The 72,089-nt window shown below is 32.6% G+C and overlaps 3 protein-coding genes across 6 annotated transcripts in view; 2 read left to right on the top strand and 1 right to left on the bottom strand.

Annotated features, from left to right (window-relative positions):
• Positions 1-6,093: 6,093 nt before the first annotated feature.
• LOC126770399 (uncharacterized) lies at positions 6,094-23,823 on the bottom strand. Its single transcript, XM_050489796.1, has 8 exons — positions 23,479-23,823; positions 21,288-21,443; positions 20,759-20,882; positions 20,072-20,175; positions 14,753-14,902; positions 11,585-11,665; positions 7,883-8,041; positions 6,094-6,477 (listed from the first exon to the last, which is right to left on the bottom strand). The coding sequence occupies exons 1-8, from the start codon at positions 23,821-23,823 to the stop codon at positions 6,094-6,096; spliced, it is 1,503 nt and encodes a 500-aa protein (XP_050345753.1).
• Positions 23,824-24,281: 458 nt separating this feature from the next.
• On the top strand, positions 24,282-36,525 carry LOC126769972 (armadillo segment polarity protein). Of its 4 annotated transcripts, none has more exons than XM_050489044.1 (16): positions 24,282-24,407; positions 24,705-24,772; positions 25,090-25,214; positions 25,986-26,091; positions 26,525-26,735; positions 26,881-27,463; positions 27,544-27,690; positions 27,767-27,889; positions 28,007-28,177; positions 28,504-28,674; positions 29,007-29,201; positions 29,357-29,471; positions 29,756-29,910; positions 30,293-30,359; positions 31,400-31,429; positions 34,119-34,294. In XM_050489044.1, the coding sequence occupies exons 2-15, from the start codon at positions 24,736-24,738 to the stop codon at positions 31,402-31,404; spliced, it is 2,211 nt and encodes a 736-aa protein (XP_050345001.1). In that variant the 5' UTR covers positions 24,282-24,407; positions 24,705-24,735; the 3' UTR covers positions 31,405-31,429; positions 34,119-34,294. The 4 variants fall into 4 exon arrangements, with proteins under 4 accessions (XP_050345001.1, XP_050345002.1, XP_050344999.1 ...); XM_050489045.1 differs by having other exon boundaries at positions 31,400-31,430; positions 34,122-34,258; XM_050489042.1 differs by lacking the exon at positions 31,400-31,429 and having other exon boundaries at positions 34,122-36,525.
• A 29,800-nt stretch (positions 36,526-66,325) lies between these two features.
• The window catches only part of LOC126770400 (uncharacterized), a 139,093-nt gene continuing 133,329 nt past the window's right edge, over positions 66,326-72,089 (top strand). The window contains exon 1 of the mRNA XM_050489797.1: positions 66,326-66,367. The gene's annotated coding sequence lies outside the window, so the exon portion shown is untranslated. The remainder of the gene's footprint in view (positions 66,368-72,089) is intronic.

Here is a 72,089-nt window from a genome sequence, read left to right on the forward strand (position 1 = left end):
GTGGCTTAGCATGTTTTTTCAGTCATACTCGAATAACACGCGTGAACTGTCTTATGCTGAGTTATAGTATATAAATAATTAATACATTTTATCTAATTAGTAGTAAAAGCTAATTAAAATATACTACAATTAATGCTTAAATAGATTTAAGCCAAGGGTGAACATGAACGTTATAAATACCGTGATACTAAATATTTTAACTTCCCTTTTTCTTTTGTTAACGATTAACAACATTGCGATTCTTGTTTAGCTAAAAAATATTTATACTATGAATGGACCAGTGGTTTTGACAATCAAAAAGCAACGTAATGCTCATGTGAGTAATATTAGTAGCAAAATATTAAATAAATATCTGTTAGTAAAAAATAAGTTTATTACTTCTTAGTTATTTAAATAAATCTTTTACTTGTTTTACTAAAAATATTTATATACAAAATGGGCGTCAATATTGTACATGTAAAAAAAGCGGTTAACAACGCTGAATGAAATCTATTCCCCAATATTAATGTACGCCCTAAAAAAGTAATTTAGGGCTTTAAACAATAAATCCTGAATCCAGATCCTCAATATACTTGAAAATGCTGAACTAAAATTCAAAGCAAGCGAAATAAAATCCCAGCTAATAAAAGCTAGGAGTATGAGCGACAATGGCGCAACTAGGCGAGGGGCACATCCGGGAACGCGGCCGGGTCAAGGTCACGGCCCGTCGATCGATGCAGCTGTTCCCCCTCCCGGCCCGTCCCTGTGTACCCTCTACGCTGCTACGCCGTGCTGCTACGACATTCCGGACGCTATGTAACTAACGTTTCTTTACACGTTGCATTTAGATGATACTAATGATATACATATTTGTATTTATCTTATTTATATTATTTAGAATAGTCCTTAAAGTTTAATAAAAGTTCATTTAAAACGATTAAAAATATCAATATTGTAAATAGTTTTTTGATAATTCAATAATTTAAATATACTATTAATTATTAACCAATGTTATATAAATTCATACAAATGTAATATGATTTTTAACCCAAACTATGTATATAAATTATTCAATCCATCCTAGGATTTTACAGTTTATCAAAAATAAATAATATATTTTGAGATTGGATTGATGGATTTATTATATGTATGATTTACAGTTGTATATCATTAAATTATTGATAACTTTGTTATTCTTTCCTTAGTCACAGAGTAATAAACGTGTATTGTATTTAAGTCCCTACATTGACGCTTACGTCACTATTCAAGGAACATATTTTGACATACATAAGGAATACATAAAATGAGAATACCGTTTCATTGCAGCGATTTAAATCAAGGGATTGCCTCAATTTGTTTCTATGGGAACGTAACGTATCACATTTCAGTATTCGTTCATTAAATTTATTAGGAATGAAAGTAGCATACACGTGATCATTAAATATAAAAAATCACTTAATATTTCAATGTGATCAATATATTATTATTATAAGATATAAAAACAACACATACATCTAAACATATTTCTATGTATTTTATTTTTACAGCAACAGCCTGCAAATGTCCCACTGCTGAGCTAAGGCCTCCTCTCCCTTTTTGAGGAGAAGGTTTGGAGCTTATTTCATCACGCTGCTCCAATGCGGGTTGGTGGAATACACATGTGGCAGAATTTCGATGAAATTAGACTCATGCAGGTTTCCTCGCGATGTTTTCCTTCACCGAAAAGTACGAGATGAATTATAAACAGAAATTCAGCACATGAAAATTCAGAGATACTTGCCAGGGTTTTAAACCACGTTCATCGGTTAAGATTCACGCGTTCTTACCACTGGGTCATCTCTTTAGAATATATTTATGAGTGCACTATAATGATTTTAATGTTAACGCAATTTTTAACTATATGTATGTCAAACAAGACACAACAACAAGAACAAGGTACAGAGCGCACCTACACTCTCTTATTCCTACACTCTCTCAATTCAATGGAACAGTAATCCGAAACGACCGGAAAGATATCAGGCGCAGCACCAATAACTTCACGTGCTATCCGGGGCATAGCGTTTCCATCTTCCAGCGACATGCTACTGAGATTCTTCGACAGCAAAACTCAAACTTTTTATCAGCTCGACTTGGGATTCAGGATCTCCGGATCTGCAGCTTAATATCTAGCCACTAGACCAACGAGGTAGTCTGGTGCTCCAGGTGAGGCATAATCACCAGGCTTAGAATCCTAATAAGGTTATGGTTATATACTTTAAATTTAATTTAATCGTTGAAAGTTCAGAATGTGTTTATTTCTTAATTTTATTTTTGTAAAATGAAATATTTGATACAAATCGGGTGCAGACACCTTCATACCAACAATAAATGTACACAGTTGAAACTCAATCGGAAAACAATGCAATGGATAAAATATGCATATATGTAAAAACAACCATATTTATGGTTTTAATATTCTTGTATTATTTAAAACCATTATTACATCATAAGACCTTGTAATCGATATTTGTCACTCTTAGTTTAAGCATTAAGTTCAGTGGCACGATGTTTACGCCGATATTATTTAAATTTGGATCAGAGGTGTAAAAAAGGCTCCGTTCTCGACAAAAATACAAAATAAGTTATTGTCAGAAACAGCGACCATTTTGGACAGCGTACTGATATTACGTAAACAATTTTAAGGGTTTCACGAAATAAAAAATTAAACAAAAACAAGACCAACATTATACGTTTTCAGCAAACAAACTGTCATTTGCTTTGTTAGAAATGTATCCCATTTCGTGTAAAGTTTATAGTCGTTTTATGAACATTAAAAATTGTACCTTTTTATTTTACGTTTGGCCAAGAGATTATATTAAATAACATGAACAATTATACTGAACTATTTCATCCAAGTACACGGAAATTACATTTATAATAATTGCGAATATGCAAGATACGACATTTTGGAAAACATTTCAAACTGTATTAAATTATATTGAATAGTATATATTTCGTTAAACGTATTTTTAATATTCACTTTTAACGTTTAACGAAATCAAAGTAAAAATTTTCTCTTCAATAACTGGTGCAGGTGTGTTACGAAATTTTCAATTTAGAACGTACGTATAGAATATAGATAGATACTGCATGATAGAAAGATGGAATGCGTCAGCGTATAATCCCCGGAATTCAACGATAGAACATGCAAAATATTGCCTTTGTACTTCAAAGGCACAATTCAGTCGCATCTACTATGAAAAGTATTTTTAGTCGAGAATACAGATAATTTTAAGCATGTTTAATGTTGATGTTATGTTATTGTTTTTAAAGTTCATATTAAAAAAGGGTGGAATGTTGTTTATTTACGATATTTTACTCGACGTCGATATTACTCATAATTCTAAAACAATCCTAGTATCGTAACCTTGAGAAAGCTTTTATTGCTACCGCGAGCGTCCACCCTTAAACTTCAAACGGTCATGGTCGCAGTACGATCGGTGCATCAAACAAGCAGCGTCCGCTCTTCTACGGCGCCGCTGCCCGAATGGCCTTCCGTTAGGTACCGGCGGTCGGAGGGGAATGTTTACCCGCCTATCCCCTCCCCGAGTCGTGCCAGCTGAGCATCGGCACGCTATATTTAGGTTGCGCTGTAAATATTCGCTCCAAGTACGGAAAGCGCCCCCCGCCCAATGAGGAGGCAGGTAGATGGAATGGTTGTGTTCCCGCGCTACATAAGCGACTGAAAGTTGAAAGTTCACCAACGCCCGGCACACGAGTTCGCGCTGTTGAAAAACGCTTTCTTTATTTAAATGCCATTGCAACTTATTCGTCGTTTTAGTTTACTGAGTATACAATACCGACAAATAGTAATCACTTCAAGTAGTCATAAAAATATATATTAATTGTACCATTAATTAAAAAAAATATATAAATAATAAGACAAACATACGTCTCAAAAGTTTTACGTCTTTATAGTTTTATATATAACGTAACACGTTTTAAGTACATTAAAGTAATAAATGTCCCCCAGCTGAGTTAAGTTCTCGTCCCTTCTTGGGGGAGAAAGCTTAGGTCTTATTCCATCACGCTCCAATACGAGTGTAATATATGTCGCATAATTCCATCCGAAATATGCAGGTTGCCTCACGATGATTGCATTGATTGAAATTAGTTATAAATATATATTAATATCAAAACTAGATGGTACTAATCCGAGTTTGAAGCGCACAGTCTTCGATTAATATAAGGAATCATCCCAACTCTCACGTTTAAAAGTTTAAATTTTTTTTCCTGGAACATTATTCACGGCCATCTGATCCCAAATTAAGCAGACCTATGGAAACCAGACAACTAATATACTACATATACTACTTTTATTTTGTAAATACATACTAATATACATAATTACATCCAGATTCAGGAAAACAAACATGTTCATGCACACAAATGTCTGTCCTGGGTGGAAATCGAACCCACAACCTTCGGCGTGAAAAGCATGTCACCAACCAACCACGCCAACCGGCTCGTCAATTAATTATATAATCACCAAAATATACATAACATAAATAAATAATATGCATTTGTAATCGTTATAATAATCAGATACTGTAACAAAGCCACAGACTAATTAATAATTTTATATGTTTTCGTTCATCTTGACTGAAGATTATTGTATAACGTTGTTCTTTAAAACAATAATATTTAATTGACTAAGCTTAATTAGTATATTCAGTTTTTATTGTTATAGCAACATCCAGCAATTCTACTAAACGAGCGTTCGTTATTGTAACATTGATGAAAACAATATTTCGACTGGTCGGTTGGGCATGAAAATATGAGTTCCCATTGAACTAAATGAATACAGATTATTTTTACCGTGATGCGTAATTTTGCGTGCGTGAATGGACTGGCAACTCGTTACGTTTGCTATATCATACATAATTGTAATGGCTTTTGTTAGAATAGTTTCTACCCATACTAACGCAGAACAATGATTACGATTAAACACGAGATGAATTATAAACACAAATTAAGCACATGAAAATTCACCGGGCTTGAACCCACGATCATCGGTTAAGATTTACGCGTTCTTACCCCTAGGCTATCTCGGCTATAAATAAGTTATAAAAACAAAAATAATAAATCAACGGTGCTTTTAATAAATTCTACCTTAATCCCCACGCCTTTTCCTTTCATTTATTTGTAACATATTTTAATACGACGTTTATAAATAACTCTGTATATAAATGTAGGTGATGCTGTTTATCCTATTTAAAAAAAAGTGATATATTATCGTCACTATATAAGATATATATTTTATATGCTCTCTTCGGTCGTGTCAGATTGCCGTCCCATCGGATTATGAGAGAATAGAGTGTGCGCTTGTTTTTACGCACACACTTGTGCACTATAATATCTCCTGCGTAGTTGGCTAATCTCTCTTGAGATTGGCCGCCGTGGCCGAAATCGGTCTGGAGGATATTATTATTATTATTATTATATTTTCACAAATATATATATATGTGGTTAGAAATATTATTGTAAGTATTAAATAAAAGGAAATCGTTTATCGTTATTTATCGAAGAATGAAGATGTACTGTACTGGCTTCTATACGGAATCCGCTCAAATACACTCACAAAAAATCATCAAAATCAGTCCAGCCATTAAAAATACAGTACATTAAAAACTTCGGGTGCAAATGGGTGAAATACAATCAAGGATTTAGAATACTGTTGCGCTTGCAGTGGTCTTCGCTGCTGACAAGACTGCCTTCAAATTCAAACGGCATTACGACCTGATGTTGCCAATATTTAAACTCATAGTATCCTAATGTAATGTGTTTGTGGAGTATTGTTTGATGACGTTTTAAATTAGTAATAAATGGTAGCGAGGTGTTGTTTTTCTAGTTTCACTGTAAATAATTATTAAATGTTACATTTGTTTCATACTTTGGAAATCATTATTATTATTATTATATTATAAACGAAATATAGCAGCTAGGTGAAACTACTTATTATTACATAAATGAAAAAATAAGAACTAATAGAATATTATACAGATTATAATTAAACATTAAAATAAAACAATTAAAAATCAATTTTACAATAAAATACAATACAAAAACAAGTATTTATCGAGTTAAATTTTGATTGATCGACAAAACAGGGGGTTGACTCATTATAGAACCAGCTTTAGTAGCCTGTGACTTACGATCGGTAACGCCTACAGAATTATTCCGATCAATCTCGTCAAACCACGTCAGGTCTTTGATGTTGAAGTCACACTGGGATTCGTCCTCTAATTTGTACGGCTCGTGCTTCGGGTCATGAAAACTTACTATGCTGAAAACGGGGGCAGTGCCCGCGAAGGCAATTCTATTCTCATGGCTGGTGACAGCCAAAATGGCGCCCGCAGCTGGATAAGAACACGTTATGTATCGGTTGTGCAAGTTTATAACTTCGAGACAGTCTGTACCGCTACCGCCGATGATAGCGTATTTACCTTTTCTGTTGAACTAGAAAATGAATAGATTTTATTATTAAACACAAATATATAGCGATGATTTCATCAAACTATATTAAGTAGATATTGTGATTATTTAGATAAACATTAAATAAAAACAAAATTCAGTTGAACGTAGACAGTAAAACGATTTAAGATCCTAAGTTTAAGAAGAACTAACTAATTTAAATTCTTTCAAAAATTTATTTCAAATAGTTAAAGTTACGCTGGAAATTTTAATACTTATTTAAATTGTTTTCAACAAAATTATTAGCAGATGGCATATAATCCACATCACGTAAAGCAATTAACATTTCAACGTCCAAAACTTGCGCAAGTTGAATCGAATTATCCAAATAATATTCAAACAAAACCGCAGTCGACCTTACAAAGCAGAAACTTTAATATCTGCTTACAGTGTACTTAGTAATTTTCGTAGAATTAAAGGAAAACAACCTACCTGAAACCTCGGGGCCATCAGCGAAACGATACTTAAAATAATATTACAGTTTATTTTGTACAAGCTGTAGAAATGTCTGCGACTTTTGTCTGTTCATTTATACATATTAGATTCGTTAATAATAGAAATACAAAAGAAAGTGTCCATTACACCTAATATTAATATGTCGCCACCCATAGACATAAGACACTAAGAAAATATCTTAAGCAAGAAAGATTGATTCCTTTTTTGTTTTGCGGAATTAGATCCAAGCCCTCTCGGCTTGGATCTAATTCCGTAAAACTGCTCCAATGCAACCAGCATTGATGGATACCCAAGTGGCAGATGTTTGAATGACCACTTACCACAGGTGGCCCATTTGCCATTCTCCGTAATTATTTAGAAATAATTTAAAAAAAAAAAGCTATGTATAATATTATAGTGACTTCTATTCGATCATACACTCCCATCGTAAATAATTTTGATATTATTTTCAATTTATTAAATATCTCATAAATAAAAAATACTCAAATTTAATCATTTATATTAAGACTCCAAATCGACATATTAGGATATGGATTTCTGGGAATCAAATAAAGTCAATATGTTCCCAAAGCCTTATCCAATATTCCAAGGATATTACAATATTATTAAATTTAAATTAATTAATGAAGCTCACGGCAAGTCGTTTGTGACAGATTATACTATAGAGCGGCTTTAACGATTATAACACACCTTGGGGAATAAAACAGTCGCCGCCAGGCTTTTTCGTATATATACTCTTAAATTATAACGGTAAATTATAAGCTGTCACGACCATAATAATAAAAATACATAGACTTTAAGTTAAATATGTTTTTGTCGTCGATTTTAATTTTGGTCTCATATTTTTTATTTCAAGCCTTGCTAGAATTTTGTTAGTAATAAATGTGAAGTTTTAATAAAATAAACGTATTATTAATAAACAACAACAAAATACCTGTTTTGATTTCCAATATCGACACGCATAAATATATTCTCCGTCGACATTTGGACGCCTGTTCTGAGCTCGTATGATGTGCAGTCTTTTCTTGGCAACTAAATCCCATACTGTAAGGGCCTGTGTCGGCTGCCAGCTACCGGCAATGCAGTGATCCCTCTGAACATTGTATGCGTCAGTTGTTGTTGTTTTTGTTTGTATTGTTTACTTGTAGAATTAAACTATTCGTTAGGCGCTTCCGAGACATTTAAAAACATTAACAAAATAAGTCTTTGTAAATTTTGAACCAATGTCTCAGTGGTTAAAACATCTGAATAACCTAAAAATGCAGATTCAAATTCGGGCGAGCGTCACTGCATTTTTCATGCAAATTATTCTTGTTTGTCGTTATCTGCATTGAAAGAAAATATTGCGCGGAAATCTGCAATTACTCAACCAAACCAAATTGGAGCAGCCTTGTTTAATAAGCACCGAAGCTTCTAGTCAAAATTAGAGGAAGCTTCATTCCAGCAGTGGGCCATTTACAAACTTACTTTACTTTAGGATAGGTTATATTCAAAGTAAACTTGTTATAATATATCAAAACATTGTACCTTTTATATAATACTATTTACCAAATAAACCATATATGTTCGAAATAGTAATTTTTTTAATGTAATACTGGCTACAAAGTTGTTTGGGCTATATCAACATTTTTATTAATTCAAATATAAAGGTATTCAACATTTATGTTGCCTTTATGTTTAACCATTTGATATAGGATTAAAATCAAGTCTGTAGCCGACAGGAACGGAATTATGAAGATTAGTCTTAGTTTTAGACGTTAAAGCCTCGTGAGTCATTGACCTTTCCATTCATGATTTATAAACGGAAAGATAAAGATTATCTCATAAATTCGAAATAAGCGAGAGCAACGACTAACTTCTTTACGAGCACATACTAATGAAAAGTATTAAAAATAATATACCTCAAAGGCTCTGAACAAACTATGAAGGAGCGTCGAAGTTGATAACGAGGGAGGGACAGAACTGAATGAGAACAAGTTCACGACAAAGGCGGAGTTTTTAATTAAAACTACCTTGTCTCAGCTCTATAAACATCTCAAGTGTTACCATCTATAGACAGAGTGGAGCTTAAGATTCGAGTTAGGCTGGCGCATGTTTCATTTTTTAAATATGTAAGTGTTGAAGATTACAAAGCAAGAAAAAAATGTAAGTAATGATATATATATATTTTTATAGAATAGAAAGGCGGACGAGCATTTGGTCCACCTGATGGTAAGTGATCACCAACACCTATAGACATTTGCATTGTAAGAAATGATAACCATGGCTTACTTACCAATGTGCCACCAACCTTGGGAACTAAGATGTTATGTCCCTTGTGCCTGTAATTACACTGGCTTACTCATCTTTCAAACCGGAACACTACGATACCAGGTACTGCTGTTTTGCGGTAGAATATCTGATAAGTGGGTGGTACCTACCTAGACGGGCTTCCACAAAGCCCTACCACCAGTAAGGTATTATACAAGAACATTATACCAGTATATTATACAAGAACAATGAATGAGACTAACGTTAACTAATATCTTAATGAGTAAAAATGAATGTCCTCCATACTTTCCGATTTACATAATTTTGATTAAACTTTGGTGAGATGCCAGCGATAGCTATGGCTTGAAAATTATTTTTTTATGTTTGTCCTTCGATATAAATGTTTTATTAAACCGCAAATTCCAAGCCATACAAAGATAGAACGGGTAGATAGTTTTAAATAAAACGGATTCGTTGTTTCTGGTGACATTTCAAGAGGTATATCGAGTGAATTTAATACAATCATAACGTTTAAATAAATAAATTGAAATATGTTCGCGTTTCCTATTTACGAGATTGCGAACGCGTCAAATGACAAAACAAACGTGACAAGGCCGATTCTCCTTTTATCTTTGCTTAAACAAATGCGATATATTTTGAATAAAACGTGCCCTATACATAGCCGTTAAAATGCCTATCTGTAAATTTAGCACACGACATGAATACCACAGGCGTAATTTCATAACAGCCTTCATTTATCACTCGCTTTCATGTTATAAGTAAAACGCGGCATATTTTTCGATTAATCTTACGAAATCCGCGTGATATGTTAAATATACGAAAATGACTTTATCATTACGATATTTTAGAGCCTCCCTTTACTTTCTGTTTATATTTACGATACACTAAATAAAAGCAAATTAATATATATTTTTTATATTTAAAGTGCAATTTGAATATCTGTCAAAAGCCTTCTTGAAAAATAAAATCAATTTGATATTCAACATCAGAGGTGTTGAATATATTTAAAGTTGTGTGTGTTTGTATAATATGTATTTATATATCTGTAAAATGTACATTTTATGATATTTTTAATTTTAAATATACCACATTATGACAATTTTAACATGAAAATATAAATACTCATTTAAAAAACAATTTTTCCATAAAAAGAATTTATATATTTTATTAGATGTATACGAATAAAAAAATACACAAACAAATATAAAATTTTTACAATTCATCCGAGGTAGATAAAAATGTTTTCTAAGTCACTGCTGAAATAATGCCAAAAATGGCATGAAAGAGATTTAGGGAGATCGTCTGACACGAAAAAAAAGCGTCTTGTTTTTGTCGTAATGATATGTCTACTAACCAAGAGATCGTAGAAAACTAGACAAGTAGACAAGTAGACAGCAATCAGCAATATCATACTTACACGGAGTGAAACTACGACCGGTTGAGACATGTATTTTTTGTTGGTACCTTATTGATGTTAAAAAGATGTGAATTATTAAGTTACTACTGACTTCGAAAATGTATTGTATTATTTCCTTTAACAATAAACGTTGTATTATGACACAGTAGCTTGTCTTCTTCTTTTGAATGTCAAATTACTGATGACAGGAAGAGAGAAATTGTTGCGTATCTACGACGCTCATTTGTTTTGCCATAAGCGCAAAAGCAATGAAAAACAGATAATTCTCAACGTAAATGTTGTATTGAACTTTTGCTGCGTCAAAAGTATTAACAACGCTTTTAAATTCTTTATAGTTAATAATAGAAAAAAATTGATAAAATTAAAAAAAAAATGATGTCATCGACCTCATTTAATCACCTAACACGATGAATACAAATAATATGTTACAATAAATACATATGTGTGAATGTTCTTCACCCATATGTATTTAAGCCGAGAATATAAATATAATATAAAGCCGAGATGGCCTAGTGGTAAGAACGCGTGAATCTTAACCGATGATCGTGGGTTCAAACCCGGGCAATCAACACTGAATTTTCATGTGCTTAATTTGTGATTATAATTCATCTCGTGCTTGACGGTGAAGGAAAACATCGTGAGGAAACCTGCTTGTGTCTAATTTCACTGAAATTCTGCCACATGTGTATTCCACCAACCCGCATTGGACATTCACAGGCCGTTACGGTGAATGTTCTTTAATGTATTTTTGTATGTGCATAATATGTACATGTGTCTGACCTATCTTGTGTTGTATTATTATATTGTATGTATATTTAAGCTGTAACGATCTCATTATATTGATTTCTATTTCATTTATTCTATTTTATCTGTGTAAAAAGTAACAATTATAAGTAAATAAATAAATAAAGTAAATACTATTGTTACAAAAATCTTAATTTTACTTACGTTTAAATCAATGCTGTCGCTGCAAATGTTGACACCTTCGAATGTCATAACACATCCGACCTTGCATCTTACGTCCCAAATCTACCCAAAATAATAATTATTATTATTATGTATGAAGAGTATGATTCAGTGGTTAGAATACTTGAATCTTAAACGAAGGTTGCGGGTTGAAACTCGGGAAGTAAGTTTAATGGTGCTTACCATTAAACTTACATGTGCTTGGCGGTCATGAAAACATGCGAGACAGTTGTATTCGCATTACCATAATATGGCGACATATATTGTAATATATATTTAAAATATTCGCTTTAAAAATTTATATAACAAGGACTTTAATGAGAACACTTAAGCTTACTTAATTGATTCTTATTTTACATTATTATAATGTCCAGTATTTTACTTTGAGACCTAAAATCGGATTAAATTAAGATGACGTATAAAAAAACAAAATGTTAAGGAAAATCATTTTTTTTATTATAACAATAGTTAACGACATGGTGTCTACACAATAAAAAAAATGCGTAACAACAAATGATCGAAAAAAATAATAATTAAAAATACTCTATTGTCATTAAACAATAACAACTGGAACGGTGTTACAATAACAATAACAATGATACAACAATAATACGTATTTTCAGTCTCGTTACAAATAAAAGTTGATAACATTCAATAAAGAAGTAGAACTAATTTCAAGTTGATTTCAAGCAATTCGTCTATTTCAGACGACCAGAAGAAATACGTATTACTACTTAATATTAAATTATATATATATACCAATTGGATTGGATTTTGTACAAGCCCGCCTGGGTACATACCAACAAATAATCACATATCCTAGCAATATAATTCTTCATAGCAGAGAAGGTGAGTGAGCCAATGCTACTAACAGGCACAAGGGACATAACATTTTAGTTCCCACGTTTAGTGGTGTCATTGCCATGTAAGGAATGGTTAATATAATTTTCTTACGGGCGCCAATGCCTATGCGCATTTCGATAACTTATCATCAGGTAGCAAATTAAAATAGTGCTCTTTTATGATATATTGTTCTATCAAAAATATGTACAAAGAAAAACTGTAGGTAGGTAAATAAGACCAATTTTAAGTACATTATAAGCATTAAAAGTATGTAGATTAGCTTAAAACATACACATATTATTCTTTATTAATGCGAACGGTCAAAAGGAGCGCTTTATAAATAATTCTAGCAGTTAACTGCTGAGCAAAATATTTTAATCTCAACTGAGACGCTTTGAGTACGCGGTCGTTGTTCGCAATGTTTAATCCGAGGACCGTTTACAAGCTTCATTCAGTGACTTGAATCTTACAAAACTACGTATAAAGGAACGTGTCGAAATTGTTAACCAATAAAGAATTATATAAAATTATGGTTACTACAAAGAAATGTACTATATAAATGTACTCGCCGAGCCACTTGAAACGTCTAAATGAAGCATCAGAAATGAAGCTTCATTTAATTTAATAGTCATGTCGACCACAGACCTGCGTCAAAGAGACCTTTTTCATTATTTTTTGTTTCAAGTTGAATATGTTATCGCATTACTAGAGAAAAAGTTTACGTATGACGTAATAAATCCTCTTATATATGAGCTATATTATAATAATAATCTTAAAGCTTACAATTTTATAAGTTGATAAAGTTAGAAGGATTAGGTTTCCATGTATGTATGTAGTATTTATGAGCAGACAGTATAAAATCTTGTTTATTTTTGTTATGTCGATGCGTCCCATCTCATTCACCCTGCACATTAGATCAAATTGATACCTATTGTTGCTTGTCGGTATAATATACAGTGTGGGGTGGAACTATATAAACGGACTTGCACAGGGCATTCACACCTGTAGAGTGACATCAGCACAGCGAAGTTCTTTCATATTAAATTAATGCTCAATAAAAATTTGTTTTAAAGACTGATTTATGTATTTACTGAATATTAAAAAGAAAATAATTGTAACATAATGTATTGTTGTTACTATTATTGTAAATATATTACAATATCTAAATTATTTGAAAATATGTTTTTATGCCGAGATGGCCCAGTGGTAAGAACGCGTGAATCTTAACCGATGATCGTGGGTTCAAACCCGGGCAAGCACCACTGAATTTTCATGTGCTTAATTTGTGATTATAATTCATCTCGTGCTTTACGGTGAAGGAAAACATCGTGAGGAAACCTGCATGTGTCTAATTTCACTGAAATTCTGCCACATGTGTATTCCACCAACCCGCATTGGAGCAGCGTGGTGAAATAAGCTCCAAACCTTCTCCTCAAAAAGAGGAGAGGAGGCCTTTAGCCCAGCAGTGGGACATTCACAGGCTGTTACGGATGTTTTTATTGGCCTCACCCGGGTTGAACCCAACTCAACCAACCAACTCCCGTAGCTAGCTTATGGAGCTGGAGATCCCGCTCTATGTACTATTTTATATTTGTCATATTAAATTTAAATCCCCAGTTTTCAACTCATGATGACTTAACATTTTTTTGTTCTAGCAGTTTCTACAGGCGTTTTGCCCATGTATTTTGTCATAATCATCATCATCATGTTTGTGTCATAATCAATATTTTTGGAAAACTTAACTTAATTGCTCTACAGTTGAGCGGTGTTTAAGAATTCAATGTCAGTTGCTAAAATATCTCTTGAGGGCATCCAAAATAAACTTAGACGATCTGATTTTGGCTGAATTTCGAATTAAAATCAATATTATGAATAAATTTTCATTTTGCAGCTCAATTTTATTGCTTTTAGATTTACGTTTTTTAGACATTCCAATTGTCTTCATTAGACTCACTCATAAATATAATATCTTATATATATACCTAATGTACTCTATAAGTTTGTGTCAATCATGATTATATATGTTTAATTTTCATGAGTTACAGTAACTATACAAAATTACAAACGAATGTCACGCCGTTATTTTATCGAAACTTCAAAGAAAGATATAAATATTTATGCAGAGTTCAATAAAAAATAGTCTTATTTTGTGTTAATCTAGACATAGAAATAAAATATGTCAGGCACGTATAAAATTCTGCCACATGTATATTGAACGAACCGCAATAAAGCAAAACGGTAAAACGCCAAACGTTCTCCTTAAAAGTTTAGGACTGTGGGAACACAAGGGGCAGTTCAAAAACTCACCCTTAACGTATTATCCCAAGCTCCGCTGGCAAACATGAATGGTTTTTGATCGTGACATCGAAGTGCACAAACAGCTCCATAATGCATCCTCTGAAGCTTCTTCGGTATGAACTGCAGACGTAACTTGTGAACCTTGTACGTTAGATCCACCTGAAAGAGCACAAAACTGAACTTTGTCGACGACTAAGCGTGAGTTGTTAGTTTGTGTTTACTTGATATGCAAACAATGTAATGACCCTTTGTAATTAATTTATTATCAAAGAACTTTCTGTTTACAGTTATAATACTTCGCCCCTTGCTATAGTAAATATTTACATATTCAATCAAATTTGACGGTGGTTAAATAATTATTTCAACGGCGTACGAGCCATCGCGCGACAACAGAAAACACAGGCTTAAATCCCTTTCTGAAATTCTAACCTTTGGATATGTTGTACATTCTCCAAGCACAAGTTCGAGATTATGATTTACTAGTTTCCGCCCTCAGCTTCGCATAAGAAAAGGCAGACTTGTTATGTACACTGTGTTCTTTTCGGTACGTCTGTCATCGTGTATACAAAATTTAATGTTGAGTGATTTTTCAGTGTAAGCCGTGAAAGAAAACAAAAGAACAAATAAACTTACTTTTGCATTTATAATATTTGTAAGACTTAGTTATTTCTTTAAAAATTAAAAGTTAGTCATTATATAGAAATTGAAAGCAGTATTATTCGAATTTAATACTCATTGATACAAATCTACTGATATTTAGATCATTTCTACGATAGCAGAGAACTCCTAGACTGATGTAGAATTAAAAAGCAATATGACAATTTATTTTAATATCTATGAATGCAAAACAATCAATCGAAAGATAAAAAACTATTATAATAAGATATTCTGATATCGTCTATACTTTTATGTTATATAATATGTATTACGTATAAATAATAATGTCCTCCTGTCAATCTCAAGAGAGATAAGCCAACTACGCAGAAGGTATTATAGTGTACAAGTGTGTGCGCAAACACAAGTGCACTCTCTATTCCCTAACTCTCATAACCCGATGGGACGGTAATCCGACACGACCGGAAAGAGTTCAGGTGCAGGACCAACGACTTTACGTGCTATCCAAGGCACGGGAGTGTAGACACTACCAACTTCCAGTCTCCGGGCTGCTACTGAGAATTTTCTGACTGAAAAACTCCGATTCTGCGGCCTTACATCAAGCCACTAGACCAACGAGGCAGTTGATTACGTTTATGTTTTATTATTACGTATAATTATAGAATTAACTAAGGAGAATATAAGCTAATATAATATGAAGACGAAGTTTGATATATTCGAAGATATATTCTTTGATATAAGTTAAATGAATGTCATCAAGCTGTTATCCATAATATACTTATCTTAATTGCTATTCGTACGAGTAGCAATAATTCTATAATTATTATTATCTCAATAAAAGGCGAAGTCCTTACTGACTAGCTAACAACGCCCAGCCTATATAAAATATAAAAGTCATAGAGACTTGAGATTTGGAAGAGACCTTCGTTTTATTAATGACATAATATCTTCGAATATACCTCATCGACACCTTGTTTTATATTATTTAGAACACGATCACAAATAAATATGGTCATATTATAGAAAAAATTGTTACACTGAAAACACTAATTATTTATTTATTATATGTTTTAACTTTCGATGACTCGTACTAGTTCATATTATGGTAGTATATATGTATTCACATTTCTCTTCAAATACGTCCTCGTTTTTTCTCAAAAGATCCACTTATATCCTTATCCCAAGTTACTTGTATATCAAATTTAATCACTAACAGTTCAATAGTATAATCGTAATAAGGTAAAAAACACGCAATGTTCGTATATGTTAACACTCTCTGAGACCGTACACAAGACACAATAGTTATGACGTTGATATAGGCGTTTACGCTCCGAAAGTGTTAACAGATATAAATTCAGACATTACATACATCATACAATTAAAATATACCGTAACGCATAGTTACATGTCTTGTTCGTGTTTAATATATGTTAAAACATTCATTACAGTGTATATAAATATCGATATCGATAACAAAGCATTGCAAAAACTTCTTTTTTTTGGTCGAAGCTTAAATATTACAGCAAGTAATAGTCCATACAAACAATAGGGTTGATTGGCTGAATACAATCTCTATATTGAACTAATTTGACATGACTAGATTGTCTATCCTTTTTTATTTAATACTTGAGAACGATATAGGTAACCAATTAAATGTATTTTAATGAAATAATTATATTCATTTAGTAAGAAAAGCCTTTCCCGGAAAATATAATTATAAAATTATATTCTTTGAGAACGCAAAAAGTAAAAATCAAATTCAAAATTATTTATTCATAGTCAAACTAGAAACTACCACCGGTTCGGAAAAGAAACATCTAGCCCTGAGAAGAACCGACGAAAGAAACTCGGCGGAAACTCCAAATGAACGAACTTGCGATCAATGTAACTTGTCTACAGTTATGAGAAGTATATTATTTAATCGAGAAGCACGCAAACATTTGGCGATTGTTATGAAATGTTAATAAAAAGCCAAGATGTCCCAGTGGTAAGAGCGCGTGAATCTTAACCGATGATCGTGGGCTCAAGCCCGGGTGAGCACCACTGAATTTTCATGTGCTTAATATGTTATTTTAATTCATCGCGTGCTTGACGGTGAAGGAAAACATCGTGAGGAAACCTGTATATGTATAATTTCATTGAACTTCAGCCTCATGAGTATTCCACCAACCTCCATATATAAATATAATAAAATATAAGAATAAGCTCCAAAACCTTATCCTCAAAAAGGGATCCTTAGCCCAGCAGTGGGAATGTTAAACTTCTGAGTAGACTTAAATCCGTTATGCCTGTTTTTCATCTCACTACAATGCTAAAAGACAAAGGTATTTATATATTAACACTAAAAATTTTCCAAACCAGATAAAGCAAAAAATCATTCCAGTTCAAATTAATTTTGCCTCACATGCTATGAAAGCTGTAAGTTACATATACATTACATCAATCGCGAAAATGTCTTATTTAATGATCCTCTTAGCCGGATAGCAACAATCGTCAAATAGTGGAAAATGCACGAGAGCCAAGTCGCGTGTAATAACTATTACAAAATAAATCTAATCCTCCTCAATTTTCAGTACTGCAACACGATAACGGAATCCTTGACCGACGACCTACTTCACATGGGTTAACTTTCGAATAACTCGTAAAAGCTATCTGATATTGCCAATAAACCGAGATTATGTTGAACCATTTTACGACGAGGACTACACTTTATTGTAAACGCTTTCTGTAATACGAAATTTTAATTTAAGAAGCTAAATACAGCATATAATCAACAATAATAATAATAATAAATAATAATAATAATATTTAGTATCTATATAATCTAGACAACATAATACAAATACCTTTTTATGTTATAAATAGGTGGACGGGCAAATGGGCCACCTGATGTTGAGTGGTCACCACCAGATGTACCTTGGGAATGAATATGTTATGTCCCTTGTACCTGTAGTTACACTGGCTCACTCATTATTTAAACCGGAACGCAATAGTACTAAGCATTGCTGTTTAGTGGTAGAATATCTGATACTGTCTACCCGCCTAGAGAAGCAAAAAGGCCAGTGGGCAGACCACCCGCCCGATGGTCAGACGATTTTAGGAAAATGGCGGATGCTCAATGGATGTGACTAGCACAGGACCGGGAGAATTGGCGCGCCTGTGAGGAGTCCTATGTCCAGCAGTGGATTAATGTGGACTGAATATGATGTTACCTACCCAGACGGGCTTGCGCAAAACCCTACCACCCAATGAATCTATGATTTAAATATATATATTTTTTTAAGTTGTACCTTAAATTTATTCATCTGTAAATATAAGATCTGATCTGCTGGATTTTATTATAGTATAAATAAAAATATCTTTATCAGGGACGTCTAAAACTTGGTCTTACAAGTTTATCTTTACTTTTAATACAATTCTGCTCTTCAATGTTACTGTTAACAAAATAATCGATTTCCTAGTGGATACATGATACTGTTGTAATATTATTATGATGCTACCGTTGGTCCCTGGTCCCCAATATAAATTCACCAGCCCTTTGAAAATTGAAACCTGCTGTTTCTTTTGATTTTGTTTTTATTTATTTTATTCTTATTTCACTTTAGAATTATACAGAATCTAATATAAAATAATTGTCCAAAATATTTACATTATATAGATATTTTATTTAGTCATAAAATTATTAATGTAAATACTATGCAAAATTTTAGTTTTCAAAGTATTTTAATACAATACGGTTAATATTTATTATTCATACTAATCAAATGTATTTAAATTCCCTTATTCGGTAATAAATGTAAATTCTAATGCATATTCAGTGAAGAGTAACTAGAAAATGTAAATGTTTTAGAGCTAATAACAATAAATTTAACACCTGGCGTATTTCATTCGTACTATTTCGTTTCTTGAGGATATTTTATTTAGATTTCAAAGATTGTAAAATATACAATCTAATAAAATATCCAATGATTATAAATTTTAAATGTAAAACGGCTACGACAAAAATCATACTTTAACGCTAATGTGACAGGAAAAAAATAGTTGTTTGTATGCATAATATGACCTTACCAGATAGTAAGACTAAACTCTTGAATAATTCTAAATATAAAATAACTAATTTGCGCCCTTGGCATCATCTGTTTGAAACGTTGTTTCAGTACACTAGACAAGGTTTATGCAAAATGGCCTCAACCGGACCAGAACTAGACAAAGAAACATCATCATCAATTGTCATGATTACGTTAGTAAGACGCCGATTGTTGACAAATAAAATTAATATTATACTTCTAGATGTATATGAAGTTTTTACAGAAAGACGCGGGCTCACATCCAGGCAAATATCTCTGATTTGTATTTACAATTGAATACTTTCCTGATGTCGTAAGAAACTGATATCATTACCAACTAGCAGAGGAGCATTGAATAACCCCCAAACCATCTATAATTACAAGGGTTAGCACTTTGATTAGCATTAGTATTGCATTAGTGTATATACTGGCTGAATTACTGAATGACAAATCAAAAAATATAATATCAATAACATTTTAAGTAAAATGACGTAGTACATATTTAGAAAAAGTAAATAAAATTCTTACAGTGATATTGAAAAAACTACATTTAAAGTATCAACTCGACGGGAAATAAATAAATAACTAATGATAATTACGTAACTACATGATAATGGTAACTATATAATACTAAACGCAAATTAACCTCTTGAGTTTCCATATCGTAGATTTTTATGGACGTATCACCGTAACCGACGGCCATTTTCGTCTGGTCAGACATTATTCCCAAGGAGAGCGCCGGGCATCTTTCTACGGTAAATAACATTCTGTTAAAATATTTAACTAATTCCTTTTACTAAGTAATTGAACGCTTTATTACAGTTGCATCTTAAGCGAAGTATTTCGCTTTTAACAACACTAAACTATATTAAATATTGCATTCTATACTTTAATTAAAAATTAATTCATAGATATAGCATTTAATTGCTTTCATTTATGTCCAACAAGCTTTCACCCGTTGGTTCGGCCGCATGTTAGGTGATGAGAGGTGGTAGGTACAAAAAAATAGCCTACGTCATTCCTTGGGTCAAGCTTGCTCCATACCAAATTTTAATTAGAATCGGTTCAGTGTCTTAGCCGTGATAGCGTAACAGATTATGTATATACTAATAAAATAACTTACTATAATATATACTTTTCAATGAATGAACTAATGACATTAATAAGAGAATTATAAAAAACATGCAACCCTCCTTATTTTAAAGTCGACTAAGAAATTGTGAAATATCTAAATCCGTACCGAAATGGAAATAAATTCAAATTTACTCAGAAAACATTCATTCGATTTGTTCGAATTATATCTGTTATTACTATATGCGCTGTGGATACGTACGTGTGATGAACGGCGTCGAGGAGGAAGAAATACCAGGAGCTCCGTAAAATTGTGTGTTAAAGCACTCTAGCGCGGGATCCGCGCGGATGCAATATTCTGGAGGATCGTCTATCGATGTGTGAAGCTGTATGTGATATAAACTTGTACGTAGTTTTAGTAGTTAAAGTAGTATATTGAATTGATCCACATATATGATTTTGCTTATGTGTGTATACAGAAAAACAACAGATTTAGTAATTATGTACAAAATACCTAAGTTTTATCGTTAAATGAGCGATGATCTCTTTCTGACGTGATGAGAAGTGGATAAATATTTTTTATTTTATAAAAAAAATTCTAAAGAAATAATTGTTTGTTTGGTGTTAAATGTCACCTTCTCTGTAAGCCTTACTTATAAACGTTGCATAGTTTTTGTTGGCTGTTTAATTAAACGTTTGATTTGTCTCTTTCTGTCGTTATTTATTGGACATTTGAAAGAAGAAGATATAATCCAATAGATTAAGTGTCATTTCATTTTAAATAAACTAACGTTAGGTATTTCGATTCGATAGATGGCGCCGTCAGTGCACGCAGCGTAGCAAACCCTTTCTTCTGAACGACTGTATTCTAAAGCATAAACGGGTTTCGGTGGATACTGGATGTTGCGCAGCGTACAGAGTACTACTCCTGTACTCCCATGGCGCATCTAATAAAATAATTTTCAAATAATATTTTATTTACTTTATGATTACTATTTGAGAATGATAACATTTGGTTGTGCGTTTCTATTCACGTAAAACAATTTTAAAGTCTCTTCAGATAAGTTGTAAATTGGTTACTGGATAGACAATTTCCTGATGATGTAAGCCGATGAATAGTTACTATGTACCTGTTTAAGGTAATCGTAATTTTAACAAGCTTTTATTCAACTTCAATTATTAGTTATATGGTCAAATTGATGATAGTTCCCACTGCCGATTGGGCTGAAATTTGGTATAAGTATTAAATATGTATCTTTGGTGATAATCCAATATGGTACATGGTACTGTGAAGGTGGTCTCGTGATGATCTCACAGGGTAGCCATAGGAACTCCTTATGTACTCAACATATTATCACCCCCGTATTGAGCTTGTTGGATTTTTCTTAACAACTACTAGACTTTGGTGGTGTCCATGAACCATGACCTAGTATTAAGCTCTACTAAATGACTTAGTAGAGCTTAATTTTTTATATATTTGAAACTACGTCCGATAATAAAAATCAGAGCCCTGGATGTCTGCCTCATGGATTTTCTTTGTTTTCAGGATGATTTTGACCATCGGCAAAATGAGCAAAATTTAGTATTATTTTTTATTTTTACAAACTTTAAGCGATATTTAACCCAGAAATGCATTGATGTAGGACTTTACTGGATCAAAATCGATTTGTTGTTTTAATCTGAAAACTAACTTTGATCGTTATCAATATTATATTAACGTGAGTAACTTATATACTCGCTAGTACTCTAGTCATTAACTTCGTCGTACTTGGACTCTTTTCTTTGTTATAGTACGTGGTTGTAATTAAAAGTATATATTTATAGTAAGTGTGAAAGTTAGTTGTATTGCTTATTCGGGTAAATTTAAGGCCAAATAAATTCTATACCTAAAATATTATCAAAATAAATAAAAAAAACCGTTAAGAAAGGTTAAACAAGATTTAAATAACTTTTCTTCATCCTCGTTAAAATAAAATCAGTCGGTGATAAAACTACCTGTATCATCCCTGACGTGTGGCCAACGATAATATGACCTCCGTTAGGAGAGTAGGTCAAAGCCGTTATGGCACCCAATTCAGAACAATACCATCGATTGAACAATATCTCGTTCCTAGTATTGTGCAAGAATTTCTCATCGTTTTCTTTTATCCAAGCGTAGCGATTACGTTCCTCTTTAGGTCCTTGATAAAACATAGGATACCAAATATTTGGAACATCCTCCTTTTCGTAATAGGATGAAATATATTTGACATATTCCGTTAAAATTTCGCCTTGTTCCTCCATATTTTTTCATGACTTACCAGATTACAATTATGATTTAATTTTCCTTACATTTAATACGCCTGTCATTTTTCCGTATTAGGAACTAAGAAATCGGTCTTTTTTAAAACTAGACAGCTAGTCCTAATAACCGAAGTTATCGATTAAGTTCATTTTATTGTTTCAATTTAATAAAGATTAATGCATAAGTAAAATTCTTATGTAAAACGATGCAATTAATAAATCAGAGTACGCTTTAAAGCCGCTACAAAAAATTAAATGACTTAATTGTTATCCATTTTCCAGGTAAAAACTTTTATACATAGGATATACTTTAGTTATATTGTCCAAAGGTGGTAAGCGCTTTGAGGCTTAAAATTATTCGTTTATTTTTTGTTATAACTGGAATATTAATCGCAGGTCGCAGGTTAATACGTTGCCCGTTGCCCACTATAGGCGACCTGTATCGTGCGAATACGTTTATGGCATGTAGTGCCGCTGAGTCTTATTTTGTGATTATGATTTGTCTTGTTTCTTGGCGGTAAAAGAAAACATCCTGAGTAACATGTCAGTTGAAATTTTACCTTATCGTGTAGTGCCCTCGACGGAGAAGCGTAATGTTATAAACGACACAACAACCATCTCCATGGTCACTTTTTAACAAAAAGCTAATTTAACAACTGGTTATATTTGTGCCTACTAAATAATAATAGGAAGCTTTACCTGAATTAAACCTGTTGAATGGCCAGCGATTAGAAATTCACCTTTCGGAGAGTATAGTAAAGAGGTAATGAATCCTGACTCAGACAAATAACTCAAAACAGCAATGTTCTTATTAGGTGTATCTTTAAAAAATCTTTCATAATTATCTTGGATCCAAGTGTCCTCTATTGATTTTGGCTTTTTTTCAACAAAAGAGATAAATCCCGAAATTTCGTGTTCCTCTTCTCTTACAATTTGTTTATTTACTCGATAGCCATATTCTCTGACCAAAACCTGTATATCAGATTTACTATCCGATAAATTAAATCGGCTATAAGTAGAAATATTATAAGGGTTATATGCCATGTTTTTATCAAGTTCGAATTAAAATAATAATATACTAATATTCCTTTCGTCGTTTAATGCTGTTACTCATAAAATATGTAAAAATAACAAAAGTCTGAAAGGAAATAAAAATAATTATATGAATGTCAATAGAATAATACAATCACAAGGTACAACTTGGTTCTTCGATCTAACGTATGTATTACATTTTAAAGCGCATAATTGAATACTACCAATATTTCAAAATTATTATTAATTTACGCTGTAATAATAATAAGCTTTATTATTGGTCATTCTTAAATCTTTTAATACTCTGCATGAAATTTCTGAATGAAAAGAAACGTTTTTTGTTATTGCAGTTTATCCAACATTACCAACGAAATGTGAGGGAGATAGTGACTACAATTACCGGTACAATTGTATAAGTTGAAACGAGAAAGGAATTAAGCGTCCCGATATTGACGAATGCATACGAGTGCTACCGAACACGACGCCATATTGTAATGTCAGGTTAGGTGAAGGTGGTGAAAGCACTTGCCTTTTTATTTACTAAAGTTGTTAAAATAAGCGTTTATAATATATTGTGAATTGCTTAAAATATTAAGGTATGTTATAAACATTATAACTTACGCATTACAAACCTGTATACATAACTAGCATGAAAGTATCCAATCAGTTAATTTCTGAATTCTGATATTTCTCGGGTGTGGTATTTAGTTCATCTCAAATAAGTACTTTGTTTATTTTGTTTTAATAAAAGGATATTTATTGATTGTGTATAAAAACGTGTAGATGGAAGTGTTTATGTGTTTTAAAAATTCTGTTTCAACATTATTGAATTGTTTTTAAATCAATATCTTCGGCTGCGTCGTGAACGTTCTTTCATAGTTTATTTTTTATAGGCGCAGGGTGCACCGTTGCATCCGCTAAACCATGAGTTATCAGATACCATCGTCACAGAGCAGGACAAGTGAGTATTTATTGAATTATTAACATGATAAATAGAAATATATCGATGGGAAACATACAAAACATGATTTTGCGGTTGTTGTGACTCATTGTTAAGGCATTACCTATTGCAAGTATAAGGTTCTTAAGATAGGATTGTATGTTATATTTTGTATTTGCGTATAAAAATGAACATTATCTATTAATTTGTTTTTGATTTATGTTCATATATCAGATAATTACTTCAGCTATATATTATATGTATGTTCTAATTGTGATGATATTATACTTGTTGATATTTTGAACAAATTATTATGTTATAATAAACACATTTTTCAGTGTCTCACAGTAATTATGGTGGTTCTGATGTGCCAATGGCTCCAAGCAAAGAACAGCAGACTCTCATGTGGCAGCAGAATTCATATTTGGTGGATTCTGGTATCAATTCTGGAGCAGCTACTCAGGTACAAAAAAATTATGTTTATTATATTTATTATTAGTTGTATTTTAATTATGTTAGATAAAATAGTATAAGTTTTTCCACTTACACTATTTTATCTACCTTCAATAATTTAGGTGATTCTTTATAGTAAATAATAGGTTGTAATGTAAGGTGAAGGCCGCCTTTCTCTCAAATAGGAGGCTTAAAGTTATGTTCCTGAGATATCAATATAGGTTCATGGATACATGCAGCAGAAAATAGGAGGACTTGTGCAGGTTTCCTCACAATTTTAGGTTCCTCATCAATTAGGCAAATGAAAAAACCAGCGAAACCTGAAGATCGAAAAGTCTTATATCATTTTACATAACATTATAGTGGTTACAACATATGAATAATATTCGAATAGAATGAAGTTAATGGTTATAAATGAGTAAATTGTATAATACAAACAATACAAGAATGTGTAATCTGTTATTTGCCTGAGACATATTTTTACACATTAATTATTAATAAATTATCATACAATTATATTGATCTTGTTTGACATTTATCTTTTGAAATACTGGGTGTTTTCAATAATTTTTTTATGGAAATTGTTATAGTACTACGTAAAAGTGAAATATAGTTAATTTTAGTATGATTTTTAATGGACTTGTGTTTGTACACTATATGATTTTGGAAAAATGTTAATGGATTTTATCTACATGTTATTCGTTCAGTATGTTGATTTGCATGGTGCATTATATATGAATGTAGCCAATTAAAACATTCAAATAAAATAAAAATCTTACAGGTGCCATCACTTACTGGCAAAGAAGATGATGAAATGGAAGGTGATCAACTCATGTTTGATCTGGACCAGGGTTTTGCTCAAGGGTTTACGCAAGAGCAGGTTGATGGTATGTGCATTATTTTATGTAGTACAGTATCAGCCTTTAAATGTCCTACTGCTGGGCTAAGGCCTCCTCTCCCTTTTGAGGAGAAGGTTTGGAGCTTATTCCACCACGCTGCTCCAATGCGGATTGGTAGAATACACATGTGGCATAATTTCAATGAAATTAGACACATGCAGGTTTCCTCACGATGTTTTTCTTCACCATCAAGCAATAGATGAATTATAAATACAAATTAAGCAAATGAAAATTCAGTGGTGCTTGCCCGAATTTTGAACCCACAATCATGGGTTTTTTCTTTTATGTATAACTAAAATTTATCTAATAAATTAAAAATATGAGTAATTTTCTTAATTTTCTACTTGCATAAAAATGTTCTAATATTTTGTGATGTGAAAACAATAAAAATATTAATTTTCTTGTAAATTTTCCTTCTTAGACATGAACCAGCAACTGTCGCAAACACGTTCACAACGAGTTCGTGCTGCTATGTTTCCTGAAACTCTGGAAGAGGGTATTGAGATACCATCGACTCAACTGGATCCTGCTCAACCAACCGCAGTCCAGCGATTATCTGAACCATCTCAGATGTTGAAACATGCTGTTGTCAACCTTATTAACTACCAAGATGATGCTGATTTGGCTACAAGGTACCTAATCTACCATATCTCAGATAACCATAAATTATAGAAGTCATAGTCAATGAAAACACTAATTAAACTTCAATAATATGTTTTTATTATATAATTTACTTCTTAATAAATTTCAACAATTATATTTTTTTCATTTATTTAGAGCCATTCCAGAGTTGATAAAACTCTTAAATGATGAAGATCAAGTTGTGGTATCTCAAGCTGCAATGATGGTTCACCAGTTGTCTAAGAAAGAAGCATCCCGCCATGCTATCATGAACTCTCCACAAATGGTTGCTGCTTTAGTTAGGGCAATCTCTAATAGCAATGATCTAGAAACAACTAAGGGCGCTGTTGGAACCTTACACAACTTGTCTCACCATCGACAAGGTTTACTTGCCATTTTCAAGAGTGGGGGGATTCCTGCATTGGTTAAACTTTTAAGTTCTCCAGTGGAGTCAGTGTTATTCTATGCTATCACCACCCTCCATAATCTACTATTGCATCAAGATGGATCTAAAATGGCCGTGCGTCTTGCTGGAGGTCTTCAAAAGATGGTAGCATTATTGCAAAGAAATAATGTGAAATTCCTAGCGATTGTCACCGATTGTCTGCAGATTTTGGCTTATGGAAATCAGGAATCGAAGCTAATTATTCTTGCCTCTCAAGGACCTATTGAATTAGTACGCATTATGCGTTCTTATGACTATGAGAAGTTGCTGTGGACTACCTCAAGAGTTCTTAAGGCAAGTCATTGAATATATAATAAATTTTGAAAATTGTATAAATTTGGGCCAACAATGTTCTTATACATCATCATTACCAGGTTCTCTCAGTGTGCTCCAGCAACAAGCCAGCGATTGTAGAAGCTGGTGGCATGCAAGCTCTTGCCATGCACCTGGGTAATCCCAGTGGCCGTTTAGTACAAAACTGCCTTTGGACTTTGAGGAATCTTTCTGATGCTGCTACTAAGGTTAGATAATACAATTGCTGATAAAAATAAGCTAATGATAATATTTTTCTTAATAATAATGTTATTGTTTATAAAGGTCGAAGGATTGGAAGCTCTCCTTCAGAGCTTGGTCCAAGTGCTTGCTTCAACTGATGTCAACATAGTGACTTGCGCAGCTGGCATACTATCGAACCTGACTTGTAACAATCAAAGAAATAAGGTATTTTGTTTATTAAAAATTACTCCAATTGTAATATTTCCTATGGTGTCAAAAAAAAAATACAGAATGTGTCAATCACACCATTTTACATTGGATTAACACAAAAACTATTTTTAGGTGACAGTCTGCCAAGCCGGTGGAGTAGATGCGCTTGTACGCACCGTAGTGTCTGCTGGAGATCGAGAGGAAATAACTGAACCAGCTGTTTGCGCTCTACGACACCTCACCTCACGTCACGTCGAGAGTGAGATGGCTCAAAATGCAGTTAGACTACACTATGGATTGCCGGTAATATAAAAATTTATGCATATAGCTTTGTTTAATATTTTTTAATGAAAAAAATGATTTCAAACAATGTAATGAATGATGTTCACCATGTCAAATGCTTCGCAAATAGTTCTCCTGTGTAAGAAACGTTGAGGCTTATAATCATAATGCTCCATTACGGGATTCAAAATTAGATCTGACATGTGCAAATTTTCTTACAAACTTCTTTACTACCAAAGCCGAAATCAATTGTTATTATGTTGTTAGTACAATTGTTAGTACGAAAAAAACCTTTGTAACACTTGTCGTTCCGATAATTAAATATGAATTGCTGGTTGCTGATCCAGGTGATAGTGAAGCTGCTGCAGCCGCCATCACGCTGGCCGCTGGTGAAGGCCGTGGTGGGGCTGGTGCGCAACCTGGCGCTGTGCCCCGCCAACCACGCGCCACTGCGCGAGCACGGCGCCGTGCACCACCTCGTGCGCCTGCTGCTGCGCGCCTTCAACGACACGCAGCGGGTGAGTCACGCCTCCGACTGCACTCCAACTGTGGACTGCTGCTGAGAACTCGAAAAACTGTTGATTAGTCATTTACCTAAAGCTACGAAGCTAGCATATTCACTTATCGTAAGCTCATCGGGTTTTCCGCAAATAGCCCCAGCATACTTTGATGTGTGGTGCATCGGCGAACATGCCCGATGCTCTATAACTTGGTGAAAAAAGGTTTATTGGGATCTGGCAATTTGCTGTATATATTTGTTGACTTTCTAAATATGCGTTTCTACAATAAGGCGGTGTGCAAAGAACAAGATAATGACGTGGTGTGTATGCAAACGAGCGTTGTGCTCCAGCAGCGCGGCTCGGCGGGCGGCGGCGGCGCGGGCGGCGCGTACGCGGACGGCGTGCGCATGGAGGAGATCGTGGAGGGCGCGGTGGGCGCGCTGCACATCCTGGCGCGGGAGGGCCTCAATCGCACGCTCATCCGCCAGCAGAACGTCATCCCCATCTTCGTGCAGCTGCTCTTCAACGAGATCGAGAACATACAGGTATAGGATGAGCTATCGTCTCTGCTATATCGGCTTACTGAATTTTTGCATCAATTGCAAAAGATAATTTTTTTCTAACAAGAATTACAGCATGTGTGTTTTTTTTTAACTTGACGAGAATTCATAAAATTTAAATATACCATTTCGTTACACAGCGTGTAGCAGCTGGAGTCCTCTGCGAACTTGCTGCAGACAAAGAAGGGGCTGAAATGATAGAAGCTGAAGGCGCTACGGCGCCACTTACCGAGTTACTTCATTCGCGTAACGAAGGTTAGTTATTTTTTCTCGGTGTAGTTACAAATTTAGGTATTTGTCATAATTGAGAGAAAATAACTTTTCCGAGAATATAGTAAAATAAAAAATAATTAATCATTCATCACAGTAAGGATTATTTTCTGATAATTAGTTATATTAAATTCATGAAAAATATAAACCTTAATGGAGAGAAAATATACTGGATCATAAAATCCAAATCAATTCACCAAAGGATGTATATATCATTTGAATTAAACAAGGATATAGCTTAATCTAAAAATATCTTACTAATCTTTCAGGAGTAGCAACATATGCTGCCGCGGTACTGTTCCGCATGTCTGAAGATAAGCCTCATGACTACAAAAAGAGACTCTCTATGGAGTTAACTAATTCTTTGTTCCGTGATGACCATCAGATGTGGCCCAACGATCTCACCATGCAGCCTGATTTGCAAGTAAGTCGTTAATAATGCAAATGAGAAAAACAAATGTGCTTCCAATGTTAAAATTAATTGTATCTCCTAAAACGATTTGGCACGAAATTTTAGCGACAAAGTCGCTAAGTGTTAATCAAATTATATCATGTTTTATTTGATGTGATTTTATGGTAAAAATATTTAATTTTTTTGCATCTTTGTGTTTAAATGTCAACCAATGTGTATTTTTTTTTATTTAATCGATGTCAATTTAATTGCTTCCGATGTAAAAAATTATTTGCCGTTATTTGAATTACAAACCTTGCAAATTGATGTCGCCTGTGTCCTTTTTTAAAATAATTTCGTCTGCTTTACAATTTTTTATTTTATTTCGATGTTTGATACTAAGTACCGTTGCTAGGATATGCTCGGGCCAGAGCAAGGCTATGAGGGTCTGTACGGGACGCGGCCCTCCTTTCACCAGCAAGGTAAGGATCTGATGAGTGACACACACTGTTTGGTATACTAACCGAACCAGTTGTAGAATGTAAACATATGACATATGTAACAGAATTATAGTACCTTAAGAAAGTAACTATTTCCTTTTACCGTCTTTATCCATTGCGTAATTTTTCTTCATCTATCTGTAATAATATTATAAAACTAATGAGTTTGTTTGTTTGTTTAGTTATTTGAATGTGGTAATCTCAAGACTTGAATTTTTTTTTGCATTACATAGCCCAATTATTGAAAGCCCTAGAAATACTATAAAGATTTAACAATTCTTTGAAAAATAAGTATATTTTAGTACATTTTGTAATGCTAATTTATATGAAATATAAATTTACAATTAATATCAAGTATATATCAGTGTATCAGTTTAATAAAAAAAAAAGAATGTTGTTCCATAAACTTACAACTTTAATGATTTTCTCAAACAGTATATATAGAACTGTACTCAATTTCTTTTTTCAAATATTCTTCCCACACTTCAAGAAGTTACAATTCTAAAAACTATTTCCAACAAAATTTTGCATTCATTTTTGTTGCTGGTGACACTAAAAACTATTATAATAAGTTTCTTATATTATCGAAATACCACTAACGCATACCTATTACACTAAATGTTGGTCCGATCAACTTGAAATTTAGCATCATTACTCCTTTCAAGATGTGGACGCTCAAGGAAGGTATTAACTTTGTATGAATTTTACCCATACGAAGTCGGGGCGGACTGGGTTACTAGTGTAAAATAAAAGCTTTTTTTTTAAATTTATCTTTATTTATTATAGTTTCGGTTATTGAACTGATTTTATTAAAATTATTAATAATAATAAATTCAAATTTAATTCTGTTACATGTGTCTTTAATTATTTAGTTGCTAACATTAGTTTATTATTTCTGATACATATATTATTTATACATTGTGAACTATGTAAGCACTCATGTTGATGTATGTTTTTTTTTATCGTAATAATTTTGGAAGTTTTCTGTATAAATATATGTTTTCTCTCTTCTTTACACGCAGCTTAATCCGGGACCTATTTATCACTAAACAGGTGATGGGAATATCATTATTATTTTTGTTATGTGTTTTTGTTTATTTTATATATTTGTTTATTTATTTATAATTAACAAAATCTAATAATCTTTTGTGATTATTTCTTTGTTGTGATTTTTTGCTTTTCTTGCTACATAACTAATATTTTTTTTTTTTTTTAGTATTTCACCTTAACTAACCTCTTTATTGTGTATTTAATTAAGTTCGTATTTTTCGTTCGTATTTTAGTTCAAATTTGTTCTTAGAACGTGGTAGAAGTTTATGGTAAGTGGTTACTTCTAACTACTAAAACGAATGCCATTTTTTGCCGTAAAATTAAAAAGGAACAACGGATTCATTATATAAACATTACACCACGAACGTACGCAGTGCAATTTATACAGTAAATTTCAAAACTGAATACGGACTTGATGTGTCTAAAATATAAATTTTCCGATATAACAGAATAATATTAAAGTATGTCGATATAAACAATGAGGTTGTGGAGAAATGCTCTAATGTTGGACTATATACTTTTATATATGAGACATTTTTCAATAGTGTGTAAATGTTAGGACTTTCAGGTTGTATATTTATGAAAAAAAGGCATTGCGCTTTTCCTTATTGACGTTTGTTACCAATAAATGTGGAAATATTTGTTTTCATCTATTGTTACTTATACTGCGACAGGTATATTCTAAGTACTCGAATATGGAACACAATTAAATTACAAAAACAGCCGACTGAATAGCAAAGACCGTCTGCTCATAGGTTTTTCATTCTAAAATAGTAGAGATGTCACGAATATTTGACTATTAATTGACTTGTATATGCAACATGTATAATTTCTTAACAATACAAAAATATTTTATTGAATTATTGAACCTGGGATTTTAACCGAGGACAATATATTGTTTTTTTTTTTTTTTTTTATTTAATATAGGCAGACTGGTAATTGTTATGTCGCTTGTACTTTGTAGTTACGCTGGCCCAATCACCCTTTAAACTGAAACACAACGATACTAAGTATTGTGTTGCGGTAGAATATTTGATTGAGTGTTACATACAATCGCTGACTCTGATAGTACAATTTATATTAGTTTCGGAGTCAGAGATCCACCAATAGTGCTGCTAATTTAAATAAAAACCCTAGAGTTTGGTAATACTGCAAACAAATTGTGTACATGTATATTTTGGGTGTGTAAATAAATTATTATTATTATACACAAACGGCAAGCCTCACACCGTAGCCACAAGCCAAATGTAAGCCAAAGTAAAATGATATGATGAGGAGACAGATTTAATACGGTGGCAAACTTAAATAATGTTTCTATCAATAAGCAGTTAATTGTTTTTGTAGATTAATGCTTGTTGTGTAATGTTACTGGTAATATAATTGTTGCTGCTATAAAAGTGCTCGGATATGCCTTATGTTAAAGCTTATTTACTATAAATATATCGTGTTAGTATTCACATTAAAGTTAAATTTTATAGCCTATCGACGAATATGGGTCATAAAATTTATTTATCATCGCTTTTAAAAGTATCAAACATTCTAATATTAAGATATTAAACATTTAAAGTTGCTTTCATACTTATTCGTAACAGATCAAATTCATTTTCATTTCACACAGAAGTTGTCGTGGGATTTTTCTCAAAGCCATGTGTAATGAATATCATTATAATTGCACGGATTTTGACAGTTGTTTTAATTTTATACAATATCAGCAAATCTCCACAGACGTCGTGCTTGTTTCCAATCAACAGACAGCACGGGTCATGGTTATTTGTTGAGAGATATATAAATTAATGTGCTGCAGCGCCATCTAGCGTATTACAACGCAGATAATATAAAAACTTTAAATAAAAATATCATATATACCAACCTTTAATGGTGATCGGTAAAATATTGATTTGGTCAAATATTGAGCTGACATGGCCGAGTGGTAAGTATGAATCTTAACCGATGATCATTGGTTCAAACCCGGGCAAGCACCACTGAATTTTCATGTGCTTAATTTGTGATTATAATTCATCTCGTGCTTTACGGTGAAGGAAAACATAATGAGGAAACCTGCATGTGTCTAATTTCACTGAAATTCTGCCACATGTGTATCCACCAACCCGCATTGGAGCAGCGTGGTGGAATAAGCTCCAAAACCTTCTCCTCAAAAAGAGGAGAGGAGGCCTTTAGCCCAGCAGTGGGACATTCACAGGCTGTTACGGTAAAATATTGTCGAAGCCTATAATAAAGTCGATTATCTAAAACAGATACACCAATATACATTATTATTGACGAACGTTAATGAATGTTAAAAGATAACGGATTATTATACTACAACACTATATTTTATATTATATAGTGGGGGAAACGCGTAACGCGTTTTTTCCAGCGCTAAAAAAAAGGCTGTGTTATAATGCGATTATTCGAAGGAGTCAGTGTTTGTATAATTATAAATGTTAGAAGTTAAAAGTGGATTGTATCAGTTAAATTGACAAAAATGAATCGATCCAAATGTAGCTTAAAAGTGTCCATTGAAATTGAGTATTAATTGGACACTGGTTTGGAATATTGTATGAGACGATTGACAAAAGTTTGTGCAATTATAACATTGATAAATAACCCTGCGATATTTATAGAATTTAGTCCAAATTTTTACTGTCACAGGTGCTTGTATGTCGATATTAATAAACAATTAACATTTTCCAGGCTACGATCAAATACCGATAGACTCAATGCAGGGCCTCGAGATAGGTAGCGGGTTCGGTATGGACATGGACATCGGCGAAGCTGACGGCGCCGGGACCGCGTCCGACATCGCCTTCCCGGAGCCGCCGCACGACAACAACAACGTCGCTGCCTGGTACGACACCGACCTGTAGACTACCACACAACAATCATTCGTTTCGACTGTGTTCACGGGTAGAGACATATTATTGACTTGACCACAGAACTATTTAAAAACACATAAATCTTAAAAGTACAACTCTCTCTAACACTCGTCTAACACTTAATCATTTTGTTATGCTATCGAACAATTGACATAATATCTAAACGCATTAAAAACTATTTAGAAGAACATCGGATACCAGATTCATATGAAATCAATGTATGTCTCTATCTTTTATTGAAATTGTTTGTTAAACTTTCATTTTTTTATGATACATCATGTACAATAATTGTTACTATCTTGTATAATAAGTTTAAGATCTTAATGCATTAACTTCATACAGTTATCCAAAAAAAAGGTTTCCTTAATGAAACATAATATAAACAATTTAATTCTGTGATAAATTAGATTCGGACATATCAATAATGGCAGCTTTCAAAAACATGTTTTATATGATAACATTTGAATGGAATATTACACGTTAAATGTCAAAAGTTACAAGGGTGCTATGTTTGAGATATACAAATGAGACATGTTTATTCGCAACACTATTACAAATCAATACGTTGCCCTGCATTGGTTATATCGAATTTTGTACGCGAACGTATGAAATGCGTGTAATCGGAAAATAGGGTATACTTTAATATTTAAGATATAAATAGGCTTTAAAAATAATATTTTCTAGCGTTATTAAGTAATTTGATTTTTATCTAATACGTGCATTTAAGAAATTTGTAGTGCGGTTTATACTTGTTATTATATTATTGGCTGAATGACTTTTTTTTTATTTAAATGACGCATAAGACTGTTTGATTGTGTAAGGAGTTGTATTTTATATTCACGCTTGACTGCCATTTTGTTTTTATTTCGACATTACTTGAATACGTGTACACTTAAATACTTTATAAGAAGCATATCACTTCAGAAATATTGTTTTATGTTAAAAGATAAGCAAAGAACGTTCCTACGTTCTTTTTTTTGTCATTATTCAAATTTTTAATCGATTCTTCATTCGAAATATCGATTAAACAACTTTGACGATTTCCGATTTTAACCTTATAAAAAACATATTTCATTGAAAGTAAATAAATGTCATAAAGTGTTTAAGTGGACGCATATATCGATTAGAATTAGAATTTTTTAATATTTCATTAAAAAAAATACGAATAATACTAGGAACATGTATTCGAGAATGAGTTCTCTGTTAGATGCTAATTAGAGATTGAACAATATAATTATAATGGAATAGGAAGTAGTTCGACATTCATATAATGCCGTGTTTTTATGTCAGTAAATTACTATACTCGTGGTATACAATTTTGGGGACGAGATATCTGATAATTTTCCAACTTTGGATATACAATTTCGTATTTATTGAAAGATACGCCGTGTCTTATTGAAATAGCGATAGATTTAAAGCGATTGATGAAGGTAAGAAAGACGTTAATCTTTTATTGAATACATAAAGATATTAATAACGTCTCTTATATGTTATATTCAAAGATAAATTTATCAATGTTTCATTGAGATATTGTGCGTAGAATAATTTCATTATTATAATAGTACTATCTGTCTATTATGTATCTAAATGAAAATATATCAAGAACTTAACTGAATCGTTTAAATATTCGTTGTAAAATTCAGAACTCTATTCCCAATCTAATATTTAGTAACCGTTTATTTGTTGATGTTAAGGTGTGTACACAATAAAACCAATGATGATTAGTGCCAAAACAAAACGATTACTATTTATTTACGTATGGTATAAATGTGTTTAGTCTTTTGAAATAAGCCTTAATTTGTATGGAAGGAGAATTAACGTATTTCAGATCTTGCACTGGCAACACTGTTCTATATTTAAGGCTTAGTTCAAACGAAATCCGATCTTAATTCGTTATTCATTTGCGTATATTAAAGTGTATACCCACCTTAACAAAATCAAGGTTTTTTTATCCTATAAGTTAATTATGATATTGAAATGTTTAGGAGATGCACACTAACGTAACAACATACACTTAGTAGAATTAGATTATTGTAACCGTCTAAATGTAAGATTTTAGTATTATCGTGTAATTCCTTTTAGGGTCCTCGTATATAATTTTTCTATTTGATATTTTAAGTACCTTTACCAATGTTTTTATACTAATTCGACTATGAAGACATTGCTGAAGTTTGAGGTTTTGTGTCCATTTATCTATGGATAATAAATTAAAATTAAAACGATGTTGCCTTTTTTATTTTCCTACTTTCTTTACTCCTTGTAAATTTTAAGACATTTAATACCGCCGCCCATCGGCGGTGTCCAAGACTTTTGTATTCTCATATAAATACCGCTTATCGACGTTTCAATTTCAAACCTTATCAAAGCCAGATGGAAAAAAAACCGCAGTAATTTTTTTGTTAAAATAACATCATGAACAATTAAGGTTTATCGATCTTTAATTTCGCTTTTGTGATTATGTTTGCTGTCATAATGATCACGCGATACATGTTGATCAATAGTAAAATGAAATTATTATTCTAGATCAGGCTCGTTATAACTTTTTGATGTCGGTTTGGTGCCTTCAATCAATGAGCAAACATAATGAGGTTAAAACTCGGGAAAGCACCATTGATCATACGAATGCTTAATTTTGTATTTATATAATTCATCGTGTACTTGACGGTGAAGGAAAAGATTGTAAGGAAAACATTTGTAATCACCAGCCAAAAGTAGATCAGCAAGGTGGATAAAGCTCCTCCGAAAACGAGAGGCCTTTGGCCATTATTTTCGTTCCTTTTAATGGATCCATTTATTTGGACAAGAACGTAAAATCGTAGGTACCTTACTGGTGGTTTGCCGCTCACACACGAAACGATTGGTCGTTGTTATCGATCATTTACTTGTTTAGACGGAACGACAAAGACGTGCCATCACAGACAGAAACTTTAAAAATGAAAAACGAACGTCTTTTCCTTACCTATGTGACTGTAAATTTGATTCGGCTACATAAAAAAAGAAAACCTAGAAAGGTAAGAACCTCAGTATTGAAAAGAAATCAATATTCGCTTGTAAATATTTTAATACAATAATTATTGCTTCTTGAGGAGGATGGCAACCACTTCATGGCTCAAGCAATAATATATGATGAATAATATATTTTTTATTTATTATTATTTTTTTATTAAGGAATGGTCCTTCAGCAGTCGCCTCACTTTTACATGTAATAATAAAACAATCACATTCAACTTACATAAAATGTGCGACTCTTAAAGACGGCCACAGCATGCATTTTAAGGTACAGTATAAACAGATTATAATATAAGCAATATTTTTTATAATACTAAATTACAAAAAAAAATTGTTACTACATTTCTACAGAAAAAAATAATAATAAAAATAAATAAATTATAATAATATATATATGATATCTACATCATAACTATAGGATGATTTATGGTCTGATGTTAGCGAGTGTTCCATGCGCGAAGAAGGCCGCGGAACGGGAGCATGAAAGCCTTCGCTGACTCGTTCCGCCAAAGACGACCGGGGAGGAGGCCACCTTCTCCCCCTGCCTTAAGTGCCACTGAGGCAAAGAGGGTCCTAGGAATGGAGACCCGCATAGGCGGGCCAACCGCCGGGGAGACGCGGTAATATGCGCAAGCGATCCTGTAGGCGCGTTTGGGGGCGCCCAAAGAGTGGGTACCATTGGTTTCGTGTAATGGTTATTACGGTGTGCTCAGGGTCAATGAGTCCTAATAAATGTATAAAATATTCTCGGTAAATGGCCTATTCTAACCACAAGTACAGGAGTAAAGACGAATAAACAATTTGGACATCGAATTGACGCAATGTCATTGGTCGAGATCTTGTATAATATAATCTATGATATACACTATGGATTCACGAGAAAATAGCGTTTTTAATGTTCGCGAATTTAAAATCGGAACTTTGGAAGTTAAATTAAGTTGGTTATAACTAAAGTTGAATATTATTGTATTATAAGTAAAAGTAAATAAATCAAGAACTGTTCGTAATGCATAATGCAACAGAACTATTAGCAAGTCGCGTGGAATATGTCAATCTAAGGTTTGTTTACCTTTACTCCTTCGTCGATTGGAATAGGGTATATGGTTAGATTATGCTATAGCTTATTAATAATGTATATTTCTAAGTTATCGAGAACTGCAACTCGGATTTTTTTATAAAAACTTTAGTTATACTTTTTCAATAAAAAGTTTTTGTGTTTTCCTACATTTTCTTTTCTCAAAAAACAACATCCACGCTTCAAACATGTAATTGTTTCTTAAATCAGTCGCTGCGGCGCGGTTGAGACGAAAGGATTACGGAAAAAAAAAATTGACAGCATTTTGTATACACTATTATAGTGTATATACTTAAAATAACTATACCATAAAATTCTTAAAAAAAATTGTATAATATCTGCAACATGAAAAAAAAAAAATCCTAAAAATGCAATACCGGCAAGTATTCAGTTTCAGACAAAAAAAAAACGATGACAGAAATGAGATCGCGTGTTGGGAAAGGCGTGTACGGAACGCGCGCGTGAAATCTATTAGCTTATCTAATATATTATCATCTAAAGTCAAATTCAAGTCAGTTAAATTATTGTTTTAAAAGCAAACGATCGATTATTCGATGAATGATTTCGAATTATGCAATTTTTTTCCATAACTTTTATTTATACATGATTCAAAATGAAAACAATTACTTATATGGAAATTTAACTTAAACCTCCGAGCACAAGGAATATCGTAAGACGGCGACATTACTCGTAGCCCGCAAATTGTTAGTGAAGGTAGGTGCGACCGCAGACCGCACGAGCCAACTTCCCTGCCTTGGTCCCGACAGTTATTATGTACAATTAGGACTTAGACCATGGTACGCGGCACTAATCTTGCACTAACTTCAACGTAGGCGGGATATGCATAAAATAGTTGCCGCCTAATTGTTGCGGCTCTGACAGCAATTTGATAAGATGGATAGAAGGGAAATAGTTTGATGGAACACAGAACTACATGGAATTGACTTTTTTACTTTTGTCGAAATTCGTTTCTTTTATTGATATAAGAAGGTTGAAAAATAAACGAATACCTACACTTCATAAATTAATGTTCACAAAGACTACGCATACAAATGGTGTGTTGTCTATCAACTTGACTTGTCCAATATTGAGGATGCCATTGAGGATTTCCCGACAGAAAAAAATCCAATAATTTTTAATTGACTCAACCTAGTCTTCGGAATCTGCAACCTTATAACCTAACCATAGACAACGAGGCGATCGAAATTATAAACAAAATATTAAATCGCATAAATTAATATATCGTTCAAAGTATCTTGTATTATTGCTTTAAACATTTCATAGACGCGTGACGCACGCCTTTGAAGTACATTATTCACAAGGGGCTTCCCAAATCACAGCCTCAACCCGATAATCATCGAGAAATTTACTTATGTATGTTTGATACGGTTAAATGGTTTTCGGTCATTTCCCATGCGACGACTTGTAATTAGGATTATTTGATTTGTGAACTCTTATTACCAGTGAATAAGGGTCATATCGGCGGTTGTAATAATGTCAGTTATTATCAAGGAGTGAACTGTTGTTGATAATTACCGTTTCCGAACGTGTAGCATACGTTTACCACTTTCTAGTTTATGATTAACTTTATACTATGCATCGAGATATGTATGTATCGCATACGTGCATTAACAAAACAATGAATTTTATTAAACTTAGTTTATATTTTGGAAATTAGTATTATATGTAATAAATATAGATTATTAAAACCTTATTTTTTACTATCGTACTTGACGGCACACAGAACAAAATATACACACAACAAATTAAAAGTTTATTAATTAATTTCTATTTTGGGCGAGTTAATTTTTTCGGGTGTATGTTCCGGAACGTCTCGGTCAATTGTGAGCAGATTTTGATAGTAAGTGATCAATACCACCTAGGCATTGGTATTTTAAAAAATATGTCCCGTTCCTTACGCCCATTCCACTGAATTTGTCAATAGAAAAACTCACATTTAACAGCCCCTAACCTGGGATTGAACCCTGGACGACGGGATCTACAGCATTATAAACAAGACAAGAAATAACATAATTGCAATAAGTTAATTAATTATATTATAATGTGTACGTAAGTCTATAAACCATTTTGCCATATTATCAATATTTCTTGGGAGTGCATAAATAAGTAGCGTATAATTATACATTTCCGTAAACTGTGGGCGTAACGACTAACTTTGGGGATAAGTGTAAAACTTCCAACCGTTATTTAGAGCCCTTCCAACATTAATATTTCACATTTTTTAATTACAGGGCGCTTAGTTTCATTTCATTGAATGCACATATTCAAGAAAATTATATGACAATAATAGTATGATGGGGTAGCGTCTGATCAGATAACCTTTTTTTTAAAATAACGCCATTTTAAAATGTCATTTCTAATTACGAAAAATCAAGGGAATCGTCGTTATTCTATTTTATCACTATAAGCAGACAAGGACTAAGAGATCAAGTCCACATTGAAATGTGATGGCCCCTTTTCCGAAGCGGTTCGATTAAAATTATATTAATTTAAACTGAGTGGTTATAATTCATCTCGTGCTTGACGGCGAAGGAAAACATCGTGAGGAAACCTGCATGTGTCTAATTTCACTGAAATTCTGCCACATGTGTATTCCACCAACCCGCATTGGAGTAGCGTGGTGGAATAAGCTCCAAACCTTCTCCTCAAAAAGAGGTGCGGAGACCTTTAGCCCAGCAGTGGGACATTCACAGGCTGTTACGGATTACGGAACTGAGTGGGCCCCCATAGGCCGGGGCCTTGTAGGCCTAGGCATACCTAACTTATTTGTTATAGATTGGCTTCTACTGCTCTACGAACATTAAGTGTACCGTAATATCAACATGAAATATCATCGTCTTTCCGTGTAGTGGGAACTTTCCCTTGGGAAAAATAACAATTATTATACCTTTAAACTGGTATATGGAGCTTAAAACTTGTACTTTAAATATGACTCACAAAATCTTTCCTAAATATTTAAACTTATTTCTTTATTTCAAGTCAAAGTATTGCTAAAATACATATGGACTTACTCCAGTTATACCTAAGCTTTTTTTTATAGTATAGGTAGGCGGACGAGCATATGGGCCACCTGATGGTAAGTGGTCACCAACGCCTACAGATATTGGCATTGTAAGAAATATTAACCATCGCTTACTTCGCCAATGCGCGACCAACCTTGGGAACTAAGATGTTATGTCCCTTGTGCCTGTAATTACACTGGCTCACTCACCCTTCAAACCGAAACACAATACCAAGTACTGTTGTTTTGCGGTAGAATATCTGATGAGTGGGTGGTACCTGCCCAGATGAGCTTGCACAAAGCTATACCACCAGTAAGCTAATGTACAATGATTTAATCTTTAAGGTTGGTGTAATAAAATAAATAAGTTTGCTATCTCAAAAAGTAGTTATATCATCTATCCGTTACATCATATATCCGTTTTTATTTACTAGTTGTCACCGCTTGCATACATGTAGGAACGTGTACATGTCATCATCAATATTACGTTTTACAAGAACCTATTGTTTATAATTATTAATTATAGTAAATAACAAATATTTTTCAGATGAAATTTATATTTATTTCGTAACATTATTCCTTAAATTTGAATGAAACCTCAAAATGTATAACATCATTTTGAATTACATAAAGTTAATGTTAAGCGTAAATTCTAATTAAACTTGTTTGTTAGCTTCACTTAAACAAAATAAAAAATATTATGGTGGTCATTATTATAATGACCACCGAATAGTATGCTATATTTACTGTATAACCAATAAGGGTAATTATATTTTCATAGAACTGATGCAGGAGCAAGCAAAGTGAAGTAATTTCAGTCTGCCTTTAAAATCCTGAGTGCAAAGAGATAAAAACGCATTTTTACTAAAAAAAGCCTATTTAGTAATAGTAAATATGTAATAACGCTCTTGGCGATACTACCAAATCTTAACATTTGTCTTGAAACACGAATGCGAGGTTATCGTGGGGAGTAAGATCTGCTGAAGGAGCCGGATTCGGATGACGTCCTAACAAATGTGCCTGATTTGTACAGACTGTTAAAGGGTGCCTACGGTTATTTTAAAATAGATTTGACGTGATGAAAGTCACAAGCAACATTGACGAATAATCCATTTCCACCTTTTCCATTTCATCTCTAAATTGTATCTCTGAAAAAAATTACTGACCTGCACGCCAAGCTCAGTAAGCTCAGCCAACAACAATGGAGTTAAGTATATGAAGTATACGTGCCCAATAGAAATTTACCGTATTTTTTGGAGTTATTATATTCTCAGAATGTGTAGGTTTATGTAAAAATATTTATGCATCAGCTATTAAAAACACAACGACTTTATTGCGCAGCAGTTCAGCAGTTACGGCCCTCATTATAGGTTGCATCGTATCTCCCCTGCAGTTCGAGTTTACGACTCCTTAATAAACCTCCGTTTGAGGGTAGATAGCATAATTTTTACGGTCAACATGATGGGCATCTGTCCAGTTTATTTAATATTATTACAAGTTTGTTATTAAAAGCAACACAAGGTGATATTAAGATTGTATCTATTTTAAAATCTCTAATATATTTATTAGCTAATTGTCCCGGCTTCGCACGGGTAGTTAAGAAGAAAAATGTATTTTGGATAGGATTTGCATAAAATCCGTTTTTAGTGAGCGTCAGGGAAGGAGTAACTGTGACAAACTTCGAGTCAATCGGGCGGATAGTTTAGAAGATCTCGTGATGCGTGGTATTTCGCTTTTATAAATATATGGAAGATAAGAAACTTACATATTATGTGAAAATAAAAAAGGTTTTAAAATGCACAAGGATAATTACGAGTAGACAACCTGTCTGATCATTTACATACTATTTTAGTATGTTCGGAGGTCGTATTGTACAATAGGTACAAGATAGGTAGGCATGCAGAAGATCATTACCACTGGATATGTTAATATTTGGCTGTAATACCAATTACGACTGCCCCATACAAATCTAATTTGATCATTATTATAAAAATATTACTTGAATGTACAATAGAAATGAACAAAAATTAAAGAGGATAAAATAATTATCAATCAATCAATCAATCAACAGCCAATCGTTGTCCACTGCTGAACATAGGCCTCTCCCAAATAATTATATTTGTAGTTAAATAATATTTAAGAAAATCAATATAGTTGACAATCATCCCTTAGCAGGAAATGCGCAGGAGATTTCAAATATTGTTATTTGAAATAATAGAATAGAATTTAGAATTTTTCAAATACTTTTTTATCGTCAAGCTTTACTAACTATCCAAATATGTTCTTCTAAGGATTACAGGATTAAATTTAATAATGTGTTAATACGTCACTGCTTCAATGTTCTTTGGTCAGGCATTGAAAAACATAAGCCACGTCACTCAAATTAAGAAACAATAGACTAGAATGTGTCATGGGCTAAAAAAAAGAAAGAAAAACGTTTTTATTGCACACAAAGGAGAAGAAAAATTATATTCGAGGTCGAATGTACGAAGGCGGTCTTATTGATTAAAGTGATCTTTAAGCTAGTTGCTATGGCCATTACGTTTATTAATAGCAAACAAGATTTGTTAAATCTTTTCAAACAAAATAGGATACCATCGATCGTGATTCGGGACTCACCTGCCAACTGTTACCGAATTTATGCCGGTTTCTTTACTACTTTTTAAAAGCACTCCGACATTTTATGATCCTCTCAAATAAGATCCTGTTCGCTTAATATATTTTACATGTTACCTTTTAAGAATCTTTTGGAGTCATTAGACGTCTGAGGAATTTCGAGAGTAAAGTTAGAAAGTTTTTATGTCATATTATTTTGACGTTTATAATTCTTGTAGCCAATTCTATACTAGTGTCAACAACTACCTATTATGTCATTTTTATTTATAACTCAAAATACTTTGATATTTAAATTAGTTATAACAAGCATATGTTAATATTGAGGTTATTTATTAATGCAAATTATTAAAGGTTGCTTAGAGATCCTCGATACATGCTCGCTTAGGCTATAAAAAAAATAAACAAATCATATATTTTTTTATTAATAATTTTATTCTTTTAATATATATATTACGAATATGAATTTGCGGGGTTGGGTTTTGAAACATTGGGTCCATGGTCGTCCGATACAAAAAGAATCATAAAAGATATTTCTAAGAAACTGGTCCATATTTCTGGTGACCCAAGAGCTGGCGCTTATTTAGCCCAAAGGCTGAGTCTAGCGGTGCAGAGAGGCAATAGTGCCAGCGTCTTTGGTACAATGCCACAGCACAATCTTTTAGACGGCGTGTTTTTGCTTTAAATTTGTAATGTGTATTTTGTTCTTTTTATATTAATTTTGTATTTAATAAAAATGTCTGTACATAAAGCTATAAATATTATTCATTTATCTATTTATATTAAGCTGATTTATATTTTGCTGAAAAGTATTGTATACTTATACCAGTATTTACCAAATTAATGAGCCAAAGATTATCATTAATATTTACAGCTTACTCAAACACGTCACGTATATAGTATTTTTTTGAAAATTATAATAGCTATGCATTTTATTTTTCATCCAAATAATCGTAAATCTACTTATTTAAAAGCAATTCAATAATAATTATTCAACTTTTCACTCAATTATGAAACGCCACACGTGACTGGAAATTTTCCGGCTACCCATAATATTGAATGTGGTGTACAGTAAAGAGTATTTGAATTGAAATTTCAACTTTTATTTTATTATATTTTTGTTCCATTTTCCTTTGTTTTATTTAATCAATGTGTCATCTAATTTACATTTTATATTTTCCAATGCGCTATTAAATATTATATATAATTGTATCATCTTGTAAAAGTAAATAACTATAGCTGCCGAAATGGTCCAATGGTTATGTGATTTCAGTGTACATGTGATTTTTAACTTATAATTGCGGGTTCAAATCCGAACAAACACCACTTAATATTCATGTTTTAAATTGATCTTCAAAATTCATCTCCTAATCAGCGGTAGAAAACGTCGCTTAAAAACCTACATATCATCAGATGAAAATCAATCACATATACCCAACCGCATTGGAGGCTGGAACAGCGTGGTGGGTAGATTCAAATGTTCACCCCAAATGGATAGGAGGCTTAAGATATTTACAAGTTGTTACATTATTTTTTTTACTTTATACTAAATAATAATCATATAAGTATAAATCTACATGTGTATCCGAAATTTTTAATCGAAGGTCACGGGTTTAATTGCGGATGAGCGTCACCTATTTTTCACTTGTTTAATTATATTTTTATTTATAATTCAACCATTAGAATACGGTAAATATAAGGATATCTATCGGAAGCAAATGGTAAAAGGTCACCGTCGTCTAAATACAACAGCACTGTTACAAATAGCTAACAATATGCACCCTTAACGCCGTAGTACAAAATGCACAGGCTCACTCACCAGGAACCTGTGAACGGGATTTAATAAATAACATAAGATGTATTCTTTATAACCTATTGAAAAGTAAGTTTTCTTATTGTTAAATTATAAACTAAAGACCACAATTAATGTACAGCTACCGACGAAATTAAGTCGGAAAAGTAAACTTGTTTTGACATGTCGTAGCTATGTAGTTTGATGGGTGACCGGAATGGCGGTGACAGTTCACAATTGAAAACTGGCCACTTCGTCGCTGGAATGTTAATTAAATTTACGAAAGTTCGTTGGTACTTACATTTATTGTTTCAGTATTTTTCCGCGTTTAAAGAATTGTTCTCGAGTTTAAAAAGTTAAATGAGAAATTGTTTCTAATTCTTTTGTTCCGATTGTTTTTGTTACTTTTTGTTTATTAACAATTTCCTTTTCAAGTCATTGTTGACGCTGACATTTAAGAGTAATACAGAAAATATTGCGGCAAACATTTGTTTTAAATATTATATTTTCAATTTCACTTAATGTCATAATATTATTGGATAAATAATATCGCGGTCAAAGAAACAAACAAACCTGCTTTTATAAACGGACATGGTTCAGTACTAGTGGTAGGGTTTCGTGCGAGCTCGTCTGGGTAGGGATCAGATATTCTACCGCAAAACAGCAGGACTTGGTATTGTTGTGTTCCGGATTGAAGGGTGAGTGAGCCAGTGTAATTACAGGCACAAGGGACACAACATCTTAGTTCCCGAGGTTGGTGGTGCATTGGCGATGTAAGCGATGGTTAACATTTCTTACAATGCCAATGTCTATGGGCCTTGAATTGGTGACCACTTACCATCAAGTGGCCCATATTTATTGTCCGCCTAGCTATTATATAAAAAAAAATATTTAGTACCGAACGGAATTGACGAGCAACCTGACTTAACTCTTCGTAACATATACCTTTTTAACATATTCGGTTTGCAGAAGCGCAAGCGAAGAGTATTATTACTACTCAAGACAGATAGACATCTATTATTATCAGAATGAGCAGTTATAAGCTGCTGCTGTTTTTCTTTAGATTCAATAATAAAATTTACCGTATGAACATCCTATGGTAATAGATTGCTATAGGTATATATAGCAATCTTATTATTGTACTAATATGGTAATATATGTATATTTTTTCCTTTTGGTAATTAGTTTTCAGTTTGTTATATTTATGTCTTCTTTTTTCTCATTTATTTGTTGTTTCTTTAAACTTATGAATATTTTTGCACTTATTTCTTGTTAAAAGTATGGTTTAAATATATTGTTATACATGCTAAGTTAGCCTGTAACTGATGATTTGCAATAACAAACACTGGTATGTAATGTTAAGTTTCTTATGTATCACGTTGGCTTCCAAATAAATAAATAAATAAATATACAGATATATACATGTATCCTGTAACAATATTTTTTTTCTTTATAAAGCTATTGAAATATTAAAAATATTTAAAGGATATGAAAAAAAAATCATATCTATCAAGTTCAACGATACAAATAAACCGTTTATTGCTACAATATAATGATAAAATAATGTGTATGTTTTGTATGAAGATGAGTGATATATTATTAAAACATAAGCGGTCCGACGCTTTTCTTTAGAATTATCTCAACTAAAGATTTTAAAAAGTCGACGGAATTTTGTGAGGTGAAGGAGGAACAACTAAATTTAAATACTGAAACTGAATCAGTGACAGGCAATAGGATCCATGAATTTCTTTATCATATACCTACTAAAATATGATATAGAATAAAATAATTTTAATTTGTAAACACACCACAGTACAGACTACATGAAACAAAAACATTAAAAATAAACATTATAATTAACTAATACTAATAATAAAAAATAAAAACAGTAAATAAAAAATATAAAACAAAAAAAAAACAATAATAAAACACAATGAAACAAAACATCTAGTAAGTACAGTAAGCTGTACAATGGTGTGATTTCAAAACGTGAGACCAATTAGCCCTAGTCAATGTTTTAACGGCGGTGTATATTATATCTTAAGTAATAGTACTGTAACCTCTCGCTATCACTCTCTTACACCCACATACATATACATATACTCCAATATTTTTCTATTTTTATCATTCTTAGTTATAATATGTGAGGTTCTATGAATAGCGGAGCTCCCTAGCACTATCTGAGATACTCGTACATACTTCTAAGGAATCAATGTAAATTTAATTATAAAAGATTTTATTTAGAAGTAAAAATTGTATTTATATTATTAAAAAAATATTATGTGAAAGTTTTTGATAAATAACCTGTATTCGTTCCACCCTTGTTTTCTTTTTAGGAGTCTGATACTTAAAATTATCCACTCTCTTGAGCCATAACTGCATAGCACTCAATTCAAATTAGGCTCATTGCAATAAAGCGAAATGAGTTTTTTTTTACGAACAGAGAAGTGTTGTTTTTATTGTGCAAAAAATACCATTTTTCCCTCTGCACTGATTAGGTAGTCATTTACTCGGGGTGGATTTATTATGGCCTCATTTATTTGTTTCATAACTTTCTCGCACAAATCGTGGAGTTTGTTCGAGTTGGTTGCCATAAAATCGATTTTAAAAAGAGAACCACGCGACTCTGTGGTTTTATTTACATCAGTTAATATTTTCATAATTCGAATTATTCACAATCGCAATCGATTCACATTCCAATTTATTTTCAGTTATAAGACCTGTCTTCAATTATATATTGAATACAAATATGTTTACTACAAAGATTGCTTGAGAAGCTGCATTGCGGTTAGTATGAATGCATTATATTCCTACTGTTTCTTATTATTTACCTAAACCAACTGAAGAATGTAAATTATCCGTAATATATCGTTCAATCTTAAACAATTTTAGTCACTAAATTACCATTCAGTATTTCACAATATATCATTTTGTTATATGCTTTTACGATTATGCCAAAACTGAGGACTAGGTAAAACTTTTCGCGACTATAGTGTAAACAAGTGTTTAGGCGTCCTAACCTATCGAAAATTAACGTATTGCGGATTTTGCTTATTCGTGCATATAAATAAGTAGTTGGCTACATAAATCACGCAGTACGACATACCTACGAAGTAGACGTAGGTCTCGGTCACTTAGACCAGTGAAAAATATAGCGTAATACATGCTTAGCAGTTGACATAAGCAATGCTATATACCACGGGTAGATTGTTAAAGGTTAATATTAAGTTTTGAGTCAATTGATATTATTTTTATAAAGAAAAATATGAATGCTGAAAATTTATGAGTTGTTTGTTCAGGCAGACCTCTTGACATTGATGTTATATTTTTAGCCTTTCTTCCTTTTATAACACCATTTCTTAGTCAATTATATTTACATCTTTGTAATCATCTTTAATAAATCCAGGATCTTGATTTTATACGTTATAAATTACTTCATTTCGAAATTATACCTATTAATTTTGAAGCTAGTGAAAAATACTACAAAAATATACAAAATGTAGAAAAAAATAACAATATAATAAATAATAAAAACCAGCATTGGCTATTCAAAAAAATATTTTTTTAAGCGTTACTAAACAAAGACTTATATAGACTGCACCTGAATTATTGCATTAATTCGAAGAGACAAGATCAACACCAGTGGGCTTTACATGCTATCCGATGCAGGGGAATATGACTACCAACTTCTTAACTAGTAATTGTTTTTAAAAATTTCTTGGAATATAACCCTCAACCCAATAACATTTATAAATACGTATTATATATACGTAATACCTTACGATTTGTAGCAGAACCAATTAGCCACTAAACATACGAGTTACTGAAACATTATAGTGTCATTAACAATAATCCTTATAAAACTAATTCACCTACGAACATAATCTAATACACAAGTATCAAAGAGAACAAGAGCGAGACACTCAATCAAGGAATAATGAGACGTAAGATTAGATAAAACGTTTGGTAGAGTGGATTCATTGAGACTGTAGCAATAAATCTCTCTCAGCGCCAATTACAAGTATATGATTGTCGAATATCCGATGCAAGAATCGAAGTAGCGCCGTTCGAGACAATGGGCCTTTTGGGAAATATTCGTGACAATTGGGGTCGATGTGACCCGATGTACCGGGAAACAATTCATTGTAAAATACTTGTATTATTGTCAGAATACTGTTTTTATTAGAGAAAATAATCTACGTAAATTGTTTTTTTCTTTTTATAAAATAGGTAAGTGAACGGACAAATGGGCCACCTGGTAAATGATCACCACCGCCCAAAAATATTGGCAATGTAAGAAATATTATCCATTCATTACATCGCCACCAAACTTGGGAGCTAAGATGTCCCTTATGTCTGTATTTCCACTAGCTCACTCACAATTAAAAGGGAACACAGCAATACGTATTGCTGTTAAATAAGTATTGCTTTTTGATGGGAGAATATCTGATAAGTAGGTGGTACCTACCCAGATGGGATTGCACAATGCCCTACCACCAAATTCGTTGTTATGTGAATGTTATATTAACTTTCAATAGCAGTAGTAACTAGTGCTTTAATAAAAATGTGTAATTCAGGTTCATAAGTTTTTTTGGCTGCAAATAAAGGTGCCATAGTTTCACATTTTTGTATAAAATAATATGTCAGTCAATATATACTCCACAGCTGTAACCATCTACAGTGAATAATTATCTAATGCTATCCCGCATTGTGGTGGATTCAATATGTGGCATTCATCTGACACAGCAGGAATCCTCACGATGTTCGCCTTCACCGCCGAGCATTTTTATCCAAGCACAGCTCAAGGACACATGTTAATAAAAAAGTACGATGTCAATAAGCTTTAACTTATCAACGGAATAAATCACTCATCACATTATAAAACAGCAATAAAAACAATAAAATTCAAATATTCTTCATTGCGAACTGGAATTTACACAGATCTTTAAAATATAATCATATATCTTTAAAGTATAATAGAAAGCAGAATCAACCAAATTCTACCTTTCAGCATGCAATATTTAATGTTAAGTTTACATATAAATATCGTAATATAGTTATCGAGGAAGGTTTAATAATAATAATAATAATAAATGGTGTTTCATGCTAATAATAAGTATTAGGGATTTCCATAGATATAACTATAAGCTTTACCTTTTAAAAATTTTAACCTAAAATAAACCTTTAGTAAAAAGCTTAACACAGAAAGTTAATAAATATTCAATTTCAAAATAATATCTCAAAATTTAATGAATCCATAAAAATATTTGTTCCTTTTCCTCAAAGTATATCTTACCTTGTTTTAGCAAACACAAAGCCGACCACGTAGCGAGTTGGGGGTCTCGGCGTACTAAGGAAGTTTTAAGTTATTCGTTAGAGAAAACCTCGGGACCCCCGAGGTTAAAACTTCGGTAAGCTGCGGTCGCGTGGTCGCATTAAAAATACTACTCAAAGAAAATATCTTAATCTGATGTTGAATGGAGTAATGAATTTCACTTAAGTTTCCTTTGTTGATTAATGTTTATAATATATTTAGAACAATTTTAACATAATTATTTTAAAAGAATCAAACTTTTTCGTGTACGAAAGCTTCGAAAATTCTTTTATGTTTCTGTATATAAAAGTACTATTATAAAGTGTGTATCCGATTTTTTTATTAATCTATTATTATTCTTTTCTTTCGTATTTTAATTATTTATAGTTAAAAAATAAATTTTAAATAAGAGTACGCTGCTGAGCTGTGCTGAACTGATAAAATTATTTGGACATTGAATACGGCATTAGTTATTAACCACGAATATCTATATAAATATTATTTCTTAATATATCTTTTTGGATTCAGTAAACTAAATATTCGAAATACATTTTTACGATTATGTAACATTCTATATGAATATTTATGTTACTACGGTAACCAAACGTATTCATAAAATGATATCTAAACAAATAGTAAAATAAAAAGTATCTCGTTTGATTCCGTCACGAGTCCCCGTGGCATCATAACAATGAACAAATTGTATTGTCAGAGGTCTTACAGGCTGCGTCAATCAATGACAACTTCGGTACGCCAACCTAAGGCAATTTGTGTTTCATTTTGAAAGGTGTCCCAACTTATAATTGGTGTCGAGTTATTAGCGCGAGAAACAATGCTCGACTGGGAAGTGGTAACAGCACACGTTAAACAAAGGCGCTCGTAACAACTCATGGAAGTGTATTGTGATGTTTTTGTGATTTTAACCAATACCATTGATCTTCGTTATTTCAGAATTTTAATCTTATGGTAGGTTATATTAAAGTGGATGTATTATTTTATTAATAAGATGACTTACTTATACTCTTTAATTCGAGCGAATTTTATTGGGCTTTGTACAAGCTCCTCTGGGTTGGTACCACCCAATCATCAGATGTTCTACCACTTAACAGCAGTACTTGGTATTGTTATATTCCGGTTTGAAGGGTGAGTGTACCAGTGTAATTATAGGCACAAGGGACACAACATCTTAGTCTCTCAAGATTGGTGGCGCTTAGGCGATGTAAGCGATGGTGAACATTTCTTGTTAACGTCTATGGGCGTAAAAAAGAAAACAATTGATGATACCTCAAATAATGTATTACATGTTTATTACATGTTTATTACTACAAACTACAAACATTACATTACATGGATGACATATAATGATTTTAATCCTTACGCAATTAAATAGCTTCATAATTAAGATTGATTATGTACATGTAAATTCCTTTTTAAATTATTCGAACTTCTAAACGAAAGGTCCGACTCGTGGTATACACGAAGAGAATCGAAAAAATAATGCAAAAAGTAAAAAAAATGCCGCGGGTGTAAACAAACCACGAATATCGGGAGCGAACAGTACAGTTAGTCTATTATTTACCTACACATATAATTTTTTCGTCAACTAAAAACGGTTGAATAGTACGTTTGTAATTATAATATATATTTTTTATTATTTATATTTTAAAACGCTTTATAAAATACTTGTGTTTGTTCCATTCGTATGTACCATGTTTACTTGGTGGTAGGACTTTATGTAAACCCGTCTGGGTAGGTACCACATATTTATCACATATTCAACGCCAAACAGCAATACTTAGTATTGAAGTGTTCTATTCTGAAAGGTTAGTGAGCCGGTGAGTGACTCTGTAGTCCCACTGGCTCACTATGCGCCTGTGCGCATAAGCAATATAAGCGATGGTTAATATTTCTTATAGCGCCAATATGTATGGGTGTTGGTGACCACTTACCATCAGAAAAAGATCATTGTTCAAAACAGATGAGGTAGGGGTGGGCCGCTTGTTGGATATATTTATAAAAAACCAGCATTTCTTATTTATGTAAAGCTGGTGGGTAGACTGACAAATTGGTCTGACCAAATACCGTCAAGTGATGGTAATTGGTCACCACCACCATATAGACATTTGCACTATAAGACATTTTAACAATTCCTTACATTTTCAATATGCCACAAATCTTAGGTATTAAGATTTAACGTCCTTTGTTCCTTTAATAACATTAGCCTAGTCACTCTCAAGCCGGTACACAGGAATATTGCCGTTTGGCAATATAATATGTCATTATGGGTGGTACCTACGCACACGGGTTCGTACAAACTTCTACCACCTAGTAAACGCCAGTCAATATCACGAACTATTTATATTAATTAGCAATATTCCCTTAACATCATCGTCATCATCATTTTATCAGCCAGAAAATGTCCACTACTAAAAAAGGCGTCCTCTATAGATTTCCACGACGGCCGGTCTTATTAAATAAAAAAATACCCTTATTAATATTTACTTTCTATTTAAAATATTCATTATAAATATTTTCAAGTCACATTATTTTTGTATAGTATAAGATAACCTAGTATTCGTCTGTCTGTTGCTACAAAGCAACTGTAATTTCCGGTTTCAAGAAGCGAGTAGTCTCTGAGTAGCGAGTCTGTACCGAACGAATTGGATTTTTGAAATCTATAACGGAATTATTTAAATCAATATAAAAAATATACATTTGTATGTAATCTTCGAGACATAATAGTAAAAAGTGCCTGTTTTCATGAAGAACACCTTTGTGATCATTTTAAAAAGTAAGTAAGTTTTTATAACCTTATCTAAATACAAGAATTGCTCATTTCATATTATAAGATACGATGTACCTCATAAAAATGTTTTTATTCATCACATTAATATTACAAAGATATGATAGATATGGAACTTTCAGTCCTTATTTAATAAATTCACGGCGAATATAATATACTATATTGTGTGATTATATTTAACATCTTTAAGACGTAGCTATTATGTCAACATAGTCGGAAAGAGAACGATGTCTAAACTAACAGACATAATATATATAAATCCGTAATGTCTACAAAATAGGGAAATGTATATCTTTTATAGATAAAAATGGTAACAAATAAACGTTAACTTTAGTTCAATTTAGTTATCATACGAAACATTTTCTGTTAATTTAAATGGTCGTTTACACTTGCACTAGCAGTTTCAAAGATTTTGGATTTTTGCAAGCCCATTTAGGTAGATCCCACCCATTCATCAGATATTCTACTGCTAAACAGCAAACCTTAGTATTGTTGCGTTCCAGATTAGAGGATGAGTGAGCCAGTAACTACGGGCACAAGGGACATATAATCTTCGTTTCAAAGGTTGGTGGCACATTGGCGATGTAAGGAATGGTTAATACTTCGTACAACGCCAATTTGAGATTGGTCGCCGTGGCCGAAATCCGTCTGGAGGATATATTTTTATATAATCTACATATCTTGTCTGTTATAGTTTAGACATCGTTCTCTTTACGACTATGTTGACATAATAGCTACGTCTTAAAGATGTAATACATATATAATCACACAATATAGTATAATATATTCGCCTTGAATTTATTAAATGACTTAAAGTTCCATATAAAATTAATCTTTAAAACTATAATTCCAAGTGTAAACGACCATTTAAATTAACAGAAAATGTTTAAAAATAATGTGATATTTAATTTAAAAGGAGCATGCAAATGTCTCACTACTGACCGTTGATTTCTTTTGAGGAAAAAATTGGATTTTTATCTACAATGCTATGCCGATACGGTTGGGTTTCACAAATGTGGCTATTTCATCCGACAAATAAAGTTTTCCTCACGATGTCATCCTAAAAAATACTAACAGTCCGTCAGTCTGCTGGGCAAATATCTAAATCAGGTCAAAGAAAGATTCATAGTTCATTTTTAGAATATATCGAGACTCATGTAGTTTTTCGAACCAAGTTTGCCGTCACGGCTCAACAAGACACGATTACCTATGTACAAAACACAGATAAAAAATTAACTGTGTTTCCTGAACTTGAATCCGTAACCTTCGGTTATTATCCACTATGTTATCGGCAAAATTTAATATCAGTCATGAACATAAATCATCGCGTGATTTACTTTCATACCTTAAAGTTCACCTTCGCAGTCAGCGTTAGCGCTATTAGGGAAATTCGGCAAGTCACTAATGTCTATTACTGACAACAAGATTAGTTTATTTTGCATTGTTTTTTTTAACTAGCTAAGTGCCTATTTCACTAATCGCGAATTTTCGTAACTTAAAAAACTACCAATACAATATACCAAAAGATGCAGATATTGAGTAGGTATATAATATTATAATTAATATTTATTTCATTTACTTATTTTTTTATCTATTATTTTTTATTGGAACGTTAAGAGGTATTTTTGTATTCATATAACTTCATAAAGTATGTTTTAAGTTTGGCTTTCTAGCACTTTAATGATTTATAAAGAATATCAAAGTCAACTTTTTTTTTAAAATTATTATATCATTTTCCAGTTCTTATTTTGGGAACTAATTTTGGTTTAAGTGCCCCAAACCAAAATTAGTTCCCAAAAACTTACATTTAATGCTTAATTTAATCTAATGATAACCCATATAACCAAATATCTTTACCAAGCATTTGAAAATTATGGTGAAAAATAGAAATACACCTACTAATAGAAATATACTACATACGTACATGCTCCTTGAAAACATTACACTCCTTTTTGGGCAGTCGTGTAATAAATAAAGATTTACAACAAAGTGGACTTTCTTCATGACAAAACACTTACGAAATTATAAGCCCAACTTATATGGTGATGGGTTACTAATATCATGAAGTCACAAAATCCATTTTATATATAAATTTTTAAATGAGTATTTATAATGATGAGTCTAATTAACTTTTCAACGCGGACGTTGAGCCAGAAAGTCGTGACCGCGCCGCTACACCTCATATTAAGACTAAATCCTTTTAAATGCATAAATAATTTAGCTGATGTGGATTAAGACCTTTTGCATTTACACCGTACTGTTGCAATCTTAATGATTAATCAGCTTTTAAATACTATTGTGCAATCTAAGTTTCAAGAACAAAGTTTTTTTATGTAATCGTAATTCAATCTTATTTGTATTTTAATTCTTAATGAAATAAACATTTATTTACAACGAAACAGATATTGTGGAAAAATAAATAAAAAAATGGTATGATAAAATTATTAGTACCTGGGCGAACGAGTTACGCTCGGCTTTTTTTGTATTTTTGATGAAAAATAGCGTTTCTTCAGGAAATATACCTATAATGATAAATTTGAAAAACAAAACTTTATTATTTATAATTTTGATATAGATTATTTAACCTCTTTCAGAATAATATAATTGCATATTCAACTTTTAATAATATTTAATTGTATCTAACGTAAAATTGAAACAATTTTTTTTATTTTTTAAAACAAAATAAAATTCAGTAATTTTATACAAGTTGAATCTTAAATAAAATAAGTTACAAATCTTTATATTTAATTTTTTTTTATGCTAAAGGTGCCTACCTTCAGGACAGGCAAATAGATCACCTAATGGTAAGTGCACCATAGACATTGGCGATGTAAGAAATATTATCTATTCTTTCGCCTTAGGAATTCACATAATATGTTCCTCATGCCTTGCTATCCATGGTCGTGTAGCTACGCTGGCTCACTAATTCTTAGTGGTAGAATATCTGATGAGTAGGTGGTACCTAATCAGATAGATTTGCACAAGGCCCTACCACCTAGTAAAATCATGAGACAAACTCATAATACAATAAGATTACAGGTAATACCTGTTACGTGTCGGTGTAAGGCTATGACATTATTCGTATGAGACGTAGCTCAGCGACCCTCGTCTTCTGGCTGCATAGTAATCCCCTTAATAGATTCCGACGGACGGCGCACTGTACCTACTGATAAATAGAGCTGTTAAGTGAAGCGAATGCTTTCATATTTGCAATACAAATTGTATTTCAATATAGTCTAGGTACGAATCCAATAACAGAATATACCTGGTCGGAAATGTAATTCACATATCCATAAATAAACTGTATCAATATTGCTAGCAAGTTTGTAAAAAGGTTTTATCATTTAGTTTGATGGCAAACTAGTTTCCGCATTTTTAAGTTATAATTTTTTTTAGAATACGATGATAAAACATCGTAAATATTCTTATCAATATAAGAACGCCAGTTGGTGACACGCTATTTTAATACCTGTATCCCTTATATCCTATAATTATTATAACAAATATCGCATATCACTTTGTGACATTTTACCATTATATTCTGCCGTGAATTTCGAATTTCTTCTTACAGTATATAATAGCTTGACTACTATTAATTATTTCTCTAAGTTTATTTTAATTGTGTACCCATTACTAAGAGAATAATAACTTTAATAATAATTGATTAACTATGATATGAAAGAATATATACTTCATACAAATTTAATAAAAGCTTATCCAAAGGCTATAACATTATAATGTTATAAACATACAAGCGCTTATATTTATATTAGTAATATTTGATGAAACACTGAAATGTGTTGCCGGATGCTTAAATAAACAAAAAAAGAGCCATATAAAATGCTGTGCTTTTTTTCACCCGTCAATTTCGTTCCGTTAATTAACATTCAAAAGAATATGTATAAAGTTAAATAATTTAATTCGGCACATAAAAGGGTTAAGATTGTCAGTTGTCACCAAATAAAAAACCCGGACGAAAGGGAAATCGTGTAATGATACATAAATAATTTGATTTAAGTATATTGAAATTAATTATTTAATGTGCATTGAAATGCACGCGTAACTGAACTAAGTGACTTTGTATTTATAAACTAAGTTTATTTTTAATTTATTTTCATATTTAAATGTCTATAAATATAAATCAATTGAGCACATTTCACGACATGCAAACATTTAATATATATAGGCCTTATTTTTTTATTTTTAGGCCTGTTTCGTTAAACACTGATTTCGCACTTTCTGTCATTATTGATTTGACATTCGAAAGAAGAAGACACAGCATCGGTTAACTATATACCCGCTAAGCGTAATATTGTACCAACTTGAGTGCATTACCATTTTTTTAAATATTTTCTATTTTACTTAAATTTGAAAGGTGAATGTGGTAAACCTGATGATAAGTGGTCACCACCGCCATTAGCGATGAAATATATTTTAACTATTTCTTACATCGTCAATGCGTCACCTACCTCGAAAACTATACACGCACTGACTCACTTAGCATTCAAATCGGAACACAACAATACTAAACAGTGTTGTTTAGCAGTGGAATAAGCGATGCGTGGAAGGTATTTATCTAGGAATATCATGTATACAACTTATGTACCTAACATTGAAGATATAGGTATTCTATATTTAGTAAACCTAGTATGGGAATGGATTAATTATTATTTGACAACGTATTACGTGAAATATATAAGACCTTTTAAAACTATCTATTTAGGAATCAGATAATGACGAGCCGGTTCGCGGAGTTGGTAGATACATGCCTTTCACGCCGAAGGTTGTGGGTTCGATTCCCACCCAGGACAGACATTTGTGTAGGAACATGTCTGTTTATCTTGAGTCTGGGTGTAATTATCTATATAAGTATGTATTTACAAAAGAAAAGTAGTATATGTAGTATATCAGTTGTCTGGTTTCCACAGTACAAGCTCTGCTTAGTTTGGGATCAGATGGCCGTGTGTGAATAATGTCCCAGGATATTATTTTAATAAAAACAATATAGTAACAGACTATTGAAAATTTCGTTCATATCAAAATCTAATGATATTTTATTTAAAAAAGCTCTTAAAAGCAGTTTTTAATCGTCATTTTACAATATATATTTAAAGCAACCAATGTTTCAAAATCGACTAAGCCCATGGTTATGTTAAAATCTGAGACTGTTCAACGATTCAGTTTTATCTGATGTACGTGGTTTTTAATTGTTGTATTTCTTATTATACCAACAAGAATACAATATAAAAATGACATTTCTTTACTTGAGTTAAGTATGACGTCACATCATGAAGCTTCAAATTAACGAGGAACCATTTAAATTTTTTTTGGAGTATAATTGAAAAGAATAAATGGAAAAAGCATTTAAAAATTTATTGTGCTAATAACTAGCAAGCGTTGTAAATAAGAACAATATCAACACTAAACGGTCTAATATATATAGTAGTATAATAACTAGCAGGCAGGCTATCCGTAAATCCAATTATACAATATGCGTAACCGTTGTCCTAAACTATTAAATTAGGAAAATAGGCTTGAAAACATTAATATAAAAGTGAATTAAAAAATTATTCGAACCAGCTTTGCATTTGAATATACTTATTTTTCTGTACGCGTATTATAAATACTATTTTAACTATTACCTGAGATTTTTTTTTTATTATTATTTTATAGAATATCAAAAAATATGATAAAAATTCGAAATTCTGCCACATGTGTATTCCACCAACCCGCATTGGAGCAGCGTGGTGGAATAAGCTCCAAACCTTCTCCCCAAAAAGGGAGAGGAGGCCTTAGTCCAGCAGTGGGACATTAACAGGCTGTTACCGAATTACCGAATGATAAAAATGGTTTAAACGTTTATCCAAAATATGTACAGACTTACAAACGAATGCTACAAGAATAAATTACAGTTTGCAAAGACGGCCTTGTCACTTACAAAAATCTTTTTGATACTATCTTTGTTAGGAGAGGACAGAAACGGGTATACCATTATTAATGTACCGGTACAATCATTATTAATTTGAATAAGATATGCAAATATGTGTAATAAATAATACAACTACTCCACACATTGACGTCCTCCTCTTAACCGATTTTGAGAAAGATATCAAGAGAGATTAACCAATTGCAAGAGAAATATTACAGTGCCCAAGTGAGCACACTCTCTTCTCTCTTGCTCTCGTAGTCCGATGGGACAGTAATCTGATACGACCAGAAAGAGTTCAGGCAGAAGATCAAAGGTTTTACGTGTTTCCGAGGCACGGGAGTGTATACACTTCCAACTTACAAACTCCCGGCTGTTACTGAGATTCTTCAACAAAGAAACCCAATATTTTTTATCAGCCCGACCTGGGGCTCGAACCCAGGACCTCGAGATATGCAACCTTGGATCTACGCACTAGAATAACGAAGACGTTAACCTACCTAAATATGTACATGTACGTAATGTGTTATACAAATTAAATAATGAAATTAATAAACAATAATTATGCAAACGACTTTTGAGAATATATATGGATTCAACTTAACGAATTTCACGAGTCAGGCAATTTTAGAATTTGAAAGCGTTAATAGTTAATGATTTGCTGAATAATTGAGTGCAACTGAGAGACATGAGCAGTTTATTATCTATCTGAACGTGAAAGAGACATCAGAGCCGAGAATGGTAAATAGGTCTTTACGGTAAGTTGGTTTTTGTATGGTATGTATATAGTAAGAAAATGACATGTAGATGATCATATTGGTACCTACTTTATTTTTTATAATGCTAGGATACATTATCATATTTGCACAATCCAAATATAAATCGAATACATAGTCTCCATGCTTTCCGGGCAGGTTCTAACAGTAGTAGCTTGTAAATTTCCCAATGCTGGACTAGAAGGTTTTGGAGCTTATTCCACCACGCTGCTCCAATGCGAGTTGGTGGAATACACATGTGGCAGAATTTCAGTGAAATAAGACACATGCAGGTTTCCTCATGATGCTTTCTTTCACCTCAAGCACGAGATGAATCATAAACACTTTTTTTTTCAAATCTTAAAATATGTTCTAAGACCTTATTGTATAGAGTTGGCATAGTAAAATATAAGTCAGAACAAAGAGTTGAATGATAATATTTTAGTTTTAAGAAAGATTTGAGATCTATTGAGCAAAAATTATTTAGCTCGCCTTTGCAACTATTGTCTACTATTGGAACTTAATTTTTAACTTGATTGAATACTAGGTGTACAGATTTTGAACCAATTATTAATGTTCATTAAAAGTTCATTAGAATGATATCACACTGTTATTTTATCGAGTTCGGAATTTAACATATCAATAGCGTTAGCAATGTTATTAAACGTTATATTTTGATATTTACATTTTGATAATATCAGTCAACTAGCAGAGTCGCTGGAACAACTCACCGAAATGTTGCGTAGCCTAGGCGAGTCTTCCCGGTGTGTCGGTCTCGGTATAAACTTGGACAAGACCAAGGTCATGTTCAATAGGCATGTCGTGCCGGGACCGATATACGTCGAGGGGAAACCTCTCGAAGTTGTTAGTGAATATACCTACCTAGGAACAACTTCGAGAAGGAAGCCGATCGAAGAATTCGCTTGGGATGGGCAGCGTTTGGCAACCTTTGTCAAGTCCTCCAGTCGTCTATACCGCAATGTTTGAAGACGAAAGTCTTCAACCACGCATTGGTTGTCTTACCTGCCATGACATACGGTGCCGAAACGTGGACACTAACTGCGGGACTAGTTCACAAATTCAAAGTCGCTCAGCGTGCTATGGAGCGAGCTATGCTCGGAGTATCTTTGAAGGATAAGATCAGAAATGAGATTATCCGGAAAAGAACCGGAGTCACCGACATAGCTTGCAAAATTAGCAGGCTGAAGTGGCAGTGGGCTGGTTACGTATGTCGTAGGACTGATGGCCGTTGGAGCAGACGAGTCCTAGAGTGGAGACCGCGAATCGGCAAGCGCAGCGTAGGGCGCCCTCCAGCCAGGTGGACCGACGACCTTAAGAAGGTGGCAGGCACCAACTGGATGCGGAAGGCGGAGGACAGGGAGCTTTGGCGCACCTTGGGAGAGGCCTATGTTCAGCAGTGGACAACGATTGGCTGTTGATTGATTATATATATTACCTAGTATTATTATACTCCAGTAAACAGAGCCAGGAAGATCTTTTACTATCACGGAGTAAGTTTAGCGAAGACTTCGCAGTTAGATTCACTCCCGTAAGGACCCCAAGAGTGTACATAGTTCTGTCACCTCACGTTTTACCGTTGAACCACCAGGTGCTGTGATGGTAACCTTCGTTTCGTGGTTGCTATTCAACCAACACGAACGCCTTGAGTGTACGAAATAAAACTTAAAACAAAGTGTTTCAATATGTTTTATTTACTTATTTTATATAATAATAATATCCTGGGACATTATTTACACACGGCCCTCTGATCTCAAACTAAGCAGAGCTTGTACTATGGAAACAGACAAGACATATAATAAAAAATAAAAAATAAAAATAAAACTGATATACTACAAATTATACTAATTCTCTTTCTTTAGTAAATATAACAGATAATTCATGCACACAAATGTCTTTTCCAAAGGTGGGATTTGAACCCACAACCTTCGGCATGTAAGGCAAGTATCTACCAACCACGCCGACCGGCCTGTCATTTGAATAACATAATTATGTGACATTTTAAAACTATTATAAATTTTGGAGATAGTTTCAAGCGCATTTTTATAAATTACTATCAAACAATTTAATATAACACGATTTAAAGTCGCTTATTATAAAAATAACGTATTTTGAAAGTGTTTTTGTTAAAAAATAAAAAAAAATAGTTTTAGTTTACAAGTGCATAGCGTAATACAATTGAAACGTGTAAAGCGAGAGATTATTAAATATGAGTAAGTGCATACTAAAAATAAATATCCTAGATTTTTTTAATGATATGTCATTTTGAAATTGATAATATTGATATTAATTAGACTTAATTAATATTTCCATGTTATTTCTTACCAGCTCACGCGTTCCCCTCCTCTTACAACCCGGGTTCCTTCAAACGAGGCGTGAAGAGGTATCTTGCGGGCCGGCAAGGCGGGGACGGCTAGTACAGAACATTCTTCCCGACTGTACTGGCCGTCGTCGCGTTTGGACTCTACTGCCACTTACCATCAGGTGGAGTAGAGTCATTTGCCATCCCGGGGCATATAAAAAAAAATATTTCAAAGAAATGTGAAATAGTATTAATCTTTATATGTGTATATACTTTATACACAAAATGGGATATAAGTGTCTAATAAATAGGCTAATGTATTTTAAAATCGGACAAGCATTTATCAACGATCGTTAACACCATTTAAATTTACAATGGCTTAATAAATAGCTGAATAGTTTTAACTGTTAGCATTGTAAGCAATTAGAAAGTACTACAGAATCAAAATTAACATATAAAATATTTTTAGGAGATTAAATTTGTAAACTGTATGTTTGTTTTATTCTTCGTTTAGTTGTTTTAATAAATTGAATGAATACCTCGTACTAGACACTTTTTAAGCAGAGGTTCTTGGTGAAAGGCTCCCGTTTTTCTAAATTATCTGATTTCGTATCAATGTATCCAGAAATTATGGACCATTTATATGCTTTACTTATCGTGGTATAAGATAAAACATTAAATTTAATATTCTGCCTCGTTTGTCAATTTGCTTGATATACATCAAGCCACTAGACAAATGACCTCCGGGTCTGGAGGACGGATGTCCTGGGTTCAATTCCCAGGTCGGGCCAATAAAAATATATTGAGTATTTCTGTCAGAAAATTCTCAGTAGCAGCCCGGAGTTTGGAAGTTGGAAGTGTGTACACTCCTATGTCTCGGATACCACGTAAAGCCGTTAGTTCTGCGTCTGACGACGCCGTCGTCGTCCCCGCCGAGCAGGATCGGCCCTTTCCCGTTCCCGCTTCGCCGTCTCCTTCTGGACCATGACGGTCTCACAGAAGGAGGCTACGGCCCTCCACGCCGATTCCCTGCGAAGTAACGCCGACACGATTGCTCGCAGGGACAGGTCTTGTCCGACTTCACGGACCAGTATCTCCCTCTCCGCACTCCACGCGGGGCACACGTATGCTGAGCAGTGTCCCGGTCCGCGCCACAGTGGTGACACATTGCCGTCGATTCGCGTCCGATCTTACACAGATATTCTCCAAAACAACCGTGACCGGTCATTACCTGCGTAAGTCGGAAGTAGACTCGTCGCTTTCTTCGAAGGCTGGCAGGATCGCTCCAACGACGCGTTTGCGTGCGTACCGTTCTTCACAGAGACGGTCGCGCCACGTCGCACGTGTTCCAACTTCTAGGTCATCTTGGTAAATTAATTAAAATACATTCATTCTTAATAACAGAAAACGAACGAATGTATGGATTCAGTTGGGTATACAGAGATTTTATTTTTAGATTTATAATTCTCGCTGTAGATTAGTTTTCCTTGAAAACTTCGTACAAAGTATTTGGCTTACGACGGTCTTAAATTATAACGGAAATTTCTATTTATAATTTTTTTCTCTTGGAATTAATATGTAAAGGAAAATCTTTCTGGTATTGTTTGTTACTAGCGTATTATTTGTAACTTATTACACAAAATAAACAAACAGCTTACAAGTAAATTTTCGTATTAATGATATAGGGGAAACAAAAATAAATAATAGCCTTTTCCAACTTACATAAAATCCGTACAAACGTCAACAGTCTCTTATAAGCTAACTTTATTTATCTCGTAAAGTACTTGTTAATACTCAACCCCCGTGGGTGGGTAGGAGTCTGGCTTCTCTGACTTCGAAACTCACAACTAGTTGATAGATTTGTTCGACGATTCTTAAAAGACCAGTCAGTGTAGATCTTTCTGATATTATTTATTCATATGTGCATCAACGAACACATTAACAAACTACAAGGTGAGGGACAAGGCTCCAATTATATTTGTTTCTAAACAAGTTTACAGATTAATCGACTATTTATTGTCGGTCAAATAGGGGAGTTGGGGAGTGTGGAGATTCGAAAACATTTATAGACAAAACTTGTTTACACTACTTAAAGAATTAAATTACTTCAATCTTTATTATTTCATTTATAAAATAATATTGTGTTGTTTTAGAGTTATATTTAATGTTTGAGATGTTTTTGAATTTTCAGTCACTAACAATCTTTTTTTAATTTAAATTTGAAAACCTTTAAAAAATATTTTTTCATATTAGGTTGTAAATCTGTCGATAACTTTAACATTATTACTAAACTTTCTAACAGAAAAAATAATACGAATCTTCAATAAATGATGTATTTGTTTTTGTAAAGTACTTTGTTGTTAAATGAGAGTAAGAGAGTAATTTAAAACTGGGCCACGAACGTAATAAACAGCCTTACAAGTTATTAAACAAACTTTTAATTTGATCTTGCGGCGGCCGATAACAATGCAGCGAAGTTATGTTAGTCAGGAGGGGGTGCGGCCGCCGCCAATCTTTCTCATATTGCAGTACAAATTCGTACTTCTCAGTAAGAACACCTCGCAAAACTTATTCCTAAGTAAACTCGCGAAAGTGGCAAAACATCCCGATACTCGCTCTGGACACTTCGTCCGCTCCGATCGTCGCCTCGCTGCCCGCTCCGTCGACTACTCCGCTCCGCGAACGACGGCCGTCTCCCTCCGCCAAACAAACGAGCAAGTTTTAATGTTTTGCTCACAAAGTGTATGATTAAACGCGGAGAGCGGCGGAGAGAGTCGGCCGTAAGTTATTGATTTTCCCCGACCGAACCCCCGTCGACAACGCGACTCGCGGTCCGATTTGAGATCTCTACGCGACCATCTCATTTGCTAATTTATTTTAAATCGACTCAAAACAACTTTTATGACTTAACAATAAACTTTTCTCACTTTAAAAGGTCTGTCAAAAAGTTTTCACAGAAAAAACTAACTGTTAGCAAGTTTTTTCGTCGAATTGTTATGAGAAAAGTTAGTAGTCACTGCGCAATCGTACCGCGGGCGGCACGAGACGCGCACCCTACAACTTCACGTCGCTCTACGTTCCGAAGTTAACGCGAAGTTCCGCCATTTTGGAACATGCTCACAACCCACTTGTTTTATAAAGAAACTTTTTATTAATTCCTGTGGGCCGCGGAGTGACAGTAAGATGTTTTGAGGTTATGCCGTGAGTCGATATACGTTTATCTGACTCGAAACTGGAGTTTTTTCGTGTTTTTCACAGTGTGCGCGGCTTTTGAGAGTGTTTTTAAAAGATTTTACTTAATGTTTTGAAGTGTATTACGAGTGACGTTACCTAGATAATACTCTTGTGATTTCTGTTTACTTCAGCGAGCTAAGACGGACGCTAAACATTACTTCTTGACCTTGTTTATGGACCGGATGGACGGATAAGTGACAGGTGATAACAAGTTAACTTAGTTTGAATAGTTTTTCATTACTTCAAAAGTTGTGAAAGGAAAAGTTTCAGTCAAAAGTAATATGAGTAAAACATACATGCGCGGTTGCGTAAATGAGTTTAAGTGATACACAAACTTCGGATACAAAAGTAATGCAACTATGATTTTATTAATACGGAATAAATATAAACATCATATTAATTTACTTTAATATTTTATTAGTGTTATTTGTGTATTTTTAAACATATATATGTGTGTAAACGCTTACATGAAACTGTTATTCTAATTAGTACGAAACTTTGTATAGCAAATTATTTTAGATTAAAATGGTTTTATTATTAGCATGGCACTTGAAGGAATGATTTTGTTAACTTTTCATAAATTTATTCAACGAAATCATAAGCTTTTAGGATGGAAATTTGAATCATGTTTATAAAGACGTAACCTTGTTTTGGCGAAATAAATATAATTTGATCGTAAAATTAACTTATCATTTGAACGTATCTTTGTTTACCGCCAAGTATTTATTATTAATTAAAAGTATAAATCATTTATACTTAACTATACTTTAATAATAACTTGTGGCAATACTAAATAGAGATAGTAGATACATACTTCAATTGAATAAATATATTTATGTGCATAAATTTACATCTTTAAAATTTCGTATTACGTAACGATGAATAAATTAAGCTGAATACTTTTGGTCTAAAGGTTATGAAATTCAAGATATGGAAATAAGTAAATATTTGGTAAAAACTTCTTAGGATAATAAATACAGTAAAAAGCCTTCGTTATTGGAGATCGTTTTATTGAGGACGCCATTACAAAGTCATTTCAGTAACCGGTCTCAGTCTCAGTCTATTGTAGAGAAGGAAAATCTTTCTACAGTCACGGCTCTCGATGGGATAACGCAGACGAGACTCGCTTGCTAAAGGTCCTAAGTAAACTTTGTCCTACAAACAATAATTAACCCAATCCCAACTACTCAAAGTACAAACTCCCATAACAGTCAAGAAAGCTATGAAACTTTGTTAAATAACTTTTCAGATAACTTGAACTTGGTCTATTTGCACAAAGTTGTAAGCGGAATTCTACCGCGGGCTAATTCAATCTGTGTGCGCTTGTAATAAATGTTGTTTTCGCGTAATACCAATTGGGGAGTTGGTATACTTTGCTAAGTTAAAAGTTCTGGACTTCACGAAGCAAAACGCGAACTTTTGTAGAACATTTCAGTGTAGTTAGTACAATGTTATAATGGAAATAAGCACTTCAAAATGGCGTTGCTTGCAGCTGTGTTAATAGGTAGTTGTGTGTTATATTACTTATATTGATTGAAATATTTGAACAAAGAGTATTTATATAACGAATCATTAATAAACAAACATTATAATTTTCATGTTATAATAATTGTATCTCCACTTTTGCTTTATAGCAGTTTCTAATATGTTTTAAAACTAGATTCTGCATTAATACTGTCTCAATATTATATTTTACTACTGCATGCAGGTAATTTCCTAAGCTAAGTCAAATACAAACTTCGGGTTAGTTATGAATACGTTATGGCAACAAACTTAGATGTAGAACTATTACGTAAATGTAACTTAACAGACAATAGTCAATTTAAGTGGAATCAGCAAATGCCTAAATAATGAGACTGTGATTTAATTATGTATGTTTCAAGTCTGACTTTCTGAATAACTACTAGCTGTATAAACCCTAATAATTGGTAAACAAAAAGTAATATGTTACATTTATTTTAATTGTGAAATAGGACTTTAAATTTATTAGGCTAAGGCTGAAAGTCATGTGAACGATTTGTTTTCTAGAGACTTTATGATTGTCTCTTTCTATTTGCCCCGTTTCTTTTTACTCGCATTGAACAATAAATGGCCCTCGGGGACGCAACTGTCTTTTAAGCTTTGAACATACGATCCACATTTCTTAAACAATATTAATGTTTTATTAGAAAAAAGTCTTATTTTACACATATAGTTAAATTATTTAAATTCAATTAAGTTAAATAAAAAAAACATCGTATTTAATAATACGTTGTTTACGTTATTGAAAATGAAAATTAGAATTCATGCATCTATATCAAATTACTAACCTCATTCGAAATTCAAATATATACCAAATGCCCGGACAACACGACTATTTGAGATTTATTATTTTGTTTATTTGAGATTTATTAGATTCGATTAAAAAAAATGTTTGAAAAAATGCCTATAGACCATATAAGTCTAGTCGATGATATACCATCTTCGTAATCATATCCGTAGTCTTAGTAATAAAATTAAATAATATTTAGCAATCAACTTGTATAATCACTTATACAACATTTTATATATCTTCAGACTAAATAAATAAGCGAATTTTTGAATACTAAAACGATTAAAAAATAAATAAAAACACAACATCCCTGAAGATATATGAATTAATTTATAGCCAGTGTTACTCGGGGTAATGTAAGGATTGAATGGATGAAGGACATCCAAATCTGTTCGGGCATATAAAAGTTATTTCGGAATAAAATAACTTTTATAATTAGTAAATACAACAAGTCGTGTAAAAAGTAACAAATGCTCTCAATAAATATTCTAAAAAAAAAACTACAAATTAATAAATTAGCTTCATTGTAATTATTAATTTTATAATTTTATATACGTTTAATTTGTTACATACAATAATTATAAAGTATTAACAATCACATAATTATAAACAAAACCCGTACTTCGCGATGCGTATTTTGAGTCTAATGTAAGTTGTTGATACAAAGCAACAGTAAACAGACTTCTCCAATTTTATTAGACACGATTCATGAATAGGAAATAAGCAGTTCTCCAAGGATTTTAGATTATGAAACTATAATTTGCATCGAACAAAAATAGTTACATAAAAATTCATCAATACTTCAAGAAGCTTTACGACACAAAAATACTTGCCTTTTGATAAAATGTAGCGTTATTGAGTTATTTTTAATAGAAGTAATTTATGAAGAGTATTTCAAAGAATTATTCCTGTAACATTAACGAGGCAAGTATATGAGAAGCTCACATTGGGTTTATTAGGGCTGATAAATCGTTGAACAGAAATCATGTCTCGATGAAATGAAGAATTTTTTTTTTCAGTCAAAGTTGTTTTTTTTAATGTTTTAATTGATGAGGTCCCGAGCGAGGTCCTTTAGTCGTGTAGCTAAGTTTAAATGAAATTATATACACTAGTGTTCGTTGCCAAAATTTCACTAAAATAACTCCTATGAACTGCTTTAAACACTTTATGAATAAAAAAAAAATAATAAAGTTTTTTTTTTCAGATAAGTAGCATATATAATAAATAACGTAAAATGGTACCTTCTTTATGGTAGATCTTGCTCTGGGGATGTGCCACAAGACAAAATCTTATTTCCCAAGGTTGGTGGTGATTTGGTGACGTAAGGGATTGTTAATATTTCTTACTTAATAGTTGTCTATAATTGATGGTTGTGACCTGTTACCATCAGGTGATAAATTTACCAGCCCACTTCAAATAATAATTAAAAAAAATTATAGACCGTTGATGGAAACAAAAGTATTATTGGAACTTTAAACAAAACCACCGCTCCTATTCAATGAAAGGATGGAGAGTTCAGCCAATAGTTCAACACACGTGCAATGTCACGGCTAGATGTGCTAGCAACGCGTCATGAGCTGTTTGATGTCGCTTCTTATGTACCGTGTGTGAATTCAATAGAGTTCACGATCGTCTCAATTTTCATTTGCTTTTCACATCAGTTTTTTTTTATATTTTGTTATTTTAAATGTACTCGACTGTTGTGAAATGTAAATAAATTAAAAGAGAATTAGTATTTGTACTAATTATATATATTGCACTTAAATATTAATTTCATCGCAAATAAAGAAGTTTCGCGAAAATTAAAAAAATATTTTGAAATCAATCAAATTTTTCATATATTATACTAAATTAAAAAATATATCATTAAAAATAAATAAAATACATATAATTAGAAAAATCGGTTACAACAATAAGTGAGCTGGATATTTCGTTCAGAAATTTGCGACTAAAATTTTATTTTTAAGTTATATAATGGAAAATAAAAGATTTGAACATGGCTTTCTTTTGGAACAGTTAGGGAACAAGCTAAACGCGCACTTGACCGGGTTCGCAAAGTACTTAGTAAGGAAACTTTACCGTATTTCTGAGGACTTTTGGTGATAAAAGTAAAAAGGTTTTCTTCAAACTGCTATTTCAATACGAAATCACAATTCATTATTATAATATAATAAATATAAGACACATAAAATAAACACAGTATTTTATATGTTATTACAATTTTATTAAATTTGTATTAATAAACCGAAGAACTTGATAATGTTATAAAAATATAGAAATTTATTTTGTATTTGGGATAAACAATTTTATTCTTCAAGCGTAAAATATTCTAGAATTTATACATATTCTTTTCTCCGGTTCATTTCCTTGTAATGTTTTCATGGAATATACTTCTTGAGCTTAAACGTGATCAATGTCTGCGCCTTTTGTTACTATAAAAATATTTTAAAAGTCATTCATATACATATTATATAGGTATTGTTTTACAATACCTCATTCAATATTTTGATGAAACATTTATCCAATTCAAATTGCGCTCCTTATAAGTTTATAGTAGGTATTACGTAATATGTCAAAGGCTTCACGCAAATGCAAGTAATAACTGTAAAAATTTACTGCGAATTGGGAAGAAAGATGAGTAAACACATAAAATATAAAAAATATCAATATGTTACTAAAACAGTTAAAGTTACATTACAGTTTTATTTTACGCGTTCTTATAAATATGAAAAACTAGACTTAAAGACCTATAATGAATGAGAATTATTTTATATATTTTATGAGTAAAGTTAAATTATTAATGTAAGATAATTCATAAATCGTAAAAAGGAATATATTACAACCGCCAGTTGAAAATCAAAATATACTTCATTCAAGTCTGCACTATTATAAGTACATTTAAAATCTTGTTATTAGATTGAATGTTAACTACTTTCTACGTTCTTAAAGTAGATGCGTTTGAGATGGACTAGTAAGAAACTTAGTAGTTATTCTTTTTATATATAAAATCACAAAATCATCTATAAAATATACAATTAAATTTATATATTCTGTATAGAAATCAAAGAATATAAGTATGAACTTATTATCATTATGTGTTTTTGTATTGTGGATTTTTTATGGTTTTTCTAACATGAGATCTGAATTTATTAATAGGAAAAGTTGAAAATATTTGTGGAATTTTATTATTAAGCAAATACCTTGCCCCAGAAAGAATGTATTAACTTTTCGAAGTCGGGAACTTGCTGTAATAAGTTTTCATGATTACACTGATATATAAAAATAGTATATACAGTTTGTTCACAGAAAAAGATATACTACTTTGTTTTGGCCATTTTAATAAGTACCAGTTTGATCTTTAATTTTTGACATCCGTAGACTTAAGACGTGTCAAAATTATTATAAAAAAATATTCGATAAGCATACGCGTTTTAAAAAGCTGAGATGGCCCGGGGGTAAGAACGCGTGAATCTTAACCGATGATCATGGGTTCAAACCCGGGCAAGCACCACTGAATTTTCATGTGCTTAATTTGTTACTATAATTCATCTCGTGCTTGACGGTGAAGGAAAACATCGTGAGGAAACCTGCATGTGTCGAATTTCACTGAAA

The sequence above is a fragment of the Nymphalis io genome, chromosome 8, assembly GCF_905147045.1.
Source record: "Nymphalis io chromosome 8, ilAglIoxx1.1, whole genome shotgun sequence".
NCBI classification, from domain to species: Eukaryota; Metazoa; Arthropoda; class Insecta; order Lepidoptera; family Nymphalidae; genus Nymphalis; species Nymphalis io.

Excerpts from the sequence above, each read along its gene's own strand:
- LOC126770399 (XM_050489796.1), bottom strand. The coding sequence starts at position 23,823 with ATGGCATATAACCCTTATAATATTTCTACTTATAGCCGATTTAATTTA. Across the intron at positions 20,883-21,287 it reads ATCGAATCGAAATACCTAAC|CTTCACACATCGATAGACGA; the intron begins GTTAGTTTATTT and ends TATCACATACAG. Across the intron at positions 6,478-7,882 it reads GATATTGGAAATCAAAACAG|TTCAACAGAAAAGGTAAATA; the intron begins GTATTTTGTTGT and ends TTCATTTTCTAG.
- LOC126769972 (XM_050489042.1), top strand. The coding sequence starts at position 24,736 with ATGAGTTATCAGATACCATCGTCACAGAGCAGGACAA. Across the intron at positions 24,773-25,089 it reads ATCGTCACAGAGCAGGACAA|TGTCTCACAGTAATTATGGT; the intron begins GTGAGTATTTAT and ends CACATTTTTCAG. Across the intron at positions 26,736-26,880 it reads GATGCTGATTTGGCTACAAG|AGCCATTCCAGAGTTGATAA; the intron begins GTACCTAATCTA and ends TCATTTATTTAG.